The 71397-nt window shown below is 43.2% G+C and overlaps 4 protein-coding genes, 2 long non-coding RNA genes and 1 pseudogene across 11 annotated transcripts in view; 3 read left to right on the top strand and 4 right to left on the bottom strand.

The window, feature by feature from the left end:
* The window catches only part of prlra (prolactin receptor a), a 42534-nt gene extending 33854 nt beyond the window's left edge, over positions 1-8680 (top strand). For both annotated transcript variants that reach the window (XM_052458528.1, XM_052458529.1), the window contains 5 exons: positions 3720-3886; positions 5320-5461; positions 6205-6301; positions 6461-6530; positions 6628-8680. In XM_052458528.1, the coding sequence (XP_052314488.1) occupies positions 3720-3886; positions 5320-5461; positions 6205-6301; positions 6461-6530; positions 6628-7698 (1547 nt within the window). In that variant the 3' untranslated portion in view covers positions 7699-8680. The remainder of the gene's footprint in view (positions 1-3719; positions 3887-5319; positions 5462-6204; positions 6302-6460; positions 6531-6627) is intronic.
* Positions 8681-16752: 8072 nt separating this feature from the next.
* On the top strand, positions 16753-41925 carry agxt2 (alanine--glyoxylate aminotransferase 2). 3 transcript variants are annotated; one of them, XM_035783078.2, is made up of 14 exons: positions 16753-16988; positions 21598-21686; positions 23550-23740; positions 23922-24045; positions 24285-24379; positions 24632-24725; positions 28326-28419; positions 29614-29714; positions 30451-30543; positions 30760-30892; positions 36289-36377; positions 37967-38116; positions 38850-38948; positions 40990-41925. In XM_035783078.2, exons 1-14 carry the CDS (start codon positions 16889-16891, stop codon positions 41092-41094), a joined length of 1557 nt encoding a protein of 518 aa, XP_035638971.1. In that variant the 5' UTR covers positions 16753-16888; the 3' UTR covers positions 41095-41925. The 3 variants fall into 3 exon arrangements, with proteins under 3 accessions (XP_035638971.1, XP_052314486.1, XP_052314487.1); XM_052458526.1 differs by lacking the exons at positions 16753-16988; positions 21598-21686 and adding an exon at positions 22151-22193; XM_052458527.1 differs by lacking the exons at positions 16753-16988; positions 21598-21686 and adding an exon at positions 22541-22583.
* A 263-nt stretch (positions 41926-42188) lies between these two features.
* Positions 42189-54504, bottom strand: dnajc21 (DnaJ heat shock protein family (Hsp40) member C21). Its single transcript, XM_035783077.2, has 12 exons — positions 54117-54504; positions 53764-53857; positions 53092-53215; positions 52573-52701; positions 51734-51862; positions 51195-51367; positions 47367-47503; positions 46971-47064; positions 46634-46780; positions 43963-44277; positions 43638-43728; positions 42189-43383 (listed from the first exon to the last, which is right to left on the bottom strand). Exons 1-12 carry the CDS (start codon positions 54211-54213, stop codon positions 43225-43227), a joined length of 1689 nt encoding a protein of 562 aa, XP_035638970.1. The 5' UTR covers positions 54214-54504; the 3' UTR covers positions 42189-43224.
* A 4809-nt stretch (positions 54505-59313) lies between these two features.
* On the bottom strand, positions 59314-65294 carry LOC118391568 (ribosome biogenesis protein BRX1 homolog). Its single transcript, XM_035783075.2, has 9 exons — positions 65096-65294; positions 64810-64921; positions 63069-63183; positions 62162-62211; positions 61067-61140; positions 60798-60848; positions 60562-60663; positions 60249-60377; positions 59314-59935 (listed from the first exon to the last, which is right to left on the bottom strand). Exons 1-9 carry the CDS (start codon positions 65237-65239, stop codon positions 59693-59695), a joined length of 1020 nt encoding a protein of 339 aa, XP_035638968.1. The 5' UTR covers positions 65240-65294; the 3' UTR covers positions 59314-59692.
* LOC127906422 (uncharacterized) lies at positions 61147-62153 on the bottom strand. Of its 2 annotated transcripts, none has more exons than XR_008061293.1 (3): positions 61592-62153; positions 61387-61518; positions 61147-61353 (listed from the first exon to the last, which is right to left on the bottom strand). It is a non-coding gene; the product is annotated as an uncharacterized LOC127906422 (long non-coding RNA). The 2 variants fall into 2 exon arrangements; XR_008061294.1 differs by having other exon boundaries at positions 61420-61518.
* On the top strand, positions 62482-63069 carry LOC127906423 (uncharacterized). Of its 2 annotated transcripts, none has more exons than XR_008061296.1 (3): positions 62482-62723; positions 62764-62863; positions 62944-63069. It is a non-coding gene; the product is annotated as an uncharacterized LOC127906423 (long non-coding RNA). The 2 variants fall into 2 exon arrangements; XR_008061295.1 differs by having other exon boundaries at positions 62924-63035.
* A 165-nt stretch (positions 65295-65459) lies between the features above and the next one.
* Positions 65460-67927, bottom strand: LOC127906421 (cell cycle checkpoint protein RAD1-like; annotated as a pseudogene).
* Positions 67928-71397: the final 3470 nt, after the last annotated feature.

The raw sequence follows: 71397 nt of genomic DNA, 5'->3' as shown, positions 1-71397 counted from the left end.
TAGAGGATATACAGAGAGAGTATAGAGGATATACAGAGAGAGTATAGAGGATATACAGAGAGAGTATAGAGGATATACAGAGAGAGTATAGAGGATATAGGATATACAGAGAGAGTATATAGGATATACAGAGAGAGTATATAGGATATACAGAGAGAGTATAGAGGATATACAGAGAGAGTATAGAGGATATACAGAGAGAGTATAGAGGATATACAGAGAGAGTATAGAGGATATACAGAGAGAGTATATAGGATATACAGAGAGAGTATAGAGGATATACAGAGAGAGTATAGAGGATATACAGAGAGAGTATATAGGATATACAGAGAGAGTATATAGGATATACAGAGAGAGTATATAGGATATACAGAGAGAGTATATAGGATATACAGAGAGAGTATATAGGATATACAGAGAGAGTATATAGGATATACAGAGAGAGTATATAGGATATACAGAGAGAGTATATAGGATATACAGAGAGAGTATAGAGGATATACAGAGAGAGTATATAGGATATACAGAGAGAGTATATAGGATATACAGAGAGAGTATAGAGGATATACAGAGAGAGTATAGAGGATATACAGAGAGAGTATAGAGGATATACAGAGAGAGTATAGAGGATATACAGAGAGAGTATAGAGGATATACAGAGAGAGTATAGAGGATATACAGAGAGAGTATAGAGGATATACAGAGAGTATAGAGGATATACAGAGAGAGTATATAGGATATACAGAGAGAGTATAGAGAATATACAGAGAGAGTATAGAGGATATACAGAGAGAGTATAGAGAATATACAGAGTATAGAGGATATACAGAGAGAGTATAGAGGATATACAGAGAGAGTATAGAGAATATACAGAGTATAGAGGATATACAGAGAGAGTATAGAGGATATACAGAGAGAGTATAGAGGATATACAGAGAGAGTATAGAGGATATACAGAGAGAGTATAGAGGATATACAGAGAGAGTATAGAGGATATACAGAGAGTATAGAGGATATACAGAGAGAGTATAGAGGATATACAGAGAGATATAGTATAGAGGATATACAGAGAGATATAGGATATACAGAGAGATATACAGAGAGAGTATAGAGGATATACAGAGAGAGTATAGAGGATATACAGAGAGAGTATAGAGGATATACAGAGAGAGTATAGAGGATATACAGAGAGAGTATAGAGGATATACAGAGAGAGTATAGAGGATATACAGAGAGAGTATAGAGGATATACAGAGAGTATAGAGGATATACAGAGAGAGTATAGATATACAGGATATACAGATATACAGAGAGTATAGAGGATATACAGAGAGAGTATAGAGGATATACAGAGAGAGTATAGAGGATATACAGAGAGAGTATAGAGGATATACAGAGAGAGTATAGAGGATATACAGAGAGTATAGAGGATATACAGAGAGAGTATAGAGGATATACAGAGAGAGTATAGAGGATATACAGAGAGAGTATAGAGGATATACAGAGAGTATAGAGGATATACAGAGAGAGTATAGAGGATATACAGAGAGAGTATAGAGGATATACAGAGAGAGTATAGAGGATATACAGAGAGTATAGAGGATATACAGAGAGAGTATAGAGGATATACAGAGAGAGTATAGAGGATATACAGAGAGAGTATAGAGGATATACAGAGAGATAGAGGATATAGAGGATATACAGAGAGAGAGTATAGAGGATATACAGAGAGTATAGAGGATATACAGAGAGAGTATAGAGGATATACAGAGAGAGTATAGAGGATATACAGAGAGAGTATAGAGGATATACAGAGAGAGTATAGAGGATATACAGAGAGAGTATAGAGGATATACAGAGAGAGTATAGAGGATATACAGAGTAGAGGATATAGAGGATATACAGAGAGAGTATAGAGGATATACAGAGAGAGTATAGAGGATATACAGAGAGAGTATAGAGGATATACAGAGAGAGTATAGAGGATATACAGAGAGAGTATAGAGGATATACAGAGAGAGTATAGAGGATATACAGAGAGAGTATAGAGGATATACAGAGAGAGTATAGAGGATATACAGAGAGAGTATAGAGGATATACAGAGAGAGTATAGAGGATATACAGAGAGAGTATAGAGGATATACAGAGAGAGTATAGAGGATATACAGAGAGTATAGAGGATATACAGAGAGAGTATAGAGGATATACAGAGAGAGTATAGAGGATATACAGAGAGAGTATAGAGGATATACAGAGAGAGTATAGAGGATATACAGAGAGTATAGAGGATATACAGAGAGAGTATAGAGGATATACAGAGAGAGTATAGAGGATATACAGAGAGAGTATAGAGGATATACAGAGAGAGTATAGAGGATATACAGAGAGAGTATAGAGGATATACAGAGAGAGTATAGAGGATATACAGAGAGAGTATAGAGGATATACAGAGAGAGTATAGAGGATATACAGAGAGTATAGAGGATATACAGAGAGAGTATAGAGGATATACAGAGAGAGTATAGAGGATATACAGAGAGTATAGAGGATATACAGAGAGAGTATAGAGGATATACAGAGAGAGTATAGAGGATATACAGAGAGAGTATAGAGGATATACAGAGAGAGTATAGAGGATATACAGAGAGTATAGAGGATATACAGAGAGAGTATAGAGGATATACAGAGAGTATAGAGGATATACAGAGAGAGTATAGAGGATATACAGAGAGAGTATAGAGGATATACAGAGAGAGTATAGAGGATATACAGAGAGAGTATAGAGGATATACAGAGAGAGTATAGAGGATATACAGAGAGTATAGAGGATATACAGAGAGAGTATAGAGGATATACAGAGAGAGTATAGAGGATATACAGAGAGAGTATAGAGGATATACAGAGAGAGTATAGAGGATATACAGAGAGTATAGAGGATATACAGAGAGAGTATAGAGGATATACAGAGAGAGTATAGAGGATATACAGAGAGTATAGAGGATATACAGAGAGAGTATAGAGGATATACAGAGAGAGTATAGAGGATATACAGAGAGAGTATAGAGGATATACAGAGAGTATAGAGGATATACAGAGAGATAGTATACAGAGGATATACAGAGAGAGTATAGAGAGAGTATAGAGGATATACAGAGAGAGTATAGAGAGGATATACAGAGAGAGTATAGAGGATATACAGACAGAGTATAGAGGATATACAGAGAGAGTATAGAGGATATACAGAGAGAGTATAGAGGATATACAGAGAGTATAGAGGATATACAGAGAGAGTATAGAGGATATACAGAGAGAGTATAGAGGATATACAGAGAGAGTATAGAGGATATACAGAGAGAGTATAGAGGATATACAGAGAGAGTATAGAGGATATACAGAGAGAATATAGAGGATATACAGAGAGAGTATAGAGGATATACAGAGAGAGTATAGAGGATATACAGAGAGAGTATAGAAAAGGTGTTACACACCTCCATTGGAAGAGTTCCAAAATAGCTTGAGAATAGAGAAAAAAATGGTTTTAAAAATTTGACTGGTAAAAAAAATTGGACTGTAGTAAAAAAGGTCATAAAACGTATGGCATGCCTGAATGTTTATTCTTCAGGTTATCACTGAGCAGACAAATACTCCCAAAATATGGCCCTTGTAGCTGCTCTTCTATGGTCATTGACATTAGCATCTGTCTGTCCCCCCTTTTCAGTCCAGCCACACACACCAGAGAACGTGACGGTAGGGGTGTTGGAGGACGAAGATGGTCCCTTCCTCAGGGTGTCATGGGAACCGCCCCGTAAGGCCGACACACGTTCCGGCTGGATCACCCTCATCTATGAGCTCAGAGTCAAACTGGAGGAGGCGGAGGAGTGGGAGGTACTTAAACACAAATAGCAATTTTGCCACAGAAGCCACAAGCTAGAACATTCAAAACGTTCACAATGGCAACCACAATCATGAAGTGATGCCTTTGCAGCTACACTGAAGAAGAGGAAGTGATGTGGTTAGAAATGATTTATTGGGAGCGGACAGTTGGTAACCTCTAAGCCAGGGATCCTCAATCCTACTCTTAAAGAACTGCTGTACCAGCTTGTGCTCAGCAGTGAACACTTGTCTCGCTAATCAAGTTGTTGAGGCTAGTGTGATGAAGGCATGAAGCTCAGCCGGGATAAAGAGCTGGAGTATACTGCAGGTCTCGAGGATCACCGTTTTCTAAGCTACATCAAGTATTATCTACACCAGGGTATCCCGGGTGGTCCTGTGGTCTAAGGTAGTGCTAGCTGTGCCACCAGAGGTTCTGGGTTCGAGTCCAGGCTCTGTCGCAGCCGGCCGCGACCGGGAAGTCAATGGGGCGAAGCACAATTGGCACATCGTCATCCGGGTTAGGGAGGGTTTGACTGGCAGGGATATCCTTGTCTCATCGTGCACTAGCGACTCCTGTGGTGGGCCGGGCACAGTGCATGCTGACCAGGTCGCCAGGTGCATTACCAGGCTTTCCTAACTTTGTTTATTTTTACAATTTGCGATTGTTTATACCGATCTAAAATGACGCACACATCCCATGATGCTTTGGGCTAGAAACAAGCAGTAAAATGCCAGAGGAAGACGCAACACTGAGTTAATTTGTTTTCCATATTCATGGTTATTATTGTTGTTATTATTATTTGTATTATTATTATCAGTAAATAGCCTACCTGATAGATGTTGATAAACTATGTATGGACATTTTTGGACATTTTTGTTGTAAAAGTGGGGGGAGAAAAAGGTTGGAAGCCCCTGATCTACACTGAGGTAGCAGTTAGCCTTTCTATGCACAAACCAGTCATCTGCCCTACAGCTACAATGCTAGACTGGCCAATGTCTTTATCAAGGGACCTGTTAAATAATGATTAAATATACTTCCCTAGTTAAAGATTGGTCATTATTGCTGAGCTATATGAATAATCAACCAGTTAGACCAAAACACAAAGCCATCACGGATCGTTCAGAGAAAGTTCCTGGAAACGTTTTAAAACCAGACGATCAAAGTTAACATTAACTATGTAACCCTTATATCATTACTCAGAAAAGGGTCAGGTCTGTTTCTTAGAAAGTTAATGCAGGAAGTAAAATCAATCCCCATGTCCTGTGTGGCAAAGGTGGAGGGTTTAATTCCCACAGGGGTAACATACACACACGAGAAATGTATGCATTGCACTGCTTTGGTTAAAAGTGTAGGTTTATTAAAGTACTCATGAAAGCGTCACATCAATACCCTTGTGGTTATTCACAATCTGTAATATTATCTTGTGTGTCTTTTCCCTAAACAGGAGCACCGCGCAGGCCAGCAGAAAATGTTCAACATCTTCAGCCTGCACTCTGGTGGTGTCTACATGGCACAGGTCCGTTGTAAGCCAGACCACGGCTTCTGGAGCGAGTGGAGCACAGCCAGCTATGTCATAGTTCCAGACTGTAAGTCTGCCAACCACGCCTCTATACTTGTCATAGCTCCAGACTGTAAGTCTGCCAACCACGCCTCTATACTTGTCATAGTTCCAGACTGTAAGTCTGCCAACCACGCCTCTATACTTGTCATAGTTCCAGACTGTAAGTCTGCCAACCACGCCTCTATACTTGTCATAGTTCCAGACTGTAAGTCTGCCAACCACGCCTCTATACTTGTCATAGTTCCAGACTGTAAGTCTGCCAACCACGCCTCTATACTTGTCATAGTTCCAGACTGTAAGTCTGCCAACCACGCCTCTATACTTGTCATAGCTCCAGACTGTAAGTCTGCCAACCACGCCTCTATACTTGTCATAGTTCCAGACTGTAAGTCTGCCAACCACGCCTCTATACTTGTCATAGTTCCAGACTGTAAGTCTGCCAACCACGCCTCTATACTTGTCATAGTTCCAGACTGTAAGTCTGCCAACCACGCCTCTATACTTGTCATAGTTCCAGACTGTAAGTCTGCCAACCACGCCTCTATACTTGTCATAGCTCCAGACTGTAAGTCTGCCAACCACGCCTCTATACTTGTCATAGTTTTATATCATGTCTAGACAGCACCGCAGTCACTAATGTGCTGTGCTGCTTCCAGCCTCTTGGAGGAGTGTACGTGATGTCTGTCAGGTTGTAAAAAAAAAAAGAAGAAACATTTCTCTTTCAAAAGAAGTTGTATTCTAATGTTATTTTTGTTGTTGTGTTGACAGACATCGCCCGGGAACGATCCATGTGGATCCTGATAGCCGTCTTCTCTGCCTTCATCTTCTTGATTCTCACATGGATTATCACCTTGAACAGAAGCAGGTACAAAGAACCTTCTGAAGTCACGTTCATGAGATCAATCAATGAAGAAGCTGCTTGCATAGCAACAGTACTCTCCGTTCATGAACAGCTCACTCACTCAAGTCACTCACCCAGTCACTCACTCAGTCACTCACTCAGCCACTCTCTCTCCCCCTCTAGTGTGAAGCACTGTCTACTACCTCCTGTTCCTGGACCTAAAATAAAAGGATTTGATCAACAGCTTCTCAAGGTAAAGTGATTTTATTAGTTCACTCAACGTCTCTCAGGGTTAAGTGATTCCACTGTCTAATTGTCCTTTCCAATAAACCTCTTTGCTCTGTCTACAGAAGGGCAAGCCAGAAGAGGTATTCAACTCCCTGGTAGTCCAAAGTTTCCCTCCGAGGTCTACTGACTACGAGGATCTGCTGGTGGAATACCTGGAAGTGTACGTCAACGAGAAACAGGAACTGATGCCGGAGGGAAAAGACCTCCAAGATGTTGGCTGCCTCAAGTCCAAGAGCCAGTCGGACAACGACTCGGGCCGGGGCAGCTGTGACAGCCACACCTTGCTGATGGAGAAGTGTGGAGCTGTGGAGTCCAAGGACGAGTCGAGCTATGAGGAACCCGAGCTACTGCAAGGCCAGAAGGGGTCTTGGGAGAGGCTGGAGAGGGGAGACAGCCAGGTGGTGGACACCCCAGATTCATCAGATGGGAGGGTTAAGACCTGGCCATTAGTCTTCTCCCCGTCGATCCATGGATCCTCCGACAACCACCACTATGGTACACTTGAGGTGCCCAAGCAGCACATCACAAGTGAGATAACATACAGCATCCCAGATCATCTCTTCGCCACATCCACCTCCTTTCCCCACCACCACCACCCAGAGTACAGAGACAGCCTGGGAGAGTACAGCGAGTACCGTCGGAGCAGATCCCCATCCACTAGAGTTGCATACCACTGGGAAGCCCAGCACCACCCCCAGGCCCACAGAAACTTCAACATCCGCAATCTGGAGCGCCAGAAAGAAGCCACAGGGCTTGGGCTGCCCCCCTCCCGGTCCATGGAGTATGTAGAGGTCCAGAAAGTGAACCAGGAGAACCAGCTGGTCCTGAAGCCCCTCTCCAGCCACGGCCGGGGCCCCTTCCAGGTGCAGTTCGGCAGGGCCGGGGTGGACTACAGTAAAGTCAACGGGGTGAACAATGACAACGTGCTCTTGCTGCAGAGGCAGAGGGAGATGGCTGAGGCTGGCCAGTACTGTGACTACCGGGAGAAGGAGGGGGCTGAGGCTGAGAGATATCCCACACAGCAGCAGGGCAAGACGACCAAAGACGGACCTGTAGCCACCCAGCTCCAGGAGAGCACGTGCCTGACCACCAGCGGCTATGTGGACACTGCACCCACGATGCCCACCTTCTAGACTAATCTACCCTGCATGAGGGTCTGAAAGACAGCCTGTGTGCTAAACTCCCTGCTCCTCCTGTAGTCATGAGCTGGGTTGTGACGTCACACAGTTAGACAATTTGCTATTGTGACTCTCCCTTCTGTCAGTCTCCAGCTCAGCACAGGAGTTTTGTACATTGAGGATGCCCGGATGGATAGGTCTGTGGAGAATAAAAAACGGTTCACTCGAAGGCTAAGCTAACCTCCCAAAAACTTACAAACACTTTGAGATAGTGTGGAGAGTTTCTGTCAGAGGTGGAACCAAAACCCTTTAGCTCACTCACAAACTGTTAAAGAACCAAATATATACGTGTTCTTCATGCAAGAACCGATGGAAAACAGTTTTATGCTTCAGAATCCACAAACCGAATAGCTATATATTTATTTTTTTATCCTAATTGATTATTCATGATAATGAATGTATTTGATCATAATGGTGTAAATTCAATTGTATGCTAATGATTTCTTATTTCAGCTCTGTTGTCTCTCTATGTAAAATGCAAATTGAAACTCTACTGATTTCCAAAAGGTACTACTGCAGACTATTTCCTCAACCGACTTGCAAAGGATACCTTTCTGTGGACAGATAATATGCGGGTGTAATGTGAAATGATTCTTGTAGAACCACGACTGGGGAAACCTCTAAATGAATCTCAATGTATTATTCGGACTTTGATAAATGTGTCTAGTCTCAGAGAGATACTGTACCAGCGGATGATTCAGTTTTTTGGTTTAGAAAACGTTTTTCTATTATCTGTAAGTACAATTTTGTATTAAAGAAAATAAAAAAGTACAAAGAGAAAAGCACAACAAAAAGAAACACAGGGATATTTTTCCATACGGAGTTTATTTTGGTGTAGGTACATACAGATTCATTACTATATTGATTATTTGTTCAATCAAGTATATTGATGATTTGTTCTGTGAATTAAAATGCTGCTCATTAAAGATGTAATATAGACAAATCAAGTATTATGTATTACTTCTTCTAGATTATTCCCATGAATTGACTTCTAAATTAGCCTCGGAAGTCATTATTCGACAATAGAACCATAACTGCAATGACTTTATAAAAAGACAGACACACATCAGTCTTCAATGCACCATCTGACATGTTCTATAGAGGAGCATGAAGGAAAACACATATCCTGTCTTACATCTCTAATATATCTCTAATATATTGCTAGGTGCTTTTAAGCGTGGACAGTATTACAATACAACTCCGGTACCAAAACACTACTACAAACAAGCTACAATGTGAAATCGCATTCAGGCACTTCCTGGTTGGATTTTTATCTGGGTTTCGCCTGTAACATCAGTTCTGTGGCACTCACAGACAATATCTTTGCAGTTTTGGAAACGTCAGAGTGTTTTTTTTCCAAAGCTGTTAATTATATGCATAGTCAAGCATCTTTTCGTAACAAAATATCTTAATATGGGAAAGTTTTTCATCCAAAAATGTTAATAGCGTCCCCTAATGCTTAACTGGTTAAAGAGCTCAAATCTCCCATAATGCCGCGCTGACATACGACGGCTAGCTGGACTGTGACTTAAGACAAGACATGTTAGCTATTAACATCAATACTTTTTTAGCACTCTGTAACAACGATTAAACTAATGATGGGACAATTGACACCGGAGTGGCGGTGCAGTTTTCAAAGCATCGATCCGACACAATGTACCGATGCTCGTTTCAAAGTAACGATATCACATGATCAATGAAGTCTGAAGCTTCGTTTGATCACATGCTTTTTCAACCCGTGTGTTGCAAAATGCGAGATCCCACTGATTTCGCCGTGGTTCCATTTCTTCGATTCCAAATTGTGTTCAAACACGGAACTCTCCTTGACACCGTATTTACAATTTACCTAGGATTTCTTTTATGGGACATCACCTGAACGGTAGCGCAGCAGGTAGAGTAGACAGGGAGGGGACAGGAAATTGGGTCGAATCCCTGCGGAAGCTTATATATACACTGCTCAAAAAAATAAAGGGAACACTTAAACAACACAATGTAACTCCAAGTCAGTCACACTTCTGTGAAATCAAACTGTCCACTTAAGAAGCAACACTGATTGACAATAAATTTCACATGCTGTTGTGCAAATGGAATAGACAACAGGTGGAAATTATAGGAATTTAGCAAGACACCCACAATAAAGGAGTGATTCTGTAGGTGGTGACCACAGACTACTTCTCAGTTCCTATTCTTCCTGGCTGATGTTTTGGTCACTTTTGAATGCTGGCGGTGCTTTCACTCTAGTGGTAGCATGAGACGGAGTCTACAACCCACACAAGTGGCTAAGGTAGTGCCGCTCATCAAGGATGGCACATCAATGCGAGCTGTGGCAAGAAGGTTTGCTGTGTCTGTCAGCGTAGTGTCCAGAGCATGCAGGCGCTACCAGGAGACTGGCCAGTACATCAGGAGACATGGAGGAGGCCGTAGGAGGGCAACAACCCAGCAGCAGGATCGCTACCTCCGCCTTTGTGCAAGGAGGAGCAGGAGGAGCACTGCCAGAGCCCTGCAAAATGACCTCCAGCAGGCCAAAAATGTGCATGTGTCTGCTCAAACGGTCAGAAACAAACTCCATGAGGGTGGTATGAGGGCCGACGTCCACAGGTGGGGGTTGTGCTTACAGCCCAACACCGTGCAGGACGTTTGGCATTTGACAGAGAACACCAAGATTGGCAAATTCGCCACTGGCGCCCTGTGCTCTTCACAGATGGTTCACACTGAGCACATGTGACAGACGTGACAGTCTGGAGACGCCGTGGAGAACGTTCTGCTGCCTGCAACATCCTCCAGCATGACTGGTTTGGCGGTGGGTCAGCCATGGTGTGGGGTGGCATTTCTTTGGGGGGGCCGCACAGCCCTCCATGTGCTCGCCAGAGGTAGCCTGACTGCCATTAGGTACCGAGATGAGATCCTCAGACCCCTTGTGAGACCATATGCTGGTGCGGTTGGCCCTGGGTTCCTCCTAATGCAAGACAATGCTAGACCTCATGTGGCTGGAGTGTGTCAGCAGTTCCTGCAAGAGGAAGGCATTGATGCTATGGACTGGCCCGCCCGTTCCCCAGACCTGAATCAAATTGAGCACATCTGGGACATCATGTCTCGCTCCATCCGCCAACGCCACGTTGCACCACAGTCTGTTCAGGAGTTGGCGGATGCATTAGTCCAGGTCTGGGAGGAGATCCCTCAGGAGACCATCCGCCACCTCATCAGGAACATGCCCAAGCGTTGTAGGGAGGTCATACAGGCACGTGGAGGCCACTGACTACTGAGCCTCATTTTGACTTGTTTTAAGGACATTACATCAAAGTTGGATCAGCCTGTAGTGTGGTTTTCCACTTTCATTTTGAGTGTGACTCCAAATCCAGACATCCATGGGTTGATAAATTTGATTTCCATTGATAATTTTTGTGTGATTTTTTTGTTAGCACATTCAACTATGTAAAGAGAAAAGTTTTGAATAAGAATATTTCATTCATTCAGATCTAGGATGTGTTATTGTAGTGTTCCCTTTATTTTTTTGAGCAGTGTATATTTTAACACACTTTCTGCACATTGTTGATCCGTGTATGGTTTGTTCAATGAATATCCAAACTTAAACAATTAAGGCGGATAATCATTTCGACTGCATTAATACATTTTTCTTATGTTGTCCACAAGATAAAATTAATGAACAGAGAGGTGGTCAGGTAATGTCAGAGTCACACAGCTTTTATTTTGAAAACAGTTAGCATACGTATCGTATGCTAACTGTTTTCAAAATAAAAGCTGTGTGACTCTGACATTACCTGACCATTGCTCCAGCTAGCTAGCTTTTGCCAGGTTAGTTATAAATAATAATAATAACAAGTAACGTTAGTTAGCTAGCTGGCTGCCTTCCTTCAATGCTTGGTAGCTTTATAGACAGGGAGGTTATATTAACCCCTAGAGTTGATGTCCGCGTCCCGGGGAAATCTAATTATCAAAATAATAAAATCCCCATCAAAGTCTGTCAATTTAAGATAGATTTAAGATAACAGACAACAGTTATTTTGCATGGGCTGCGTCTCAATACACTGCATCCTTCCTCATCTGCAGTGAAAGGAGAGAGCTAGAGTGGTGTTTGTCAGACCATGAGACATCCTGAAAATCGGTCTTCTCACGAAAAAACGCCTGTAGCGTCCAAACGGTTTGTCCTACAAACCCCTCTATGGAAAGATGAGACTCTCATGAACATAATGGTCTTTTCCGTATTGCTCTACGACCCCCACATGAGTCACGGGACTTGTCTGCTGTCGGTACATCCGATCTTCCAACTACTGTCTGTAGCGTCTGAACCATTTGGGCTACACACTAATATGTTAAGATGGCGCCGAAGAGGATAGCTGACGTTTTACATGCTCCTAACCAACTGTGCTATTTTGTTCATTTTTTAGCGTTGTTTGGAACTTCTTTTTTTACTTATTTTGTACATAATGACTTCTGGACATCAGAACAGCGATTACTCACCTCGAACTGGAAGAAGCTTTTTCCTTTAACGATTCTGGCGAGAAGGATATACTGCTTTCCCGGGAACAGGCCCAAATCCCCATTATTTGGGTGAAGAAAAAACTAAAGAAAAGGGGGCGCAGGTCGGGCTGCCTTCTGAAAATCTGTAGGCGAGCGAGTAAACTCCCACTGCCATCCGTTCTACTGGCTAACGTGCAATCATTGGAAAATAAAATTGATGACCTACAATTAAGATTATCCTACCAACGGGACATTCAAAACTGTACAATCTTATGTTTCACCAAGTCGTGGATGAACGACAACACGGACAATATAGAGCGGGATTTTCCATGCACTGGCAGAATAGAGAAGAAGCTACATCTGGTAAGACGGGGGGTGGGGGTGTGTCTTTTTGTCAATAACAGCTGGTGCACGATGTCTAATATTAAAGACGTCTTGAGGTATTACTCGCTTGAGGTAGAGTACCTTATGATATGCTGTAGACCACACTATCTACCAAGAGAGTTCTCATCTATATAATTCATAGCCATCTATTTACCACCACAGACCGGTACTGGCACTAAGACTGCACTCAATGAGCTGTATAAGGCCATGAACAAACAACAAAATGCTCATCCAGAAGTGGCGCTCCTAGTGGCCAGGGACATTAATGCAGGCAAACTTAAATCAGTTTTACCTCATTTTTACCAGCATGTCACGTGTGCAACCAGAGGGAAAAAAACTCTAGACCACCTTTACTCCACACACAGAGATGCATACAAAGCTCTCCCCCGCGCTCCAATTGGCAAATCAGACCATAATTCTATCCTCCTGATTCCTGCTTACAAGCACAAACTGAAGCAGGAAGTACCAGTGACTCGCTCAATACGGAAGTGGTCAGATGACGCGGATGCTACGCTACAGAACTGTTTTGCTAGAATAGACTTGAATATGTTCCTGGATTCATCCAATGGCATTGAGGAATACACCACCTCAGTCATCAATAAGTGCATCGACAACTTCATCCCCACAGTGACCGTATGTACATATCCCAACTAGAAGCCATGGATTACAGGCAACATCCGCACCGAGCTAAAGGCTAGAGCTGACGCTTTCAAGGAGCCGGACACTAACGCTTATAAGAAGTCTCGCTATGCCCTCAGATGAAACATCAAACAAGAAAAGTGTCAATACAGGATTAAGATTGAACCCTACTACACCGACTCTAACGCTCGTCAGATGTGGCAGGGCTTGAAAACTAGTACGGACTACAAATGGAAACCGAGACGCGAGCTGCCCAGTGACGAGAGCCTTCCAGACGAGCTAAATGCCTTTTATGCTCGTTTCGAGGCAAGCAACACTGAAGCATGCACGAGAGCACCAGCTTTTCTGGATGACTATGTGATAATGCTCTCGGTAGCCGATGTGAGCAATGCCTTTAAACAGGTCAACATTCACAAAGCCGCTGGGCCAGACGGATTACCAGGACGTGTACTAAATAGCATGCGCAGACCAACTGGCAAGTGTCTTCACTCATTTTCATCTTCTCCCTGACCGAGTCTGTAATACCTACATGCTTCAAGCAGACCATGATAGTCAAATCAAATCAAAGTTTATTTGTCACGTGCACCGAATACAACAGGTACAACAGACCTTACAGTGAAATGCTTACTTACAGACTGACCAATAGTGTAAAAAAAAGTGTGTGTGTGTGTAGGTAAGTAAAGAAATTAAAGAGTTAAAGAGAGTTAAAAGACAATTGAAAATAAGAGCAGCAAGGCTATATACAGACACCAGTTATTCATGCTTATTGGAGGTAGTATGTACATGTGGGTACGGTTAAAGTGTCTATGCATATATGATGAACAGAGTAGCAGTAGCGTAAAAAGATGGGGTTGGCGGGTGTTGGGACTCAATGCAGATAGCCCGGTTAGCCAATGTGCAGGAGCACTGGTTGATCGGGCCAATTAGGTAGTATGTACATGAATGTATAGTTAAAGTGACTAGCAGAGAGTAGCAGCAGCATAAAAGAGGGGTTGGGGGGGGGCACACAATCTATTTAGTTACCTGTTCAGGAGTCTAATGGCTTGGGGGTAAAAACTGTTGAGAAGCCTTTTTGTACTAGACTTGGCACTCCGGTACCGCTTTGCCATGCGGTAGTAGAGAGAACAGTCTATGACTGGGGTGGCTGGGGTCTTTGACAATTTTCAGGGCCTTCCTCTGATACCGCCTGGTTTAGAGGTCCTGGATGGCAGGCAGCTTTGCCCCAATGATGTACTGGGCCGTACGCACTACCCTCTGAAGTGCCTTGCGGTCGGAGGCAGTGATGCAACCGGTCAGGATGCTCTCGATGTTGCAGCTGTCGAATCTTTTGAGGATCTGAGGACCCATGCCAAATCTTTTTAGTTCCTGAGGGGGAATAGGCTTTTGCCCTCTTTACGACTGTCTTGGTGTGTTTGGACCATTCTAGTTTGTTGTTGATGTGGACACCATGGAATTTGAAGCTCTCAACCTGCTCCCCTACAGCCCTGTTGATGAGCATGGGGACGTGCTCGGTGCTCCTTTTCCTGTAGTCCACAATCATCTCCTTAGTCTTGGTTACGTTCAGGGATAGGTTGTTATTCTGGCACCACCCGGCCAGGTCTCTGACCTCCTCCCTATAGGCTGTCTCAACATTGTCGGTGATCAGGCCTACCACTGTTGTGTCGTCTGCAAACTTAATGATGGTGCTGGAGTCGTGCCTGGCCATGAACAAACAAGATTCTCTGGTCTGATGAAACCAAGATTGAACTCTTTGGCCTGAATGCCAAGTGAACAGGGAGTACAGGAGGGGACTGAGCACGCACGCCTGTGGAGCTCCAGTGTTGAGGGTCAGCGTGGCAGATGTGTTGCTACCTACCCTCACCACCTGGGGGCGGCCCGTCAGGAAGTCCAGGATCCAGTTGCAGAGGGAGGTGTTTAGCCCCAGATTCCTTAGCTTAGTGATGAGCTTTGAGGGTACTATGGTGTTGAATGCTGAGCTGTAGTCAATAAATAGCATTCATTACAAATTCATTACAAATTCAACAATCACAAAAAGGGGACTTCAAATAGGGAAGTTCAAGGGAACTGTAGGCTACTGTTCAGATGGGTTAAATATAAATTGAAATCTGGAAACTGACTGTGGGTCTATAACCTCTCACATTGCCTTAACATTAACTCCTGCAGAATTAAGCATTTCTTGCAGAAAAATTATACACCAAACCAAATGTAGGAAAAATGTTGAATCGAGAACAGGCGTGGAGAAATTTGATTTCTTTCAGCATGTTGAGAGAACGTGAACACTCAGATAGCACCTCTAGAGAAGGTATCTTTATCAGCATCATAAAATATGCATCCAAGACGAACTTGGTCGTTTTCACTGCATTCTATTTCGTTACAACCGGTCAAATTGATGTTAGTTGGAAATCTTGCACAGAAAATCTTTCCCTTTTTTTGTTGTTGTTGTATTTTCTCCCCCGGTCTCTAAACATCTTTGTTCCGGGAAAGAAGACAGAGAAAACGTACTGATGTCAACTACAGTGAACCAAAATATAAATGCAACATGTAAAGTATTGGTCCCATGTTTAATGCGCTGAAATATAAGATCCCAGAAATGTTCCATACACACAAAAAGCGTATTTCTCTCAAATCTCGTGCACAAATTTGTTTACATCCCTGTTGGTGAGAATTTCTCCTTTGCCAAGATAATCCATCCACCTGACAGGTGTGGCTTATCAAGAAGCTAATTAAACAGCATGATCACTACACAGGTGCACCTTGTGCTAGAGACAATAAAAGGCCCCTCTAAACTGTGCAGTTTTGTCACACAACACAATGCCACAGATGTCAAGTTTTGAGGGAGTGTGCAATTGGCATGCTGACAGCAGGAATGTCCACCAGAGCTGTTGCCTGAGAATTTTAATGTCATTTTCTCTTCCATAAACCGCCACCAACGGCGTTTAGAGCGAGGTTTGCTGATGTCAACGTTGTAAACAGAGTGCCCTATGGTGGCTGTGGGGTTATGGTATGGGCAGGTATAAACTACACACAATGAACACAATTGCTTTTAATCAATGACAATTTGAATGCCCAGAAATACTGTGAGGAGGCCCATTTTTTTGAAGGTACTGTATCTTTGACCAACAGATGCATATTAGTATTCCCAGTCATGTGAAATCTATAGATTAGAGCCTAATGGATTTATTTAAATTGACTGATTACCTTATATGAACTGTAACTCTAATGCAATATATTGACTTACAAATCAAAAGGTGATTGTTTGTGGAAAGTGATTTACATTTGTGGATTGGTGATTTACATTTGTGTTACACAAGTGATTTGCATTCTGGAAAGTGATTTATATTTGTGGATTGGTACTTATTTGTACAGATCATAAAACACCGAATACAAAATGCATGCTGCGTGTTCACAAAACATTTGGCGTGATATTGATCCCATAATAGTACCAGCTTGTCACAGATTGCACCACCAAGACATGATTACTACTTAAGAGTCGGGGCTCGGACCCTCATTGGCTGAATATGCTCTCCACCCTTTTCAGCAGCTTTTCAGGAAAAAACCTGTAATTTCTGCATTTGTCGATTTCATTACTGTAACAGTTTCCGAGAACGACCAACAGGACGGCATCTTACCTGCTGTAGACATCATGCATAAGGTTTTCTCCCGATTCAATGGCCCATGTTTGGATCGGGTAAAATACTCCTACAATGCCTTTACTGGCTTGGCCAAATTCCATCGGCCTAGTGGTAAGTTACCTTGGTGATGTCGACTTGTAAACAGAGACCGACCACAAAAGACTCAAATTCTTGTTTGGATGACATGTATCGAAATGTCTGTTCGCGTTTTTTGGTTTTGCGGTCCAGTTGGATTGCTTTTGTGGACCTTTTAGTCGGCAAAATATAGTTGTGGTCATTAGAACTTTGCACTTCATATTGCAGTAGAGTAGAATAGCGCTTGATGAGCGCAACGATTCAACTTGCAGTAGAGTAGCGCTTGTTGAGCGCAACGATTCAACTTGCAGTAAAGTAGCGCTTGTTGAGCGCAACGATTCAATTTGCAGTAGAGTAGCGCTTGATGAGCACAACAATTCAACTTGCAGTAGAGTAGCGCTTGATGAGCGCAACAATTCAACTTGCAGTAGAGTAGCGCTTGTTGAGAGCAACGATTCAATTTGCAGTAGAGTAGCGCTTGATGAGCGCAACAATTCAACTTGCAGTAGAGTAGCGCTTGTTGAGCGCAACGATTCAACTTGCAGTAGAGTAGCGCTTGTTGAGCGCAACGATTAAATTTGCAGTAGAATAGCGCTTGATGAGCGCAACAATTCAACTTGCAGTAGAGTAGCTCTTGTTGAGCGCAACGATTCCATTAATAACCTTCTGTAATCTTTATATTAGGCCTAGGTAAAACTTGACCTTTGACAGTGTAATATTATATTACTTGGATTGTTTTTCACACAAACAGTGCATACAGGAAAAAAAGACATGGGGCTTTATTCTTTATTTTCAGTGTGTGCAAATTGTTTGTAGAGATAATTTTGTGGTTGAAGTTCAGTTCACTGATCTATTTATTCACCTAAAAGCCCTATTGATAATTAACAACCTATACATTTGTTCAGTCTATTATAGAGGACTGAGCAATGAGCATGCTTTTTGGATACAAGCCGAGTCATTGTAAATATTTGAGCACATTAATTAGGTGTACCATTTGTTTATTGCATATTTGATATGATCATATTGTTGTTTTATTATTATAACCGATTTGTATCATTTTGTGCATGATGATTTTAAAAGTTTGTCCTTTCATCTCACCTACCTTCCCAAAGTAACCTACGTCTGTTCTACCAGATACAGTATCAGTTTTTTGAGATGCCCTAACAAGCAACCTGGCTTCATGCGATATGATAAGGTCATCCGTTTCCTTGGTGACCTTAAGTACATTTTATTATTCATTGATAAACCCTGGGAGGTTATACTTCTCCTTTTTGAGGAATTCAAATAACATTGCTGGTCATATATAAACATTTGAACATCTAGGCCATGTTCTATTATAATCTCCACTATGCACAGCCAGAAGAGGACTGGCCACCCCTCATAGCCTGGTTCCTCTCTAGGTTTCTTCCTAGGTTCTGGCCTTTCTAGGGAGTTTTTCCTAGCCACCGTGCTTCTACACATGCATTGCTTGCTGTTTGGGGTTTTAGGCTGGGTTTCTGTACAGAACTTTGTGACATCAGCTGATGTAAGAAGGGCTATATAAATACATTCGATTGGTTGATGCCACCAGGGGTCTCTTCATAGTACCCAAGTCCAGAACGGACTCTGGAAATCAGTAAAGTCAGATTTAAAACACAGATTAAACTACACCTTATGGAACGATGCGGACTGTGAAGAGACACACACAAGAGAGCACACGCATGCATACGCACACATGCCAGCAGAGGCACTCTACACACACGTATGTATGGTGATATTACACATGTTGTATTTTAGATATGTAGTGGTGAAATAATGTTATATGTACCATTTTTATTCTTGTTTTTGCCTTAACTTGTTTGGACCCCACAGTTGGTAGAGCATGGCGCTTGTAACGCCAGGGTAGTGGGTTCGATTCCCGGGACCACCCATACGTAGAATGTATGCACACATTTGGATAAAAGCGTCTGCTAAATGGCATATATTATTATTATATATTAAGAGTAGCTGCAGCCTTGGCAGGAACTAATGGGGATCCATTATAAACCCCAGGAAGAGTAGCTGCTGCCTAGGCAGGGGGGGATCCATAATAAACCCCAGGAAGAGTAGCTGCAGCCTTGGTAAGAACTAATGGGGAGCTATAATAAACCCCAGGAAGAGTAGCTGCAGCCTTGGTAAGAACTAATGGGGAGATATAATAAACCCCAGGAAGAGTAGCTGCTGCCTTGGTAAGAACTAATGGGGAGATATAATAAACCCCAGGAAGAGTAGCTGCTGCCTTGGCAGGAACTAATGGGGAGATATAATAAACCCCAGGAAGAGTAGCTGCTGCCTTGGCAGGAACTAATGGGGAGATATAATAAACCCCAGGAAGAGTAGCTGCTGCCTTGGCAGGAACTAATGGGGAGATATAATAAACCCCAGGAAGAGTAGCTGCTGCCTTGGCAGGAACTAATGGGGAGATATAATAAACCCCAGGAAGAGTAGCAGGAACTAATGGGAATCCTTAATAAATACAAACAAAAAAAACACAAAAAAAGTATCTGTTCTCTCATCCATAGTTGTAAATCGTTGTATCCTGAGTTGACCTATATATTACATTATATAATGCACATATCAAAGTGTTTATTTTTATTTATTTATCCGTTATTTTACCAGGTAAGTTGATTGAGAACACATTCTCATTTGCAGCAACGACCTGGGGAATAGTTACAGGGGAGACGAGGGGGATGAATGAGCCAATTGTAAACTGGGGATTATTAGGTGACCGTGATGGTTTGAGGGCCAGATTGGGAATTTAGCCAGGACACCGGGGTTAACACCCCTACTCTTACGATAAGTGCAATGGGATCTTTAATGACCTCAGAGAGTCAGGACACCCGTTTAACATCCCATCCAAAAGACAGCACCCTACACAGGGCAGTGTCCCCAATCACTGCCCTGGGGCATTGGGATATTTTTTTTTTAGACCAGAGGAAAGAGTGTCCCTCCAACACCACTTCCAGCAGCATCTGGTCTCCCATCCAGGAACTGACCAGGACCAACCCTGCTTGGTATGCAGTGTGGCATGCTGCTGGCAAGTATAACCCCTATTTTGAATAGGACAACTAGACTGCTCAACTTGCAGACCTTGCCTTTTTGACCTAGGGCCAGGGTGTTAAGAAAGCCTGTCTCAGCTAACTTAATTAAAGTGTAGGAAAGCCTAAGTACATGTAAGAAGGCATAAGTACATTTTAACTGTACCTGTCACAGTACAGTACCTTGACCAAGGGCCAAAGGGTCAGGAACCAGTTATGCCTCGGCTTACAGCCTCTAAATACTAAGTCTAAGCCTGAAATTGCAACCTGTTCACTATATAGTGCACTGCTTTTGACCGGAGCCCTATGGGCCCTGTTTAAATGTAATGCGCTATATAGGTAATTGGGTTCCATTTCGGACACAATATAAGTACTTTTCCTGTGGCTACCTGGCTGGTGTAAAGTACAGTAACAGGCCTGGAGGTAACTACCTGGCTGGTTTACAGTAACAGGTCTGGAGGTAACTACCTGGCTGGTTTACAGTAACAAGTCTGGAGGTAACTACCTGGCTGGTTTACAATACAGTAACAGGTCTGGAGGTAACTACCTGGCTGGTGTAAAGTACAGTAACAGGTCTGGAGGTAACTACCAGGCTGGTTTACAGTAACAAGTTTGTAGGTAACTACCCGGCTGGTTTACAGTAACAGGTCTGGAGGGAACTACCTGGCTGGTTTACAGTAACAGGTCTGGAGGTAACTACCCGGCTGGTTTACAGTAACAGGTCTGGAGGTAACTACCCGGCTGGTTTACAGTAACAGGTCTGGAGGAAACTACCTGGCTGGTTTACAGTAACAGGTCTGGAGGGAACTACCTGGCTGGTTTACAGTAACAAGTTTGTAGGTAACTACCCGGCTGGTTTACAGTAACAGGTCTGGAGGGAACTACCTGGCTGGTTTACAGTAACAGGTCTGGAGGTAACTACCCGGCTGGTTTACAGTAACAGGTCTGGGAGGTAACTACCCGGCTGGTTTACAGTAACAGGTCTGGAGGAAACTACCTGGCTGGTTTACAGTAACAGGTCTGGAGGGAACTACCTGGCTGGTTTACAGTAACAGGTCTGGAGGAAACTACCTGGCTGGTTTACAATAACAGGTCTGGAGGGAACTACCTGGCTGGTTTACAGTAACAGGTCTGGAGGGAACTCGGTTTCACCACAGGTCTTTGGTGTTAATAAATAGTAACATGCTCATGAAATCTCTCTCGCACGTCTCACTGCATTGCAACTGTCAACACATCTATTTTTGACCAAGGCTACGTCTGAAATTCCACCCTATACCCTTTGTGGAGAAATACTTTTGACCAGAGTTCACAGGGCTCTGGTTGAAACTAGTGTATGAGGAATAGGGTGAAATTTTGGATGCAGACATAGAGCTGGATTCAATCCGTATCGCTGAAATTCAGTGCTATAGCGTGATTGAAATTTAAAGGGAATTTCCGATTGAGCCGACATATGCAGCGTTTAACATGAAGGCACTTTCCAGTAACGTGGGAACATTGCCTTTAAATTTCTATTGCGCTGCAGCGCACCTCTTCAGCTTTACGGATGGAATGGGGCCCTTAATTTTCTTTCCAATCCTTTCCTCTTCCAGGTGCATTATTTAAAAAGTCTGCAGTGAAACACCCACCCCCTGACCTCCCTGAGATGCCCCCATGTAGCTTTAATCCAGAAGAATACAAGGTACAGTAAGAATGTAGCTTTAATCCAGAAGAATGCAAGGTACAGTAAGAATGTAGCTTTAATCCAGAGGAATACAAGGTATAGTAAGAATGTAGCTTTAATCCAGAAGAATACAAGGTATAGTAAGAATGTAGCTTTAATCCAGAAGAATACAAGGTACAATAAGAATGTAGCTTTAATCCAGAAGAATACAAGGTACAGTAAGAATGTAGCTTTAATCCAGAGGAATACAAGGTATAGTAAGAATGTAGCTTTAATCCAGAAGAATACAAGGTACAATAAGAATGTAGCTTTAATCCAGAGGAATACAAGGTACACTACGAATGTAGCTTTAATCCAGAAGAATACAAGGTATAGTAAGAATGTAGCTTTAATCCAGAGGAGTACAAGGTACAGTAAGAATGTAGCTTTAATCCAGAGGAATACAAGGTACAGTAAGAATGTAGCTTTAATCCAGAGGAATACAAGGTACAGTAAGAATGTAGCTTTAATCCAGAAGAATACAAGGTATAGTAAGAATGTAGCTTTAATCCAGAAGAATACAAGGTACAGTAAGAATGTAGCTTTAATCCACAGGAATACAAGGTACAGTAAGAATGTAGCTTTAATCCACAGGAATACAAGGTACAGTAAGAATGTAGCTTTAATCCAGAGGAATACAAGGTACAGTAAGAATGTAGCTTTAAGCCAGAGGAATACAAGGTACACTACGAATGTAGCTTTAATCCAGAAGAATACAAGGTATAGTAAGAATGTAGCTTTAATCCAGAGGAGTACAAGGTACAGTAAGAATGTAGCTTTAATCCAGAGGAATACAAGGTACAGTAAGAATGTAGCTTTAATCCAGAGGAATACAAGGTACAGTAAGAATGTAGCTTTAATCCAGAAGAATACAAGGTATAGTAAGAATGTAGCTTTAATCCAGAAGAATACAAGGTACAGTAAGAATGTAGCTTTAATCCAGAGGAATACAAGGTACAGTAAGAATGTAGCTTTAATCCAGAGGAATACAAGGTACAGTAAGAATGTAGCTTTAATCCAGAGGAATACAAGGTACAGTAAGAATGTAGCTTTAATCCAGAGGAGTACAAGGTACAGTAAGAATGTAGCTTTAATCCAGAGGAATACAAGGTACAATAAGAATGTAGCTTTAATCCAGAGGAATACAAGGTACAGTAAGAATGTAGCTTTAATCCAGAGGAATACAAGGTACAGTAAGAATGTAGCTTTAATCCAGAGGAATACAAGGTACAATAAGAATGTAGCTTTAATCCAGAGGAATACAAGGTACAGTAAGAATGTAGCTTTAATCCAGAGGAATACAAGGTACAGTAAGAATGTAGCTTTAAGCCAGAGGAATACAAATTTTGAAAGAAAAGTAACCTTTATTTAACTAGGCAAGTCAGTTAATCACGACTGGTTGTGATACAGACTGGAATCGAACCAGGGTGTCTGTAGTGACGCCTCAAGCACTGAGATGCAGTACCTTAGACCGCTGTGCCACTCGGGAGCCCAAGTTACAGTCAGAATGTAACTTTAATCCAGAGGAACACGAATTACAGTAAGAAGGCAGAGTTTACATTAACAAAGTTGTCAAACTTAGAACAGTGCTGGGTTTGAGTCAATTCCATTTTAATACAGTCAATTCAGGAAGTAAACTAAAATTCAAAATTCCTGAGCAGAAAATTATAATTATAATGTGGAAATTTTGAATTTCACTTTACTTCCTGAATTGACCCCCAACCTTGTTGGCGAAGTTTCAATAACAGTCTTGTCATCTTAGTATAGTGTGTATAATTTCTTGCCTTTTTATAATATAATCTACCCAGGACATACATATTGAACATGGGATCTTTATTCTAGGACATGTCCAAAGAGCGTATGATGGAGATTCGGAGGCAGAACTGCAACCCAATGACCATGAAAGTGACCTACTACAAGAAGCCAGTGTACATTCACCAGGGACACATGCAGTGGCTGTGGGACGTGGACGGGAGGCGCTACCTGGACCTGTTCGCTGGCGTTGCCACTGTCAGCGTGGGGCACTGCCACCCGTAAAAAAACATAATATACCCATCACTATCCACCTAGCCTGAGTAGCCGTCTACAGTATATGGCTTGACGATGTAGTTGGAAAGAGCACAAAAACATCTGGGACCAGGCTACTGTATTTAATTGAAGTTCCAAGGATCCTCTGAACATTTCTAAGTTGTTTCTGACGCTGTGTCTCTGTAGAAAGGTGACGGCGGCGGCAGAGAAGCAGCTGAGAAAGCTGTGGCACACGACTAACATCTACGTGTATTCCCCTCTGCATGAGTACACCGAGAAGCTAGCTGCCACCCTGCCAGACCCGCTGAAGGCACAGTACCATATGTTCGCTTTGTTTGTTTGGTTTATTTCTACGTATGATTACTGTGACGTTTCACCACCGCACACGCAGAACTTTATCTGCAATATTGGTCCGGTTCCGCAGTTCCACATGTTCCCGGATAACCAAATTACCAAACCCACGGGCATCTATTGTATGGATTTATATTGAGACAAAGCGCCATAATTGCAAACATGAATATCCTGTCTTGTACCTGTGTTTCCTGCTAGGTTATCTACCTGACAAACAGTGGCTCTGAGGCCAACGACCTGGCTATGCTCATGGCGAGGCTACACACAGGAAACTTTGACGTCATCACACTGAGGTAACCCTGGCTACGGTTTGGTTTTTATTGGTTTACTGAATGAATGTTCAACTGTGATAATAAGTGGTTGTTTTGTCTCTGTTCTTATGCAGTGTGTTAACAGACGTAAGGATAACAGTGTGTGGTGGTAGTACCTTTTACTCTCGTGTTACCTCACAGGAAAAGTTTCACCTGCTTCCTCACTCAAAACAGGGAGAACAGTCTGATCATAAACTAAACTGTGAATTAACTCTGGTCGCCTGTCTGTTGCAGGGGGTCCTACCATGGTGGCAGTCCACATACTATGGGTCTCACCTCCAATGCAGCCTATAAGTATCCTGTTGCCTCTGGGTTAGGCTGCCACAATGTAAGTATGAGATGGCGATCACTACTGTCTGTCACCAGGGCCGGCCCGCTTATTAGGCAGCCGCCTATGAGGGCAGCTTTTTCTGAGCTAAAACTGACCAAGACACACCTCCAACACATAAAAACTCACATAATTATGCTCCAAAACAATGACTGTTTCTCTCAACCGGTGGCATGTGGGCTTTTTAGGTGAGCGCTGACACCGCCCTGTGATAAGCAGTGCCCACTTTGTCAAAGGCAAGGATGCAAAATATTTATCTTGTCCCTTCCCAGCATGCCTCTCTAGGGTGCTCCACCAACGTTCTGTCCAAAAAAAACTCTGGCATAAATCATGTAGCAGATACAGGATATGTTAGAAAGAGAATGTGGCCTTTTCTGTAGCCTACAGACTGGAGTTAAAAATGGATGACAATGTAATGAGACGGACACTTTTTACATCATGCAGGTTTCTCCAATGAAAAAGCCTAACCTAAATGCCGCCCAATCAACAACAAAAAATTATCTGACATGTTAAACCAACAATATACCCTAAAAACAAGTCAGGTCAAAGTGAAATGGACAATATGGAATGGGAAATCAGGCTACTCCAAACTGCCGTCCAAGAGTTTCATCCCATGGGCTAAATTGTCATGATCAGTGGTTTCAAGTTTGTATCTGTCAATATTTTACGAGCTGATCATAGCGAAAAAATAAAATACTTATTCTGCATTTCCCGCTGTGCAAACATATTGCCAATAGGTGCAGGAAAGTTCCTGATAAAGTCGGGTAGCTGATATTCAGAGCTTAAATAGCCAAATTGATTAGTCACAGGAATCAGGACTAATCAAGCCAATGCAACAGCCTGTTGTACAAATGGTGTGCCTACCACATGGATGGGCATTCATGAAATTCTGTTGTGGGCCAACAATGGTAGGCTACACCCCAGTAAGTATGGGGTGTTGGACTTTTATATTCCACGTCCCTGGACGTTGGTTTTTGGTCCGGACCAAATCTGAAACAATCATAGACGTTTATGTTTGGTTCAGATTTTGTCCGGTCTGGACCAGCTTTGATTTGGCCCAAACATAGACATCTATAGATGTCATCTTTTCAACTTTCATTCAGAACCTAAAATAAACCTGATTTCAACACATGGAAAATATGTATTTTCACCTTTCATTCAGAACCTAACTTCAACACGGTGGTGTGTATTCATGGATGCCAAGAGAAACAAAACATTTTTCAAAAACATAAAATAGATATATTATCTTTCTTCTCTCTGTGTTTCATTCATAATTTCCCTTCAATTCGCAAGAGGCTGAATGTATCTCACTGGAGAAAGCATTAGAGCAAGTGAAACAACACCCCTCTGTCTCTGTACGTGTATTCCATCTATCTCCTGCTGTCTGGTCCAAAGTAATATGAAGTTGTCGCACGTAGCATTAAAATGCAAATATTCCTGCCGCACAAAAAAAAAGGGTCAAGGTAATCCAGTGTGGATTTGGTGTCATTCCGATCAAATCGTATCGAGAGCATACATCATTGACAGAAACAACTTGAATTGTGTTGTCCTCCAGTGGCTAGCTGGCTAACTAGCTAGCTAGAATTGTCCCTTTCCTAAAATAGCCATGGATGGAGATAGGGATTTGTTTTTTGTTTTTATTTAAATCTACGTACTGGCCAATGAATATAACGACAATTCTGAACCAGCCATGAATTCGTACATTGTGCCCCTGACCTGAGTGGATGGAAGTTCAATATGTAGCCAGATATAGAAGGCTAATGTTAACTAGCTAACGTTGCCCGTGAAAGGAAGTTAGGCTAGTGAGCAAGAATTTTAGTCAGGTAGCCTAAGACAACTAAAAATAAAAGTGTGTACTGTACGACCGTTTTGAGTGATGGACTGTTTCCTCAAAATGAAAGAGAGGAGGATGGCATTGGGATTTCTCTACAAGTAAGGTGAGTCAACATGTTTTTTTTTCTACTTGCAAGAACACCCACTTTTAAATCAGAAACAGACAACCACATCATATTTAGATTATGTTGATTGGACAAAATTATTATTGCTATCTTTTAGTTGTCACTATTAGACTACCGTAATTTCCGGACTATAAGCCGCTACTTTTTTCCCACGCGTTGAACCTCGCGGTTTATACAATGACGCGGCTAATTTATGGATTTTTCCCGCTTTCACAAGATTCATGCCGCCAAAAAACTGAGCAAATCAAATCAAATCAATAACATAATGTGACGTAAATCGAGCGCGCTCAAACTTCCCATCATTCCGATTACGGTAGTCATTTTGTCACCCTCATCATGGCAAAGACACAAAGAAATGCATATGATGCAGCTTTCAAGTTGAAGGCGATCGATCTGGCTGTTGGAAAAGGAAATAGAGCTGCTGACAGCGTGCAGCATTGTCAAAAAATCCACTATCATCAACGGGTTTGGAAAGGCTGGACTGCTACGTGTTGAAGAGGGCAGTGATCCAACATCGGATGAAGGAATTCTGAGGCTATTTAACTCCGACACCGAAGGAGATGACTTCAGTGGTTTCAGTGCACAGGAGGAGGAAGATAGTGACCAATGACTTTCTTGGTAGGCTACTGTTTTAATTTTTGTTACAAGCCGTGTTTCGTTTAAAGGCTGTGTAAAGTTAATTTGTTTCAATGTACCGGTAGGCACCTGCGGCTTATAGACATGTGCGGCTTATTTATGTACAAAATACATATTTTTTTATAATTCAGTGGGTGCGGTTTATATTCAGGTGCGCTTAATAGTCCAGCAATTACGGTAAGTATAGGTGATTTCATGATGTTGACATGTTGAAGTTTAAGTGGTACTGGAACACTGGAGTTACTCCGACTCTCTGTAACTCTCTGTGGTTCTAAATCAATCGCTGTTTAGTGGTTCGAAAATGTTGGAAATATTAACTTGCTTGACCATGCTTTGGGTCAGTGGTTCCCAACCAGGGGTACTAGGAGTCCTGAGGGCACTCGGTCTATCCACAGGGGGTACTTCAGAAGACTCATGAGACCATAGGATTACTGGTAAAATGCACATGAGGGGGTACTTCAGGGGTACTAAGGACAGAGCTAAATTCAGTTGGTGGTACAGGAACTAAAAAAGTTTGGGAACCGCTGCTGTGAGTCATGTAACAGTTTGTTACATGCAATATGCTTTGTGGACTTCACAGCACAGAAGATGCTCTCCGGTTTTGTGATGAAACAAAGGTGTGGTTGAATTTATTCTGCCACTGTGTCTTCTTATTTTCTCAGCCTCAGGCCTATATATCACGGTCGCAAGGCGTGAACTAACAGGTTATAGAGCTATTCTAGGGGTTGCAATTGTGTGGTCTCGCCTAGGGCAGCAGAACGGCCAGGGCCAGCCCTGTCTGTTACTATGTATTAATGAAGCTTTAGGGTCCCAGAACCTGAGTTTGATGAATGACAGAATAGTCATTTTCTACCCATGACACTTTATATCTTACATTCTTACATTCTAAACTACAATGGCCGATCTATTACAGCAATCTAGGTTTTGAAACCTATGAAGCTATTTGAAGCTATGCCGCAGTGAGTATGAGACAGGTTTAACCTCAATTTGTCTCTTCTCCTCCCAGACCATGTGTCCTGATGTATTTGCTGGCCCATGGGGAGGAAGCAACTGTAGAGACTCCCCAATCCAGACCATTAGGGACTGTAGCTGTCCTCAAGGTACAGTAAAACACATACACACACACACCGGGTATAGTCATCTATGAACCACCAGGGAGGTCTTATGAGTCTCCAAATTACACACACGTGCACAAACACAGACACAACCCCCCACCCAAACACAGACACAACCCCCCACACAGACACAACCCCCCCCCAAACAGACACAACCCCCCATAGGTCATACTGATCTAGGAGGATAATTTGAGCCAGTTTGCTACAGCAGAATAATAATTATTATTATTATGAATGACTATTTGGATTTTTTTTTAATTGTTGAGGTTGATACATTTTTTTGTGGGCAAATCAAGTGTGACATGACTTTTTTTTGTGGGTAAATCAAGTGTGACATTACTTTTTTTTAAGTGGAAATTCTAAACTTTTTAGAAGCCTTTTTAAACCTTAAGTACACAAGTTAGCAGTTTGTGCTGTGCAGGAAAATTTCTCAGCAACAAAACAGTGATCAAATTAGGCTAACATTCTACATCTGTAGCCAGGGCTTTATTATGTCATGTGACCAGGCCTATTATTACACTGCCTATTTTGTGCATTATAATACATAACGCTACGGTGATATTTTATCTATAGAAAGTCTTGATGTATTTTCCAACATCAACTGCTAATGCTGTTTTGTGCTAAATCCTGTTTTGTCTGTGCTAAAGTATGTCGCAGACTATAGACAGAGAGGGAATTTTAGTCATATTCAATCAAAACCTGTATCTGGTTGTAAAAGTCCAGTACTATGTTAATCCGCTCAGTTGAATAAGGGTGAAGGTTACGTAGCAACCCTGAAAATCGATCTAAAGCCAAGAATACTTTTTTACAGTCCAGTTCAAAAGTCCTATTTTTTTTAAATCAAACATTTACCGTTTCCTAGAGAACTCTTCAACCTGTTCACTTTATAACTCCCTGTCTGTCAGCTAGTCACACTGATGCACCTGGGAATCTGTCAAACAAGTTGCATGATCCCGTGTTTACACTACCTTAAAAGAGGAAGTTTTAAGTAAGGCTGATAATGTGTAACAGCATTGATGCTCTTTTGGTTGTTGGTGTTGAAACACATTGTTACCCTTGATTGCTGACATGCAAAACATTTTTGGGACTATATCGACAGTGGAGTAACGAAACAAATACCAAAAAGAGAATTTTGTGTTGGAATTTTCCTCCTAATTTACTTTCGTTCTTCAATTACAGGATCATGTACCGCGAATGACAAATACATTGGGCAGCTGAACGAGGTCTTTGCCACCAGCGTTCCCAGTCGTATCGCTGCGTTCTTCGCTGAACCTATTATGGTACAGCTTTTTATTGTTCAGTTATCATTCCAACATCTCCATAGCTACAAGAAGTAGAGATAAGGCAAATGATATGGCTCTAGACAAGAAGCTGTGACTAAAAACACATACAGTAAGAACAATGTAGCAGATTGCTATGGGGAACAAATCACAAGCTGAAGAAGCCAACTGTTAATTGGCTATCTTTCCAGCTCAGCTAACAAAGGCTAATTATCTTCATAGGGGGGGCTTAAATATATTTATAACTACATAGGCTACAGACTACTGGTTCTAGTGGTCATGCTTTAGCATTGTTGCACCCGAGTGGTGCAGAAGTCTAAGGCACTGCATCTCAGTGCTAGAGGCGTCACTACAGACCCTGGTTCAATTCCAGGCTGTTTCACAACCGGCCATGATTGGGATTACCATAGGGCGGCGCACAATTGTCCCAGCATCATCTGGGTTTGGGTTTGGCCTGGGTAGGCAGTCATTGTAAATAGTTAAAAGACTTGCCTAGTTAAATAAAGGTTAAATAAATGGTTATTTCTAGCTCCATATAATCTAACAGGTACAGGCAATTCAATTTACATTTAATTATTTATCTTCTAGGTCCAATATAAACATGACTCGTTGTGGAGATGTTGCATTACAGATTTGTCATGTCTTTGAGTGTTTACTGCTGAAAATAAACAATTGTCACAGGATAGTTGTGGTTTCATATAATTGTTATCTTATATTGCTTTGTGTATTTCTACAGGGAGTTGGAGGAGCTGTCCAATACCCCAAGAACTTCCTCAAGGACACCTACAAACTTGTGAGGGAGAGAGGTGGGGTCTGCATTGCAGATGAGGTTGGATACTTTTTATATATCCCATCCTTCTATGTATATTTTCAATATTCCTATTTGTTTATATATCATTAATGACATATAACAAACAACAACTATATAGATGCTTCAGAAATCATTAATAAGCAGGTCATCATGTTACATGTCAAAAGGGTTACGTCCACATTGATCTGTATGTCAACCATGTTTCCTGCTTGTGCCTGGTCTTCGCTGCATCAGGTCCAGACAGGGTTTGGCCGCACAGGAAGTCACTTCTGGGGGTTCCAAGGTCATGATGTCATACCAGACATGGTCACCATGGCAAAGGGTATCGCTAATGGATTTCCTATGGGAGCGGTTGTCACGACACCTGGTGAGACAGGAAGCACGTTATTTATTTACCACCTCAGTGGAGGGAAAGAAGATATAGCACTTCACCCTCTGTCACACAGATGTCCATAGCTACTGTTTAATAAAACAAGGACTGCCTGACACATGCTGAATAGAATATAAACATCTTCTGTCTTCCCCACACACACACACACACACACACACACACACACACACACACACACACACACACACACACACACACACACACACACACACACACACACACACACACACACACACACACACAGGGTCAGCAGCAGTGCAGCGTCTCTTGATGGAGAGCGATTGTGGCGGTTTAGGAATGGAAAGGAAACTCCAGGGTGATGTTGATACTTACATTACGTATTTGCTCACTGCCATCATCCTTCAGTCACTTCAGGATGTAAATAGAAATTCTAATTCGATTTCTCCTAATTGAAATGTCATCGCATCATGCTATACAGTGGAAACTAACTCTGGAACCTTATAGGTTCTATAACTGAGAACCCTAATACAGGTTTTGTAAAGACAGTGATAAAGGTTCTGTAAGGACAGACACAACCCCCCACCCACCCACAGACACAACCCCAACCCCCACCCAAACACACACAACCCCAGCCCCCACCCACCCACAGACACAACCCCCCACCCACCCACAGACACAACCCCCCACCCCCCCCACCCACAGACACAACCCCACCCACCCACCCCACCCACCCACAGACACAACCCCACTCACCAACCCAAACACAGACACAACCCCACCCACCCAAACACAGACACAACACCCCCACCCCCCACCCACAGACACAACCCCACCCACCCACCCACAGACACAACCCCACTCACCAACCCAAACACAGACACAACCCCACCCACCCAAACACAGACACAACCCCACTCACCCAAACACAGACACAACCCCACCCACCCACCCAAACACAGACACAACCCCCCACCCACCCAAACACAGACACAACCCCACCCAGCCCAACTGAGAACCCTAATACAGGTTCTGTATAGACAGTGATACAGGTTCTGTAAAGACAGTGATACAGGTTCTGTATAGACAGTGATACAGGTTCTGTAAAGACAGTGATACAGGTTCTGTATAGACAGTGATACAGGTTCTGTATAGACAGTGATACAGGTTCTGTAAAGACAGTGATACAGGTTCTGTAAAGACAGTGATACAGGTTCTGTAAAGACAACAGTGATGCAGGTTCTGTATAGACAGTGATACAGGTTCTGTAAAGACAGTGATACAGGTTATGTAAAGACAGTGATACAGGTTATGTAAAGACAGTGATACAGGTTCTGTAAAGACAGTGATACAGGTTCTGTAAAGACAGTGATACAGGTTCTGTAAAGACAGTGATACAGGTTCTGTAAAGACAGTGATACAGGTTCTGTAAAGACAACAGTGATGCAGGTTCTGTAAAGACAGTGATACAGGTTCTGTATAGACAGTGATACAGGTTCTGTAAAGACAGTGATACAGGTTATGTAAAGACAGTGATACAGGTTCTGTAAAGACAGTGATACAGGTTCTGTAAAGACAGTGATACAGGTTCTGTATAGACAGTGATACAGGTTCTGTATAGACAGTGATACAGGTTCTGTAAAGACAGTGATACAGGTTCTGTATAGACAGTGATACAGGTTCTGTAAAGACAGTGATACAGGTTCTGTAAAGACAGTGATACAGGTTCTGTAAAGACAACAGTGATGCAGGTTCTGTAAAGACAGTGATACAGGTTCTGTATAGACAGTGATACAGGTTCTGTAAAGACAGTGATACAGGTTATGTAAAGACAGTGATACAGGTTCTGTAAAGACAGTGATACAGGTTCTGTAAAGACAGTGATACAGGTTCTGTAAAGACAGTGATACAGGTTCTGTAAAGACAGTGATACAGGTTCTGTAAAGACAACAGTGATGCAGGTTCTGTAAAGACAGTGATACAGGTTCTGTATAGACAGTGATACAGGTTCTGTAAAGACAGTGATACAGGTTATGTAAAGACAGTGATACAGGTTCTGTAAAGACAGTGATACAGGTTCTGTAAAGACAGTGATACAGGTTCTGTATAGACAGTGATACAGGTTCTGTATAGACAGTGATACAGGTTCTGTAAAGACAGTGATACAAGTTCTGTATAGACAGTGATACAGGTTATGTATAGACAGTGATACAGGTTCTGTAAAGACAGTGATACAGGTTCTGTAAAGACAACAGTGATGCAGGTTCTGTAAAGACAGTGATACAGGTTCTGTATAGACAGTGATACAGGTTCTGTAAAGACAGTGATACAGGTTCTGTATAGACAGTGATACAGGTTCTGTATAGACAGTGATACAGGTTCTGTAAAGACAGTGATACAAGTTCTGTATAGACAGTGATACAGGTTCTGTATAGACAGTGATACAGGTTCTGTAAAGACAGTGATACAGGTTCTGTAAAGACAGTGATACAGGTTCTGTAAAGACAGTGATACAGGTTCTGTAAAGACAGTGATACAGGTTCTGTAAAGACAGTGATACAGGTTCTGTAAAGACAGTGATACAGGTTCTGTAAAGACAGTGATACAGGTTCTGTATAGACAGTGATACAGGTTCTGTAAAGACAGTGATACAGGTTCTGTATAGACAGTGATACAGGTTCTGTATAGACAGGGATACAGGTTCTGTAAAGACAAAAGTGAGAGCCGTGATGCACAGTACCAGTCAAAGATTTGGACACCGAGTCATTCAAGGTTTTTTCTTTATTTTTACTATTTTCTACATTGTAGAATAATAGTGAAGACATCGACACTATGAAATAACACATATGGAAGAATCATGTTGCAACCAAAAAAAGTGTTAAATATATCAAAATATATTTTAAATTTGAGATTCTTCAAAGTAGCCACCCTTTGCCTTGATGACAGCTTTGCACACTCTTGGCATTCTCTTAACCAGCTTCATGAAGTATTCACCTGGAATATATTTCAATTAACAGGTGTGCCTTGTTAAAAGTTAATTTGTGGAATTTCTTTCCTTAATGCATTTGAGCCCATCAGCTATGTTGTGACAAGGTATGGTTGGTATAGAGAAGATAGCCCTATTTGGTATTAGACCAAGTCCATATTATGGCAAGAACAGCTCAAATAATCAAAGACAGTTCATCATTACTTCGAGACATGAAGGTCAGTCAATCCGGAAAATTTCAAGAACTTTGTGCAGTCGCAAAAACCATCAAGTGCTATGATGAAACTGGCTCTCATGAGGACCGCCACAGGAAAGGAAGACCCAGAGTTACCTCTGCTGCAGAGGACAAGTTCATTAGAGTTAACAGCCTCATAAATCGGCAATTAACTGCACCTCAGCTGGCAGGACAAATAAATGTGTTGTGTTGAGGTGTGAGGCAACATAACCAGCTAACCCTTCGAGGATCAGTCTCAGCTTTCAACAGGTTTCACATTGTAGTAATAATCACTATTGTAATGTGGTATTGATTTCCCTTGTTCTGGATTCCTCCACGTTTCAGTCCGTGGCCTGTGGTCTGTATCAAACGTTGGAACCCGTTCAAGAAACAGAACCCAAACCGAAAGTGATCTATACTGTTCCGGAACTTATTTTAAAAACATGGGAACTGGTTAATAACTACATTTTTTTCCAGTCCCACAAAAATCGCAACAAAGCGCCTATGCAAAGCCCTCACTCATAAAGTTATTCCATCGTCTGCCAGCTGGAAATCCTTTGACAGTGAGGGGTGTATAGGTTACTTGCCCCTCCCCTCTGAAGCATAGGTTACCTACAGATGACGTTACAAGCGCAATTCAGAAATTAGAGAGCAATGTTTAATTAGAGAAGAATGCATTTACTTTTTCAATGCTAGTTAAGGACTGAGTGTACAAAACATTAAGGACTCGTGCTCTTTACATGACATAGAATGACCAGGTGAAAGCTATGATGCTTTATTGATGTCACTTGTTAAATCCACTTCAAAACATTGTAGATGAAGGGGAGGAGACAGGCTAAAGAAGGATTTTTAAGCCTTGAGACATGGATGGTGTGTATGTGTCATTCAGAGGGTGAATGGGCAAGACAAAATATAAACGTGCCTTTGAGCGGGGTATGGTAGTAGGTGCCTGGCACACCGGTTTGTGTCAAGAACTGCAACTCTGCTGGGTTTTTCATGCTCAACAGTTTCCTGCGTGTATCGAGAATGGTCCACCACCCAAATGACATCCAGCCAACTTGACACAACTGTGGAAAACAGCATCCCTGGGGAACCCTTTCGACACCTTGTAGAATCCATGCCCCTATGAATTGAGGCCGTTCTGGGGGCGAAAGGGGTTGCAACTCAATATTAGGAAAGTTTCCTTACTGTTTTATGCACTCAGTGTATATTTTCACATTGGACTTAACCACAAAAAGGTGAGGTGTTTTGAATTTTAGTGTTGCTCTGCACAGCTTGTTAGCTAGCTGGCTTACGTTTACTCTGATCCAACGTTAAACCAACTCAGAAGTTCAAAGACATTCAAAGTTCCTCCATAGAAGCCACTCCTCCTAGGTATAATTCTGTGGGACTAATTCAGATAATGTATGTCATGACAAGATGCCTTGCGCTTAAAGGAAAGCTTGCTCACCCTCAAAATGTCAGTTGCATCTCTAGCCCTATCATGTGACTGGTAGCATAGTGTGTGTCTGTGTTTGTCTTTCAGTATGACTAAACCGTGCTGTTGCGGCAAAATACAATTTGCTCTTCATGACTTTCCTTTACAGATGAAATCACTTGCCCACTCCACAGCAAGCTGCTTTATCCGCACTGATTGGTAAAGTCATTTAATGTCGAGCTAAATGTTTTAAAATATATATATTTCAGAGGTTTAAAAAGGCACCGAAAGGAACAATAAACATGTTCTTGATTTGGTTCTAACCAGTTGAGAACTTTGTTCCAAAAAAAAGAATGGTTCTGTTCAGAATGAAACGATTGGAAAATTGTTTTGGTTTCAACCCCTGGTCTGTACACACAATCAGGCAGAGATAAGCTCTGTTCAGTTCACACGTGTTCATCAGACCAGGGTGTAATCGGTTCAACATCCCCCTGATGACCCTCGAGTTGGGCCACACACACGAACACACATCAGAGGAGGCTGGTGGGAGGAGCTATAGGAGGACAGGCTATTGGTAATAACTGGAAAGAATAGGTATAAAATACATAGGTATCAAACATATGGAAACCACGTTTGACTCCATTCCATTTCAGCCATTACAATGAGCCCGTCCACCTCTGACTGACACACACACTCTATCTCTCCTATGAATCTTTCCATGGAAGGAGTTTTTCCCTAGAATGATGAGGTGTGAAGTGAGCTGTCCCACTCAGCTCTTGTTGTGACTTGTTTTCCAGAGGTGGCCGCTTCATTTGCCAAGGGAGTTCACTTCAACACGTTCGGTGGTAATCCTGTGGCATGTGCCATCGCCTCATCTGTTCTGGATGTAAGCAGAAACACACCCAACTAAACCAGGGTTTCTCAACATCCAGTCCTCCAGTAGCCCAACTAAACCAGGGTTTCTCAACATCCAGTCCTCCAGAGCACACATTAGGATTGTAGGCCTGGACAAAAACACAAATGATTCAACTCGAGGGCTTGATGATTAGTTGAATCAGGGGTGCTTGTCCAAGGCTACAATAACAATGTGTACTGTTGGTGGTACTGGAGGACCAGGGTTGGGGGTACTGGAGGACCAGGGTTGGGGGTACTGGGGGAACAGGGTTGGGGGTACTGGAGGACCAGGGTTGGGGGTACTGGAGGAACAGGGTTGGGGGTACTGGAGGAACAGGGTTGGGGGTACTGGAGGAACAGGGTTGGGGGTACTCGAGGACCAGGGTTGGTAGTGCTGGAGGGCCAGGGTTGGTGGTGCTGGAGGACCAGTGTTGGGGGTACTGGAGGACCAGTGTTGGGGGTACTGGAGGGCCAGGGTTGGGGGTACTGGAGGACCAGTGTTGGGGTACTGGAGGACCAGGGTTGGGGGTACTGGAGGACCAGTGTTGGGGGTACTGGAGGACCAGTGTTGGGGGTACTGGAGGACCAGGGTTGGGGGTACTGGAGGACCAGGGTTGGGGGTACTGGAGGACCAGGGTTGGGGGTACTGGAGGGCCAGGGTTGGGGGTACTGGAGGGCCAGGGTTGGGGGTACTGGAGGGCCAGGGTTGGCGGTGCTGGAGGACCAGAGTTGGTGGTACTGGAGGACCAGGGTTGGGGGTACTGGAGGACCAGTGTTGGGGGTACTGGAGGACCAGGGTTGGGGGTACTGGAGGACCAGGGTTGGGGGTACTGGAGGACCAGGGTTGGGGGTACTGGAGGACCAGGGTTGGGGGTACTGGAGGACCAGGGTTGGGGGTACTGGAGGACCAGGGTTGGGGGTACTGGAGGGCCAGGGTTGGGGGTACTGGAGGGCCAGGGTTGGGGGTACTGGAGGGCCAGGGTTGGGGGTACTGGAGGGCCAGGGTTGGCGGTGCTGGAGGACCAGAGTTGGTGGTACTGGAGGACCAGGGTTGGGGGTACTGGAGAACCAGGGTTGGTGGTACTGGAGGACTGTATATTGAGAAACACTGAACTAAACTACCATCTATGATCTGAGCTACTGTTTATAAGTAATTTTCTTCTGCTTTTCAATTTACTTTATGCCATATGCTTATTATTAGAATGTGCCCTAAATTGTTTTCTATATTTTAAGAGTATATTAGAGTACCATAAAAGTAGATTTCAGCTTTAGAATGTGCATGTCACAGAAGTACACATAATTTAAAAAAAAATCATGGCATTGCTAATGCACCATGTTCCTTCATGTTGCACACCATAGAAATATGACTATAATTGCACTTCCATGATGCAATCCACCATTATTCTTGCACCATTACTCCATGTGTTAATGTTGCTAAATGTTCCACCATTATTCTTGCACCATTACTCCATGTGTTAATGGTGCTAAATGTTCCACCATTATTCTTGCACCATTAACTCCATGTGTTAATGTTCCACCATAGAAATAGTTGCGCTTGCTATAATTGTATTTCACCACCAGACCATGGAGGAGGACGGCACGCAGCAGATCAGCCACAACGTGGGGACTTATCTGCTGACAGAGCTGGCCAAGATGAGGGACAAGTATGAGATCATTGGGGATGTCCGAGGGAAGGGACTGCAGATTGGAGTGGAGATGGTGAAAGATAAGGTGAGAGGTCATAGTCCACACTTGGTGAAAGATAAGGTGAGAGGTCATAGTCCACACTTGGTGAAAGATAAGGTGAGAGGCCATAGTCCACACTATGGTGAAAGATAAGGTGAGAGGTCATAGTCCACACTATGGTGAAAGATAAGGTGAGAGGTCATAGTCCACACAATGGTGAAAGATGAGGTGAGAGGTCATAGTCCACACTATGGTGAAAAATCAGGTGCATTGTACAGTAAGAGCAATGCAAATGAACATTTTAATGAAACTGCAAATTAATATTTTAATTCATGAGTTAATGGCTAATTGGGGAGACCTAATCGCTTTTTGTTTCATAATATTATGCTCTTTATTCTCAGATGGATTAATAATTTGTCGTAATTAGATTTGTGAAATTATTAGCATAATTGGTTAACTGATTATTCTCTTGTTTTATACTATATATATATATATATATATATATATATATATATACATACATACATACAATGTCTATACAACATCCTGTTTAACCAAGAACTATCACTCATATAGCGTGCGACTTGAACGAGTTTCTGTGCCCTCCCACATGGTCATGGTTCAGTTCAGATCAAGTTACTTATTAATCACGAGTAGAGAGTTCTGCATAACGACAGAGCAGGCCTGAACATAACCACTGTCCTAACCCTCCAACCCACCCAGTCTCCCTCACTCTCTCTGTCTCTTGCTCTGTCCTCTATCTCTCCCTCCCTCTCAGGCGAGCCGCAAACCTCTCCCACCAGCAGCCATGAGCGAGATTTTCGAAGACACCAAAGACATGGGTGTTCTGATTGGGAAGGGAGGAGTGTATGGACAGGTAAGGGAGTATATGGACAGGTAATGGAATGGAGGAGTGTATGGACAGGTAGGGGAGTATATGGACATGTAATGGAATGGGGGAGTGTATGGACAGGTAATGGAAAGGAGGAGTATATGGACAGGTAATGGAATGGAGGAGTATATGGACAGATATTGGAAGGGAGGAGTGTATGGACAGGTAATGGAGTATATGGACAGGTAATGGAAATGAGGAGTATATGGACAGGTAATGGAAGGGAGGAGTGTATGGACAGGTAATGGAGTATATGGACAGGTAATGGAAAGCAGGAGTATATGGACAGGTATGGAAGGGAGGAGTGTATGGACAGGTAATGGAAGGGAGGAGTATATGGACAGGTAATGGAATGGAGGAGTATATGGACAGGTAATGGAATGGAGGAGTATATGGACAGGTAATGGAATGGAGGAGTATATGGACAGGTAATGGAAGGGAGGAGTATATGGACAGGTAATGGAGTATATGGACAGGTAATGGAATGGAGTAGTATGTGGACAGGTAATGGAGTATATGGACAGGTAATGGAGTATATGGACAGGTAATGGAATGGGGGAGGTTATGGACAGGTAATGGAAAGGAGGAGTATATGGACAGGTAATGGAATGGAGGAGTATATGGACAGGTAATGGAGTATATGGACAGGTAATGGAATGGGGGAGTGTATGGACAGGTAATGGAAAGGAGGAGTATATGGACAGGTATTGGAAGGGAGGAGTGTATGGACAGGTAAGGGAGTATATGGACAGGTAAGGGAGTGTATGGACAGGTAATGGAAAGGAGGAGTATATGGACAGGTATTGGAAGGGAGGAGTGTATGGACAGGTAAGGGAGTATATGGACAGGTAAGGGAGTGTATGGACAGGTAATGGAGTATATGGACAGGTAATGGAGTATATGGACAGGTAATGGAGTATATGGACAGGTAATGGAAAGGAGGAGTATATGGACAGGTAATGGAAAGGAGGAGTATATGGACAGGTATTGGAAGGGAGGAGTATATGGACAGGTAATGGAGTGTATGGACAGGTAATGGAAGGGAGGAGTATATGGACAGGTATTGGAAAGGAGGAGTATATGGACAGGTAATGGACTGGAGGAGTATATGGACAGGTAATGGAAGGGAGGAGTATATGGACAGGTAATGGAAGGGAGGAGTATATGGACAGGTAATGGAAAGGAGGAGTATATGGACAGGTAATGGAATGGAGGAGTATATGGACAGGTAATGGAGTATATGGACAGGTAATGGAAGGGAGGAGTATATGGACAGGTAATGGAAGGGAGGAGTATATGGACAGGTAATGGAAGGGAGGAGTATATGGACAGGTAATGGAATGGAGGAGTATATGGACAGGTAATGGAAAGGAGGAGTATATGGACAGGTAATGGAAGGGAGGAGTATATGGACAGGTAATGGAGTATATGGACAGGTAATGGAAGGGAGGAGTATATGGACAGGTAATGGAAGGGAGGAGTATATGGACAGGTAATGGAAGGGAGGAGTATATGGACAGGTAATGGAATGGAAGAGTATATGGACAGGTAATGGAATGGAAGAGTATATGGACAGGTAATGGAAAGGAGGAGTATATGGACAGGTAATGGAAAGGAGGAGTATATGGACAGGTACACTCAAATTCCCCGTCTGTCCTGTCAGTCAGGATCTGCCTGCTAGTAAGCCTTAGCTTTGTGGTCTGTCGTGAACCTACATGGCTCCAAAGCAATGTAACAAACCAAGTATCAGATCAGTCCATTCAGGTTAAAGTTAATAAGTCCTGGGAATGTAGGGCGGGAGGACAAAAGGGCGCTTTGCTGTTTTCGGCTTTTGTCGTAGTATGCTATTTTCAGTTAATTTGCATATTCGGTTTGGGTAAAGAATGCACAGATCACTTTGACAGCTTGAGGATTTGAGGTGCCACTTGTTTTAGGAAATACTTCCTAACCCACAGAGGTTAGTTATCTATGAACATACTGTTAATAGCTCTTTCCCACTCACACCCGCTCTCTCTCTGACCCACAGACGTTCAGGATCAAGCCCCCTATGTGTATCACCAGGGACGATGCAGACTTCTTCTTGGCTGTGTTTAACCAGGCTCTACACAACTACATGGAAGATCATCATTAGGCCTGGCTTTCACCTGGTCACTTCTTTCAGACAGATCAAAGGAGGAGTACAGATTTTAGGCAATTGAGAAAAAGACAGGCACTTCAATCACCATTCATGCATGTGCAAATGAAAGACGCTAGAGTACCCTCATCTCTCCCACATGATGCGAGACATCAACGCTCAAGAGCCCTACGTACAACATGCACGAAGATGGCGTTTGAGGTAGCCTGGACCCAGGTCTGTTTTGTCTTGCATCACCACGATCATAGGTGTTGGGTTTTACAGCACCAACAGATCTGGGACCAGGCTAGCGTTGGGGTGTCAGTCCACTGGAGATGAGTCTTAACCAGATTTAGATATGACACCATGCTTTGTGTTGTTCAAATTGACGACATGTAGACACTGGCTGGAATGCAGTTTTACCCAATCAGCATTCAGGATTAGACTCACCTGTTGTATAATGTTCAAATTGACTACATGTAGACACTGGCTGGAATGCAGTTTTAACCAATCAGGATTAGACTCACCTGTTGTATAATGTTCAAAATGACTACATGTAACTTTTGAAGCACACAAATGAGTTGATTGTAATCATGTGTAGTAAACCTAGAGGGAAAAACTGTTTATGTGAAGATTTACTGACACCTGTTTGTCTCTGTACTGGAACAAATTTTGTTGTAGGTTTAAAATGTGTATATTAAAAAAAACAAATGTTATTGATTAGTCTTAACTGTGAATATATTCACGTTTAACCTCAGGAAAGGAAACTAGTCCAATAAATCCATGGTACACCTGCCCACATACTGCCAGTGAGAGGGCCATGGACCCACTTTGGGTCAAAATCTGAAATACAGCCCACCAGTATTGTACTCGTCAGTCTATTCCATTACCTTTTGAATGCATGTAAAGTCCAATAGATCGAGACTTTGGGTAGACGAGTTACTTGCTTAGGTATAGATGAAATACATTGAGTAGGATGGTACAATTCATACGCGCCGGCTCTTTTCTCGTCTTCTATTGCCCACTCACCTTCCCCTTTATTTACCTGTAAATAGTCTCTTTGAATTGTAATTATAAGTAGATTGAGAAACCCTTCATAAATAGATTTGAAGTGAGCCATAAACACGAACCATTTATTCATCAGACATGGCGGCAAATTAAATGGAAAGTTGACGTTTTATGCACATCCTTAAACTTAGGCTCCGGGCTAATTAAGAACAAGGCCACCACACACTAAAGCTCCCAATACACCACTTTGACTGTTTCTATCCAAAACATGTCTTCGTCACAGAAGGTAAATAACCCGACAAAGATCCGTTGTCAATAAAGCTTTGAATTGAGAGCTTTAACAGTGCGAGGACCTTGTTCTTTACAGGCAAATTCAATGAAACGTGTCAGTGTTTATGCAGTATCTTCTTTTTATATAAGAAAGTGGAAGCTGCGGAGTGGAGTCAGATTGTTATTTGAATAAATATAGAGTTGAGTGAGCAGCAGCATCACAATATCCGTTCAAAACAGGAATAACGTCCAGTTGCTTTATGTCTCTGACCAAAACGTCAAAGGATCAGTGGACACAAAATGGACGTGGACACAAAATGGACGTGGACACAAAATGGACGTGGACACAATGCTGAATTCTGCAGCATGTACTTCTGAGCAGGTACAGTGGCAGCACCTCTAACATGGTCATATTGGAAGGGTGGAGTAGATATCAGTTGGACTTGGCTCACTTCCTTACATTATCTCTAGGGGGGAAACCCTGAGACAGACCTCCAGACAGGCCAGACAAAAACACTCTACAACTCCTTTGTCCAGTCTAGCCCGGAGGTCTCAGATCTGCTTGTGCTGCAAAGCCAACTGCTATGGTCATTTGGCATGACAACGACCATAAGAGTTGGCTACGCAGGATCACCAGGCAACGTCCAGTCCTCCATGACTGGACCTATTGATTGTTTTCTAACATGCAAAAACCTAAAAACAGCAATCAGACAGTCTTCAACTCCTTTTCAGACAATCTTTAACATTAAAAAACAAACAAATCCAGGCTTTCAATACCATGAGTGGCCTCCTATAATATATAGTAAGACAGTAGTCCATCTCTACAGCCCAGTGGCTGGTGTTAGTCTTTGGCCCCTCGTGTATCCCCCATCATCTATTCTTCCTCTTCTCCTTCTTGCTCTTGACCGTGGCGGGTGCACTGCCACCGTGTGACACAGCTGTAGCGTGTCCTGTTGTCTTCAGGTGGTCAAACAGTTTGTTCCTGGTAGAGAACTCATAGTGACAGGTCACACAGCGCAGGTTCAGCTCCTTCGGGGAGTTAAAAGACAGTGGAATGGTTCATTAATGATCTCATAACCGTGTAACAACAAAAACACCTGTGAATACTTTTAGAAAACGGGCAATTTTAACTCAAGTCGATGAGAAATGCATTTAAGCAGCCTTAAACAGGGTAATGAAATCATTGTATTACATTTCAATTAAGGGCACCAAGTTCTAGTTAGTATAAACCCCTCCTGGATTGATGAATCAATTAAGGAGCGGTAGCTGTGGCTGGTACAAACCTCTGCTCCTCCTTTCTCCACTCCTCCCTGTGGTTGGACATTCTTTTTGCTGTCCTTTCCTCCAATCTTCTTCCCCTTAGTCTTTCCAGAGCTGATAAAGATGTGTTTTAAGTTACAAGTCAGAATGCATGAACATACCTGTATAGTAGCTAATGATTATATCAGCACTGCTCTAGCATGGTCCCAAGTCGGTTTTGCCGTCTTGCCAACTCAGGACAGCACAAACTGATCGAGGACCAGGCTAGTGATGCATTGCTTTATCCTAAATACTGTCAATTCCATCCTGTCACTAGTTTTGATAGAAGATGGTGGAAGGTCAGGTCACCTCTTTGGTTCTGTGGCTGTGAGGTCTTCCTCCTGCTGTCCGTCTTCTGTTGGGTCCTCAGAGGGTTTGTCCACAGCTGCCTGCTGGGGCTCTGAGGCAGGCTGGGGGTCCTCTGCCTCACCGCTGGTCTGTGTTGATAGAGGGCTCTCTGGGCTATTGTCTGTGGGGGTGGTGGGGGGCTCTGGGGCCACATCCTTCCCTACTACCTCCTCTGTGGAGGTGGGCTCTGGGGCCACATCCTTCCCGACTACCTCCTCTGTGGGGCTCCGCCCATTTTGCTGTTGTCTCTTTTTCTTCTTCTGCTTTTTAGACAGCCTGGACGTTAAAATGACGTTATTCACCTACCACTGTTTACACACTGTGTTCAAAACATTAACAACACCTGCTCTTTCCATGACAGACTGACCAGGTGAAATCCATGATCCCTTATTGATGTCACTTGTTAAATCCACTTCTAAAATCAGTGTAGATGAAGGGGAGGAGACAGGTTAAGCTAACATATGGAATTGTTTTAAGATGGTCATACCCAAGGAGACAGGTTAAGCTAACATATGGAATTGTTTTAAGATGGTCATACCCAAGGATCCTTTAGCCATTTTACAACCCTTACAAAAAAAGGAATAGCAGGAAACATTGAATTAGGCCTTATTGATATTAGCTCATAGAAACTCATTGAATTAGAGCTTCATACAGGGATAAAAAGATTAGAAAGGAAGGATGTTCTGAAGAATCTGTTTTATATCAGAGAGAAAAGAAAAGATCAGGAAACTTATTTTAGACACTAAACTATCTCCATATATACTTCCATTCATTTTTAACTGGTGCCCGGCTAGTTTCAGACTAATCTCGAGAGGCATTTTGCTCTAGGACGCCCACATGAACGTGTTCGTGAGACACTCCCCTTTCCATAGAGGGGTCATATTAGCATGTAGGCCAAACTGTTGGGGCGATACAGACAGAAGTAGGCAGATGGGCTGTGTCCCGACTTCAGACGAGGCCTGGGAAGGTCGTAGAGCAGAACACCGTGTTCGTGAGAGTCATCTTTACATAGTTTGTGCAACAGATCGTTCAGACACTACAGACGTTTTCTTGAGAAGACATATTTTCCTAGATGCCGGGGCTCATGGTCTGATAAACACAGCTCCAACCTAGATGCCGGGGGCTCTCATGGTCTGATAAACACAGCTCCACCCTAGATACCAGGGGACTCATGGTCTGATAAACACAGCTCCACCGGGGGCTCATGGTCTGATAAACACAGCTCCACCCTAGATGCCGGGGGCTCATACCAGGGGGGCTCATGGTCTGATAAACACAGCTCCACCCTAGATACCAGGGGACTCATGGTCTGATAAACACAGCTCCACCCTAGATACCAGGGGACTCATGGTCTGATAAACACAGCTCCACCCTAGATACCGGGGGCTCATGGTCTGATAAACACAGCTCCACCCTAGATACCGGGGGGCTCATGGTCTGATAAACACAGCTCCACCCTAGATACCAGGGGACTCATGGTCTGATAAACACAGCTCCACCCTAGATACCAGGGGACTCATGGTCTGATAAACACAGCTCCACCCTAGATACCAGGGGACTCATGGTCTGATAAACACAGCTCCACCCTAGATACCGGGGGACTCATGGTCTGATAAACACAGCTCCACCCTAGATACCGGGGGGCTCATGGTCTGATAAACACAGCTCCACCCTAGATGCCGGGGGGCTCATGGTCTGATAAACACAGCTCCACCCTAGATGCCGGGGGGGCTCATGGTCTGATAAACACAGCTCCACCCTAGATGCCGGGGGGGCTCATGGTCTGATAAACACAGCTCCACCCTAGATACCGGGGGGGGCTCATGGTCTGATAAACACAGCTCCACCCTAGATACCGGGGGCTCATGGTCTGATAAACACAGCTCCACCCTAGATGCTGGGGGCTCATGGTGGGGGGCTCATGGCTCTGATAAACACAGCTCCACCCTCTGATAAACACAGCTCCACCCTAGATACCGGGGGTCTCACAGCTCCACCCTAGGGGGCTCTGGTCTGATAAACACAGCTCCACCCTAGATACCGGGGCTCATGGTCTGATAAACACAGCTCCACCCTAGATACCGGGGGCTCATGGTCTGATAAACACAGCTCCACCCTAGATACCGGGGCCATGGTCTGATAAACACAGCTCCACCCTAGATGCCGGGGGCTCATGGTCTGATAAACACAGCTCCACCCTAGATGCCGGGGGCTCATGGTCTGATAAACACAGCTCCACCCTAGATAGATGCCGGGGGCTCATGGTCTGATAAACACAGCTCCACCCTAGATGCCGGGGGCTCATGGTCTGATAAACACAGCTCCACCCTAGATGCCGGGGGCTCATGGTCTGATAAACACAGCTCCACCCTAGATACCGGGGGGCTCATGGTCTGATAAACACAGCTCCACCCTAGATGCCGAAAGGCAACATCAGCATTTGAGACTCAGACCAAATATCTATCTTAAAAATCCCCTTCAATATGTGTCAGTTTTTGACTGTTATTTAGATTGACCCATGTTCCTAATGTTTTGTACACTATTTTATAAATGGCAAATTGTCCAATGACAACAGTAACATCCAAGTAGTTTCTCATATTTTGGATGGAGAAAAATATATCTTTGAACTTACTTTTGTCTTGGTGCTTCTTCTAGTTCTTCATCCTCCTCTTCCCCATCCTCATCCTTCAGACCGAGGGTCTCATCCTCTTCTTCCAGTTGTTGCCGTAGTAATACCACCATCTCTCTATGTTTCTTTGATTTCTCATGATTCTTCATTCTGTGCAAAAAAAATAACAGGTGATGAACTGAACTGAACCGGGTTGTGTTCATTCTGCACCAAAAGGAAGAAAACTGACTGGGAATACCTGGATTTGACCAGTAAGAAATGTTCATTTCGTTTTCCCAATGCAGACTGCTTTGCAACCTTTTCCATTGTGTGCCCTAATGAACACGACCTCACTACTTACGCCTTGTCTGATTTGAAGGATTTGTCACATGCAGGGCAGTACAGGTCATCATAATAGTCATCCAGGAGTTCCTCGGTCTCATCTTTCTGTTCATCTGTGGAGACCAGATGTGTTACATGGAGACTGTTGTCATTGTATGAGAAGAACAACCACCACATAAACCAATGTAAAAACGCTTTCAGATCTGGTGGTAAATGAACGCACCCAGTTAAATGTGACATGGCAAACTGCTAGAAATTGCAATCCATTCTTGTCATTACTACTCACGCAGAAGTTACGGTAGATTAAGATATGCCTGCTACTGTATGGAGAAATATCTAGCCCTTCTCCGAGTGCGTTGGCGTTTTCACAGTCTGAGACCGGAGTTACTATGCGAGAGGTCTGCTCTGTACTGACCCCCTCTTCCCTGGTCCTCCTCCTCGCTCTCTGACACGTCTCCAAACTCCTTTCCGTACTGAGCCTCCATCTGCTGCAGCTCCTTCTCCATCTCAGACATGGCTACCCAGCTCTGCTCCTTGTAATCCTCCGCCAGTCTAGGAGAGGAGACAGAGGTCTGACATCTAGACAGAGGTCTGACATCAGCCTGGCATCTAGACAGTGACAGAGGTCTGACATCTAGACAGTGTCATCTAGACAGTGACAGAGGTCTGACATCTAGACAGTGACAGAGGTCTGACATCTAAACAGTGACAGAGGCCTGACATCTAGACAGTGACAGAGGTCTGACATCTAGACAGTGACAGAGGCCTGACATCTAGACAGTGACAGAGGCCTGACATCTAGACAGTGACAGAGGCCTGACATCTAGACAGTGACAGTGGTCTGACATCTAGACAGTGACAGAGGTCTGACATCTAGACAGTGACAGAGGTCTGACATCTAGACAGTGACAGAGGTCTGACATCTAGACAGTGACAGAGGTCTGACATCTAGACAGTGACAGAGGTCTGACATCTAGACAGTGACAGAGGTCTGACATCTAGACAGTGACAGAGGTCTGACATCTAGACAGTGACAGAGGTCTGACATCTAGACAGTGACAGAGGTCTGACATCTATAGACAGTGACAGAGGTCTGACATCTATAGACAGTGACAGAGGTCTGACATCTATAGACAGTGACAGAGGTCTGACATCTATAGACAGTGACAGAGGTCTGACATCTAGACAGTGACAGAGGTCTGACATCTATAGACAGTGACAGAGGTCTGACATCTAGACAGTGACAGAGGTCTGACATCTAGACAGTGACAGAGGCCTGACATCTAGACAGTGACAGAGGTCTGACATCTAGACAGTGACAGAGGCCTGACATCTAGACAGTGACAGAGGCCTGACATCTAGACAGTGACAGAGGTCTGACATCTAGACAGTGACAGAGGTCTGACATCTAGACAGTGACAGAGGTCTGACATCTAGACAGTGACAGAGGTCTGACATCTAGACAGTGACAGAGGTCTGACATCTAGACAGTGACAGAGGTCTGACACTGCAGTGACAGAGGTCTGACATCTAGACAGTGACAGAGGTCTGACATCTGGTCTGACATCTAGACAGTGGTCTGACATCTAGACAGTGACAGTGGTCTGACATCTAGACAGTGACAGTGGTCTGACATCTAGACAGTGACAGTGGTCTGACATCTAGACAGTGACAGAGGTCTGACATCTAGACAGTGACAGTGGTCTGACATCTAGACAGTGACAGAGGTCTGACATCTAGACAGTGACAGAGGTCTGACATCTAGACAGTGGTCTGACATCTAGACAGTGACAGAGGTCTGACATCTAGACAGTGACAGAGGTCTGACATCTAGACAGTGACAGAGGTCTGACATCTAGACAGTGACAGAGGTCTGACATCTAGACAGTGACAGAGGTCTGACATCTAGACAGTGACAGAGGTCTGACATCTAGACAGTGACAGAGGTCTGACATCTATAGACAGTGACAGAGGTCTGACATCTATAGACAGTGACAGAGGTCTGACATCTATAGACAGTGACAGAGGTCTGACATCTATAGACAGTGACAGAGGTCTGACATCTATAGACAGTGACAGAGGTCTGACATCTATAGACAGTGACAGAGGTCTGACATCTATAGACAGTGACAGAGGTCTGACATCTATAGACAGTGACAGAGGTCTGACATCTATAGACAGTGACAGAGGTCTGACATCTAGACAGTGACAGAGGTCTGACATCTAGACAGTGACAGAGGTCTGACATCTAGACAGTGACAGTGGTCTGACATCTAGACAGTGACAGTGGTCTGACATCTAGACAGTGGTCTGACATCTAGACAGTGACAGTGGTCTGACATCTAGACAGTGACAGTGGTCTGACATCTAGACAGTGACAGAGGTCTGACATCTAGACAGTGACAGAGGTCTGACATCTAGACAGTGACAGTGGTCTGACATCTAGACAGTGACAGAGGTCTGACATCTAGACAGTGGTCTGACATCTAGACAGTGGTCTGACATCTAGACAGTGACAGTGGTCTGACATCTAGACAGTGACAGTGGTCTGACATCTAGACAGTGACAGAGGCCTGACATCTAGACAGTGACAGAGGCCTGACATCTAGACAGTGACAGTGGTCTGACATCTAGACAGTGACAGAGGTCTGACATCTAGACAGTGACAGAGGTCTGACATCTAGACAGTGACAGAGGTCTGACATCTAGACAGTGACAGAGGTCTGACATCTAGACAGTGACAGAGGTCTGACATCTAGACAGTGACAGAGGTCTGACATCTAGACAGTGACAGAGGTCTGACATCTAGACAGTGACAGAGGTCTGACATCTAGACAGTGACAGTGGTCTGACATCTAGACAGTGACAGAGGTCTGACATCTAGACAGTGACAGAGGTCTGACATCTAGACAGTGACAGAGGTCTGACATCTAGACAGTGACAGAGGTCTGACATCTAGACAGTGACAGAGGTCTGACATCTAGACAGTGACAGAGGTCTGACATCTATAGACAGTGACAGAGGTCTGACATCTATAGACAGTGACAGAGGTCTGACATCTATAGACAGTGACAGAGGTCTGACATCTATAGACAGTGACAGAGGTCTGACATCTAGACAGTGACAGAGGTCTGACATCTAGACAGTGACATATAGACAGTGACAGAGGTCTGACATCTAGACAGTGACAGAGGTCTGACATCTAGACAGTGACAGAGGCCTGACATCTAGACAGTGACAGAGGCCTGACATCTAGACAGTGACAGAGGCCTGACATCTAGACAGTGACAGAGGCCTGACATCTAGACAGTGACAGAGGCCTGACATCTAGACAGTGACAGAGGCCTGACATCTAGACAGTGACAGAGGCCTGACATCTAGACAGCGACAGAGGTCTGACATCTAGACAGCGACAGAGGTCTGACATCTATAGACAGCGACAGAGGTCTGACATCTAGACAGTGACAGAGGCCTGACATCTAGACAGTGACAGAGGCCTGACATCTAGACAGTGACAGAGGTCTGACATCTAGACAGTGACAGAGGTCTGACATCTAGACAGTGACAGAGGTCTGACATCTAGACAGTGACAGAGGTCTGACATCTAGACAGTGACAGAGGTCTGACATCTAGACAGCGACAGAGGTCTGACATCTAGACAGCGACAGAGGTCTGACATCTAGACAGACAGAGGTCTGACATCTAGACAGCGACAGAGGTCTGACATCTAGACAGCGACAGAGGTCTGACATCTAGACAGCGACAGAGGTCTGACATCTAGACAGCGACAGAGGTCTGACATCTAGACAGCGACAGAGGTCTGACATCTAGACAGCGACAGAGGTCTGACATCTAGACAGCGACAGAGGTCTGACATCTAGACAGCGACAGAGGTCTGACATCTAGACAGCGACAGAGGCCTGACATCTAGACAGTGACAGAGGCCTGACATCTAGACAGTGACAGAGGCCTGACATCTAGACAGTGACAGAGGCCTGACATCTAGACAGTGACAGAGGCCTGACATCCAGACAGTGACAGAGGCCTGACATCTAGACAGCAGTCTGACATTTAGCATGTCTAAGTGGATCAGTTTAAGGTAAGGTTATTTTAACACAAGTATATAGATCAGTGATTCTGTGCAGTCCAACTGCAATGTAGTCAGCAACACTCGCTTGGCCTGTGAAAGCTTCTGTTTGTTGAAGGCATATGTTCTACATATCATATTTCTATGTGAACTCACTTGGCCTGGGACAGCTTTTGCTTGCGTCGTAGCTCCTCCACTTTCTTGGCCTTCTCAGCGTTCTGCTCCTCCACCAGCTTCTTGTGGGCCTGCACCCTCTTGTCGCGCTTACGCACAAACGCCACCAGTTGACGCACTAGCTCGCTGCGCTCCTTCCTGGCCTTGTCTCGAACCTGAAAAGAAGAACACTTTATTCAGATCTGTTGTGTTGAAAGAACGGAGCTTTTGGTTCAATATCAAACGGCTCACATTTAATCGAAGTCTCACTTCCTAACATTTGTGAGCATAACAAAACAGTCAGTTTCACCAATCTTCCGTGGCTCATACCACACGTATGAACTACACATGCACTGGCTGAATAGGAACACAGGCACTTAGAATACAATAGCCTTGCTCAAGGGCACAACGGCAGGAGCTGAGTGTTCAGTTCCATTCCCATTTTTGCTTCGTCCGGGCCCAGAGATTGAGCCAGCAACCTTCTGGTTTCTTTCTAAGACTACTGCCTCACTGTAAGGCCAAAAACAAAAACACAACAGTACCTTCTTGTTCTCCTTCTCCATGGCCCTCTTCTCCCAGCGGTTGGAAGCCTGCCTCGTGTCATAGTCCTCCTTCCAAGCAAACTTCTTCCGGGTGCAGAAGCTCTGCCAGTAGGCGTAGAAGAGGTGAACCTGGGAGGAGGAAGAAGCAGAGCGCTATAGACAATGACTGCAGCTCAGGGAGCAGAGAGGTAGGTACAGTACAGGCGATGGTTATAGGCTTTAGTGTGGAGCTGCTAAACCATTGGCCAAACGACAGCCCTTGAAGGGTTTCTATTTCATCTGTACGGCCCTCTGTTGAATTTCCATATCTCAATGTGGACCTCGAGCCAAAAGGTTTTATAGACACAGACAAGTGTTTTATGAACTGGAGTCTATGATTAAACGTTTGCCCACCCCTGTGCTAAACCTTTTGGGATTTTATGATGTATCCATTTAATCACCGTATCTATCATCATCATCATCATCATGACACAATGACTTATGTTGTGATATATCCCAATGGGCAAAATGTCCAAATGGTAGAGACGGACCAGACAAATGTTATTTCACAGAAATCAACTATTGTCTATAGAACCATTCTGAGATTAAGCAAGAGCACAGAATGGAATACAGTAACCATGCTGAAACATAGCCCGAACTGACGTTACACAGATAGACACTGTTACTGCAAGTTACTGCCCATGACTCTATTCACGCCAGAACACTATCAGCATTGGTCAGAGACTGAACACAAAAGTATATGAAGTTTGTGCACCTTTCTGTGTGTGTGTGTGTGTGCATATATATATATATATATATATAAAATATCTGTCTGTCTGTTTAACAAGGGCAAATGTTACCGTGTCATAGTCACTCTGAGAGTCTCCAAACGAAGGAAACTCATCTTCCTCCTCGTCCTCCTCTTTACTGTGATCCATCTCTTCTGTAGTTATGGACTCAAACAGGTTCCTGTATACTGTGTAGAAACCCTGAGAAAAGGAGAGGGGAAACCACTTTTTACCTGCTTGTCCCATTGAAAAAAAACAGGGAGACTTAAAAGGATTGGATCCTCTGTACAGCCAACAAATCCACATTTTCTCCACAGCAAGCACTACACTGTAACAATCATTATTCTACTGTTATACACATGTGTTGTTACATTTCTACATCCACACAGTGAGACATGCTAGTACACGCTGTGACCTGGGAGGCTGAAAGTGGATTATAATGTTAGAGTACTACTCTGCAGCCCTCTGCTGGTAGAAAGTAACAGGGATGGGCAACTAGTTGGGTTGGGGTCCACAAAGAACCTGAACTCACTAGGGGATGCAGTTGCTCCCCCAAGACAGAGATGCTCCCTCCCTGAGTGTCATACTCACCTCCTCTTCATCCCCGTAACCAGAGTAACAGGTGACAGTGAAGAACTGAACAAGGTCAACACTTTCATCAGCATACTCCCCGCTGACCCCACCTTTAAGGAGAGCCTCTCTGTGGTTATCATACCTGGAGACAGGAGTCGAGAGGCGGGAAGCACAGTATTAGCATTACTATAGCTCTTGACTCTTCCTAAATGAGTGTTCCTTGCATTCTCTCCTCCTTAAAATGCATTTTAGGAGAAGGTCCAAGGGCTAGAACCTTGGCCCATCTTTGTCAAGGAGACAAGGAGGGACAATGCAAGGAATCAAGGAAAGACAATAGATCTGTGCTGATCACTAATATTTACTCATTTCCATACGAAGTCCTGGCCTTAAAAAGTTAGGAAGAAATCCCAGCACACTGGTCATCTTGGATACTCCAAACAATTTACAATGTAATGGATCTCAGTCAAAAAGTGGTCCTTCTGTAGCTCAGTTGGTAGAGCATGGCGCTTGTAACGCCAGGGTAGTGGGTTCAATCCCCGGGACCACCCATACGTAGAATGTATGCACACATGACTGTAAGTCGCTTTGGATAAAAGCGTCAGCTAAATGGCATTTATTATTATTTATTATTATTATTATTATCAAAAGACATTTACTACTTTGGATAATGAGGCCGAAGTTGTTTCTCACCAGGCTCTCTCCTGTGGGTCGCTCAGGACTTCATAGGCTGCCTGGATCAGTTTGAACTGCTCAGCTGCCTCATCTGCATTGTCCAAGTTCTTATCTGGAAATGGAATTAAGATGTTGGAACATCACATGTTTGGTGAAGAGAGAATGTCTATGACACCAGTGCAAAAGCAGTGCGAACTAACTGGTGGTAGTTAACTAACGTTACTGCTAGCTATCTTGTTCTACTTGTCTCCCACACTGATTACAGTTTAGCTCGCAATGAGGTCACTGGCCGTGGCCTCTCTGATCAGTGAGCTACCAGCTAACGTTAGCTGGCTAGCAAGTTAAATACACGGCAACAAGGTGTACTGTACCTGGATGCCATCTCAGGGCTAATTTCCGATATACCTTCTTCATATCATCATCATTCGCGTCCCTTTTGACACCCAACACCTCGTAATGACACTTCATTTTGAGTTGAGCTGGTTCAGCTAGCTGAAATCCACACGATTTGGCCTGTTGCTAATGTTAGCTAGCTAAAAGGCTAAGCTAACAGCCTTCTCTGTCCTCAAAACAGGAAAACTCAGTATAACAGTAACCGAAAGTTATGAATAACAGTGGACAGATCTACAAATAAATGTAATATTTATTCTACTTAAAAATGCATAGTTTGTCCTTGTATCTCAGCTTGAAAAACACCGCACATCGTGGACTCTGGTCAATAGTCACTCTGCCGGTTGACTACGCGCTTAAATATGACGCAATTTATCATGGACAGTCTTTTCGTAAAGAAAAAGGTCCTAAAGAAAATTGTTGTAAGCTTGATTTCTGTTGATTGTGAATATGACAAAAAAAAATAGGTGTGAAACTGACGCCAACAATTCTTAACGTTTTAAATCCACCTTGGTGTGCTTATTTGGATACCCATTAGCTTTTGCAGAGGCAGCAGCTTTTCTTCCTGAGACCGACAAAAAACATGACAAGTAACAAAACACTGATAGACAAGAACAGTCACACAAATCATGTGTGTGTTTGTGTGTGTCCCCTCACAGACAGTCGCAGCCTTAAAATTAAGTACATTTTGCTGTTTGCTTGAGTAACTGGAGATGGGAGTTGCATGTAATCATGGCTCTGTTATGATACTGTGTGGTTTTTTAAAAACCTTTTTTTAACTAGGCAAGTTAGTTAAGAACAATTCAATGACACATTTCAATGACAGCCTAGGAACAGTGGGTTAACTGTCTTGTTCAGGGGCAGAACAACAGATGTTACCTAGTCAGCTCATGGATTCAATCTTGCAACCTTTTGCTTCCTAGTCCAATGCTCGAACTAGTCCAACTACCTGCCGCCTCAGACAGACTGAAATGTTGGTGTTGCAGTGAATTCATTTTGGACTTGGGGAATGTGAAGAGACCCCTGGTGGCATGTCTTGTGGGGTATGTCTGGGTGTCTGAGCTGAATGTTTCTGCAGACAATCTGGAATTTTCATTCCAGTAATACTTCTCAAAAACTATTAGAGAAGCAATTAATCTCCCGTCAACTCTCAACTAGGAAAGACAGGCATGTATGTTGTTGATGTTAGTTTGTTATGTGCAATTAAGGCCAAGGCGTGCTGCTCTGTTCTGAGCCAGCTGCAGCTTTGCTAGGTCTTTCTTTGCTGCATTTGACCATATTGCCTAGACAGTAATCAAGATGGGACAAGACCAGAGGCGGAACAACTAGTAGAGTTCATTTTTCTGTAAAAAACACAGAAAATCTTTTAATAACAGACAGACCCCTCCCCAACTGCACAACAACTTTGTCAATATGACTTGACCATGATAATTGACCGTCCAATGTTGCATCTAGGAGTTTATCTTCCTCACCACTCACACCCTTTATACACACCTCCAGTTGAGGTTTAGGTCCAAAGATAATGCTTTTAGTTGTAGATGTTTTAAAGACCAGTTTATTATGAATCACCCATTCTGATACTGACTGAACTCCTTATTTAGAATTTCAGGGAGGTCACTGGCTTTGGGTGCCGACATGTGTGTAATCAACCACATACAGTGCATTCGGAAAGTATTCAGACCTCTTCACCTTTTGTTATGTTACAGCCTTATTCTAAGGATCAGCATGGCGGCAGGTAGCCTAGCGGTTCGAGCGTTGGGCCAGTAACCGAAAGGTTGCTAGATTGAATCCCCGAGCTGACACGGTCATATTCTGTCGTTCTGCCCCTGAACACTGTTCTTAGACCGTCATTGTAAATAAGAATTTGTTCTTAACTGGCATGCCTGTTTAAATACATTTGAAATGGGTTTAAAAAAAAATTCTCATCAATCTACACACAATATCCCAAAATGACAAAATCTTTTTTTTTTAAATATTTGCACATTCATAAACATTTAAAAAATAATGATTTACTTAAAAAATCTGATCCTTTGCTATAAGACTTGAAATTGAGCACATTATACATCCCGTTTCCATTGATCATCCTTGAGAAGTTTCTACAACTTGACCTGTGGTAAATCCAATTGATTAGACATGATTTGGAAAGGCACACACCTGTCTATACATGGTCTCACAGTTGACGTCAGAGCAAAAACCAAGCCATGAGGTCAAAGAAATTGTCCGTAGAGCGCCAAGACATGATTGTGTCGAGGCACATATATGGGGAAGGGTACCAAAAAATGTGTGCCGCATTGAAGGTCCCCAAGAACACAGTGGCCTCAATCATTCTGAAATGGAAGAAGTTTGGTACCACCAAGACTCTTCCTAGAGCCCGGCCAAACTGAGCAATTGGGGGAGAAAGGCATTGGTCACGGAGGTGACATTGGTCACAATGGTCACTCTGACAGAGCTCCAGAGTTCCTCTGTGGAGATTGGAGAACCTTTCAGAAGGACAACTCTGCAGCACTCCACAAATCAGGCCTTTATGGTAGTGGCTAGACGAGAGCCACTCCTCAGTAAAAAGCACATGACACCCCGCTTGGAGTTTGCCAAAAGGCACCTAAAGGACTCTGACCGTGAGAAACAAGATTCTCTGGTCTGATATAATCAACATTGAACTCTTTGGTCTGAATGCCAAGCGTCATGTTTGGAGGAAACCTGGATTCTAATTGACTCTCATACCATGAGAAACAATATTCTCTGGTCTGATATAATCAACATGAACTCTTTGGCCTAAATGCCAAATGTCACATCTGGAGGAAACCTGGCACCATCACTACGGTGTATCATGCTGGTGGAATTCTTTTTAAGCTGCAGAGCCTGGGAGACTTGTCAGGATCGAGGGAAAGATGAATTTAGAAAGTACAGAGATCCTTGATGAAAACTTGCTCCAGAGCGCTCAGGTACTCAGACTGGGGTGAAAGGTTCACCTTCCAACAGGACAACGACCCTAAACACACAGCCAAGATAATGTAGGAGTGGCTTCAGGACAAGTCTCAATGTCCTTGAGTGGCCCAACCAGAGGCCAGACTTGAACCCGATCAAACATCTCTGGAGACCTGAAAATAGCTGTGCAGCGATTCTCCCCATCCAACCTGACAAGAGTTCAAATCAAATCAAATGTATTTGTCACATACACATGGTTAGCAGATGTTAATGCGAGTGTAGCGAAATGCTTGTGCTTCTAGTTCCGACAATGCAGTAATAACCAACGAGTAATCTAACCTAACAATTCCAAAACTACTACCTTATACACACAAGTGTAAAGGGATAAACAATATGCACATAAAGATATATGAATGAGTGATGGTACAGAATGGCATAGACAAGATGCAGTAGATGGTATCGAGTACAGTATATACATATGAGATGAGTAATGTAGGGTATGTAAACAAAGTGGCATAGTTTAAAGTGGCTAGTGATACATGTATTACATAAAGATGCAGTAGATGATATAGAGCACAGTATATACATATACATATGAGATGAGTAATGTAGGGTATGTAAACATTAAGTAGCATTGTTTAAATTGGCTAGTGATATATTTTACATCAATTTCCATCAATTCCCATTATTAAAGTGGCTGGAGTTGAATCAGTGTGTTGGCAGCAGCCACTCAATGTTAGTGGTGGCTGTTTAACAGTCTGATGGCCTTGAGATAGAAGCTGTTTTTCAGTCTCTCGGTCCCTGCTTTGATGCACCTGTACTGACCTCGCCTTCTGGATGATAGCGGGGTGAACAGGCAGTGGCTCGGTTAGTTGTTGTCCTTGATGATCTTTATGGCCTTCCTGTAACATCGGGTGGTGTAGGTCCTGGAGGGCAGGTAGTTTGCCCCCGGTGATGCGTTGTGCAGACCTCGCTACCCTCTGGAGAGCCTTACGGTTGTGGGCGGTGCAGTTGCCGTACCAGGCAGTGATACAGCCCGACAGGATGCTCTCGATTGTGCATCTGTAGAAGTTTGAGTGCTTTTGGTGACAAGCCGAATTTCTTCAGCCTCCTGAGGTTGAAGAGGCGCTGCTGCGCCTTCTTCTGTGTGGGTGGAACGCTGTCTGTGTGGGTGGACCAATTCAGTTCACAACGCTGTCTGTCTGTGTGGGTGGACCAATTCAGTTTGTCCACCGAGGGAACTCAAAACGAAGAGTTTGAGAAGATCTGCAGAGAGAAGAATGGGAGAAACTCCCCAAATACAGGTGTGCTAAGCCTGAAGACTTGAGGTTGTAATCGTTGCCAAAGGTGCTTCAAAGTACTGAGTAAAGGGTCTGAATACTTATGTAAATGTGATATTTCAGTTCTTACATTGTCATTTATGGGGTATTGTGTGTAGATTGATGAGGGGAGAATTTTTTTTTTTTAATCAATTTTAGAATAAGACTAACGTAGCAATGTGGGTAAAGTCAAGGGGTCTGAATACTTTACATTCATTCTAGCTTTGTAAGTAATTTGTAAAAATGTCACGTCGAGAAAACTAACCGCCATGAGGGACACCACACCGTATGTATCTGATGTTAGAGAAGCTTTCACTGAAAAACACTAGGTTATATTGGCTAATAGCTCTCCATGTGATTGCAGGTGATGTAAAGCCACAGCAAGTTTCTTCAATAAATAAATGTATGCTCAAAGGCTGCACTAAAATCTAACAATACAGCTCAGACTATCTTATTATGCATTTCTTTTAACCAATCACCTGAAGTCTCTTTGCATTTCTTTTAACCAATCACCTGAAGTCGCAGTCAGTGCAGGAAAAGTTCAGTGCCCTTCTCTACTGTAAAGGAATGCTTAGTCAGTTAACTTCTCTGAAAAACAGCCTTTGGTCTATTTTTTTCTCAGTTTACTAAGAACAGGCAACAAAATTGAATGGGTGGCTGTTTGAGCCAGCAAAGGGTGCTTAACTATTTTTAGGCAGTGGAATGACTAGCTTCCTTCTCTACCTGTGGACACTCATTTAGGCTTTGGTGAACGAAAGCGCACAGCGGTGGCGACATCTCTGTCAAGTGTTTTTGACATGGATATTATAACTATATTAGATTTGCAATCGATATTGACAAGGTTGGTCAAGTTTACTAACGCAGGTATCAAGTCAAAGGAGGTCCAGTCATCTGTAAATCAACCTGACATCTTCAGGAATGAACAGGAGAAATAAACACTAAAATGGAGACTTTATTTCATAATTGTAAGAAAAGCTGGACAACAGAAGGTAAAGTTGCTTTAGTACTTTTTTTGTTGCAGCAAAAAAAAAAAACACACAAAAAACCCCATTCAACACAAACAAGGTATTCTGAACTGGTCCTTCACAGGCTGCAGACTCAACCCTGGCCAAACAAATGTCATAATTTGTCTTTTCCCGATTCCTTTTAAACGCATTGGAGAAGATTCTAGGTCACTCCCTTCAAACTTCTCGTTTGAGTTTTGAAAATTAAAAAGAGACATGGAATTGAGGAAAGACAAATTGACAAAGAACCAATTGTAATCACTTTCCAGATGACGTCTAGAAGACCCAACAAACCAACCAGTCTCTAGCCTAACGCTTCTGCTTCCTCTGTCGTTTGAAAGCCTTGTGTTTGTTCTTCTTCACTACTTTAGCTGCAGGAGCCTCCAGCTCAATGTGGACTGGCCTCTCCTCAGCCGGCGTGGCAAACACGTCATCTGTCACGTCCCTGGTCACCGCCTCCTTGTTCTCCGTCCTCTTCAGCTTCTGGAGCTCCTTGACCATCTGTTTCTCCTTCAGCCTGGAGGCGGTGGCCATGCGGATCACACGCCGGTGCTAAGGGGAGATAGAGACAACAATGAATTACGCTGGGACAGTGATTAGTTATGGTCTTCCTAGTCTCAATATAAGTGATCAGATGCCCGGTGCTGTGGGGAGGGGAGACAGAACAACAATGAACCAATCTGATCTAGAAAAATGTAACCATAATTCAAGACTGCCCCATCACCAACAGTACACAGTCTAACTAAGTGATCACAGTCACCAGTACAGCTTTAGTTCATTGTTGTTCTATACCTACAGAAGATAAAGGTTTGATCTACCAGTGATTTAGGGTGGGGAGTCTACTAGGAATCAAATTAAATATTACCGTGTTCGGAGACTCGAAGTGTGGGTTCTCAAAGAGTGTGGGGCCGCCAAAGCTCCCCTGGAATATTTTGATGAGGTTCAGGACGAAGCGAGGTCCAATTTCTACCATCGATGCATCTTCCTCAATGATCTGTGGGACACAGAAATAAGTCAAAACACATGTTGCATTAATCATTTTGGCCATTCGAGAACATTACTTCTAAATCAGGGAGTGTTACAACACGCTGTTCGAAATGATCAGAGAATATATTATATTCCACATACATTGAGCACATACTGTATAATGGAAAGGCGAGCAAGTTAGTTAAACTCACCTGATAGTTTCTGAACCATATCCTGTTGTCTGTTATGGTGAACGTGAAGACATGGTCCACAAAGGGCTGGCTCCTGGGGTGGTAATGGGGAGTTGAAAATGTCTAAAAAAAAACAACACAAAAACTCACTTCTGAACTGATCACAACGACACAAGAAAAGCGAAACAACTAATAATGGTTCTCACATTGTAATTTTTGGGACCAAATATTTCTGCTGCAGCAATAATGAAACTAACCTGGATAAAGAGTTCCTTCAGCAGCGCATAATGAGGCTCCGCGTCAAATTGCTGTTGGGTTGAAAATAAATAGAAACATAAATTCATTAAACAGTATCCCGTACATCTTGATGGTGAGGCCCATATGAAGTTAGTTTCAAGAGTATTCCGTTACACATTCCCTGACCCCGATTAGGAGATTCTCAATGTATTTTGCATTTTAATCCAGGACTAGGCATAAATCTGTGTCCGGGAATCATGTTGCCGTTCACCGAAACCGCAATACTCACAGGATCAAATGACAGCAGTGGTCTGGATCCCTTCAGACAGTTCCCTGTCATTTTGAGTTCGGCGAGTGTGTGGACTACAGGAAGAGTAAAAGAGTGAAATATGATGAAGCTGTAGCCCGTGGTCATTATTCTATTCCATCATAGTCATTCTTATCCAGAGCAATTAGGGTTGCCTTGTTCAAGGACAGAGATTTTTCATCTGGTCAACTCAGGGATTTCGGTTACTGGCCCAACACTCTGAACCACTAGGCTACCTGCCTCCTCTACACTCTGAACCACTAGGCTACCTGCCTCCTCTACACTCTGAACCAATAGGCTACCTGCCTCCTCTACACTCTGAACCACTAGGCTACCTGCCTCCTCTACACTCTGAACCACTAGGCTACCTGCCTCCTCTACACTCTGAACCACTAGGCTACCTGCCTCCTCTACACTCTGAACCACTAGGCTACCTGCCTCCTCTACACTCTGAACCACTAGGCTACATGCCACTCCTCTCCTCTACACTCTGAACCACTAGGCTACCTGCCTCCTCTACACTCTGAACCACTAGGCTACCTGCCTCCTCTACACTCTGAACCACTAGGCTACCTGCCTCCTCTACACTCTGAACCACTAGGCTACCTGCCTCCTCTACACTCTGAACCACTAGGCTACCTGCCTCCTCTACACTCTGAACCACTAGGCTACCTGCCTCCTCTACACTCTGAACCACTAGGCTACCTGCCTCCTCTACACTCTGAACCACTAGGCTACCTGCCTCCTCTACACTCTGAACCACTAGGCTACCTGCCGCTATTTGATACCGACAGCTGTTTAACCACGGTTACTTGATTGAGACAAAAAAATATATATATTTTATTTTACCTTTATTTAACTAGGCAAGTCAGTTAAGAATAAATGTTTATTTTCAATGACGACCTAGGAACAGTGGGTTAACTGCCTGTTCAGGCAGAGGCAGAACGACAGATTTGTACCTTGTCAGCTCGGGATTTGAACTTGCAACCTTTCGGTTACTAGTCCAACGCTCTAACCACTAGGCTGCCGCCCCAAATTCATGTCATTTCACACACAAACTCAGGCAATGACACTCACCATTCTGAACCAAGAACTTCGCAGATGGTCCGTGGGGAACATTTGCAACCCTATACGAAAAGAAAGTGACTGAAATCATTACATTTTAAAAGGTGACATTTTCATAGAAATGTCAAGTGACAGGAAGCCATGTCAGGGGACAGGAAGCCATGTCAGGGGACAGGAAGCCATGTCAGGGGACAGGAAGCCATGTCAGGGGACAGGAAGCCATGTCAGGGGACAGGAAGCCATGTCAGGGGACAGGAAGCCATGTCAGGGGACAGGAAGCCATGTCAGGGGACAGTGACAGGAAGCCATGTCAGGGGACAGGAAGACATGTCAGGGGACAGGAAGCCATGTCAGGGGACAGGAAGCCATGTCAGGGGACAGGAAGCCATGTCAGGGGACAGGAAGCCATGTCAGGGGACAGGAAGCCATGTCAGGGGACAGGAAGCCATGTCAGGGGACAGGAAGCCATGTCAGGGGACAGGAAGCCATGTCAGGGGACAGGAAGCCATGTCAGGGGACAGGAAGCCATGTCAGGGGACAGGAAGCCATGTCAGGGGACAGGAAGCCATGTCAGGTGACAGGAAGCCATGTCAGGTGACAGGAAGCCATGTCAGGGGACAGGAAGCCATGTCAGGGGACAGGAAGCCATGTCAGGGGACAGGAAGCCATGTCAGGGGACAGGAAGCCATGTCAGGGGACAGGAAGCCATGTCAGGTGACAGGAAGCCATGTCAGGGGACAGGAAGCCATGTCAGGTGACAGGAAGCCATGTCAGGGGACAGGAAGCCATGTCAGGGGACAGGAAGCCATGTCAGGGGACAGGAAGCCATGTCAGGGGACAGGAAGCCATGTCAGGGGACAGGAATAGAATGCTTTTGTGTGTTTGGCAGAGAGGATTTGATGTTAACTTTGACACTCACCACATATAGAGATCCTGCTTCTTCTTTGCTTCAAAGAATAAGCATTTGTTGCAGTTCTTGATTTCACACACCTCGTTTATGACGAAGAGTTTGTCCTTTCTGTCCATTTTTGTATCTGTAAGAGTAAGGTCAAATCTCCTGGGTTATACCCAACTACACACATTGATCAATATCACTAAAATCACTGAAATAAGAAAACACAAACATGTAAAAAGGAACAAACTGAACCAGTATTTGGGCAAGAGGAGATTAATATATGAAGTATAAGCCCAGTTAGCTACCATTCATTTCCCCATTAAACAGCTCTGCAAGCATCATGCCAAAATATGTTCTTTACTCACCAAATACGGAGTTTGGCAGAGCAACTGTCGTCATGCAAATTCCTAAACAGGTCTTAATAATAAAAAGTACAAGCAAACCTAAAACATTTGTCTGGATAGAATCTGGTGTTTTTGACCAAATCCACCTCGTCGGCACCTCCAATAAAATCACACACAGGTTGGCCTAGCCTTTGATCATGACTCAGTTCCATTACACACAAGTCATTGAACAAACAAGTTTTCTGTACGGGGGGTCAAGAGCCCTGACGCTCAGTCTGAACATTAACACACATTACATTAAAACACACCTTTCCAGGGTTAGTGTTACCACACATCCATATGGCTATGTTACAGAACATGATTTGTTATTTGAAAGTAAAGGGCTTTGTGTTTCAACAACCGTAACGCAATTTTGAATCAATTCACGTTTAGATGGACGATTTGGCTGCCAGAGCCAGTCTACCTCCGAAGATATTATATAAAGAAGGTCCTTGGACCATAAGGTGTAAAGGTAGGCTTCTTAAGAGTACATCTCAGGCAAAGGTCAGCTGATCCAGCAGTACAGTGTCCCAAAAGATCATCGATTTTATCATGTATAACAGTGTATGAACGTCATACCAAAGCCATTGTTTCAGACGTACTGCACACAAGGCAATACTATTTCATGTAAGTATATAAAGTAGACAATATAGTCTACGTTTTCAGTGATCTTCCCCAAGAGGTGGTCAAAAACAATACATTGATTATTTCCAAACAATATACTTTTTCGGATACTTATAAATGTTTTATATTGATATTTTTGGGAAGTATACTGCACAAAAATAGAAACTCTACATGTTAAGTGCTGGTCCCATGTTTGAGCTGAAATAAACAATCCCTGTTGGTCAGCATTTCTCCTTTGCCAAAATAATGAATCCACCTGACAGGTGTGAAATATCAACAAGATGATTAAAAAGTGTGATCATTACACAGGTGCACCTTGTGCTGGGGACAATAAAAAGCAAATAAAATGTGCAGTTGTCACACAATGGCAGATGTCTCAAGTTGAGGAAGTATGGAATTGGTATGCTGACTGCAGGAATGCCTCCCCCCAGAGGTGTTGCCAGATAATTTAATGTTAATTTCTGTACCATAATCAGCCTTGATTAAGGCCTAATGAATGTATTTCAATTGACTGATTTCTTATATTAAATGTAACTCAGTAAAACCATTGGAATTGTTGCATTTAAATTTTCTGTTCTACCGGAGTCCATTTTGTTTGTTGCTCAGCGAAACTCCATATTTGATAAGTAATGAACGTATTTTTACATTATAATGCTTGCGATGTCTAATGGGAAAAATGTTTTGTATCAAACTAGGCTAGAGAAGAGACTCGTGATATCCATCGTCTCCTCTGCCCACATACTGGTACAGGAACAAACCTGCTTTCGTGTGTGGCATCATTGTCCTGAGGTCCTGCATCAAATGTCGTGTTCTGAAGTTGATGCCCCTTGAAGAGAATACAAGAACTCGCTCTTTGTTTCTCCACTTACCCTGGAAATCAAAATCCAATTCATCAACACATTGTTTCATAGATGATCGCTACAATCATGTAACATTAGTCCATGTTGTTATGTCGCTGTTTTTATACAAGACAAATATGTAACGATTAGCTACCTTTCCAAGTCAACGAAGTGGCGAGCAATTTAATGTTTGACACACACTTACCATTGACACGGGTGCTGGGACGGTGATTTCTTTGTTCTGCTCCATCTCTGTAGTTTGGGGTTTATTTCCATTTTCTACTAATTTCACTTTCTTTGCTTTTCCACCTGGACCCTTTCCTCCACGTTTTCTCTTGAGCGCCGACATTTTGATTTCTGACACGCAGGCTCAGAACCGTAAGAACAGAGCGAGGGCAACACACGTGAGAGCAGGACAAACATATAAAACAGACGCCACCTGGCGCCGCGGAGTTGTATTGCGAGAACAAACAAGATGCTGCTGGTCGAAAGTGGTAGCGCCAGTTTTACATTGGAAGCTAAAGTGGTAGTGTCAGTTTTACATTGGAAGCTTAAGTGGCAGCGGCAGGTTTACAGTGGTAGCACCAGTTTTACATTTATTGTCAATACTAATGTTCACATATTTATCAAAAGTGAAGGAATATTTTGATTATATAAATATTGTTTCAAGTTCCTTGTAAACTTCCAAACAATGGGAGAGCAGCATTAATTCACAGAAAGCAAACCAAAAAACTAATTGAGAAAACTATTAGCAATTAATCATTTTCATTTTAAAATGTACCAGAGCCAACACTATTTACAAATAACACAGTCAAAGAATACAATCCAAATAACGGGGCCAACTGGAAAAAAAAGAGGCAAGTTTTGCTTTAGAATAACATCTAAAACATTTGAGCCTCGTATTCTTGTACAACAATATTCCTATTCTCCATACTCCTCTTCCACTTCCTCATCCGGACAGCAGTAGTATTCAACGAAGCAGATCTGTCCATCATCATTCCTGACCAAGTACTGCAAAGACAGGAACCCTCTGCTGTCTGTCCTCACCGAGACCTTGCAGGATAGAGCCAGGGCCTTGGTGGACGGCTTCAGGAGAGACATCTTGTACCTGACAAAAGCACATCAGCAAAGTGACAATCCAGTTAGCGTGTTCTTCGAAAACCATAATTATCCCAGTGAAAGCCATACCCTCAGAGTGGCCAACCAGCAAAAACATAATATAGTAAATTAATTGTGTTCACGTGCACATTTTTTGGATTTCTAGGAAATGCAGGAATCTGTAGTGCCACACTTCCCAAATATCCAAATACATGATGATAATACAGTATATAGAAGATTAATGTACCGGTTAGTCTGAGTCTTTGTGCACTGAAACAGCTCCATCATGTCAGAATCTTTTGGGTAATCATAATGGGCATTCCCAGAATTCCCAAAGGTAGACAACCTAAACATGAAAACAGATAAAGAGAAGAAAGGTTAACAATGGCAAGATTATACTCCTCGACCATCATCCTGTAGCTGCAATGATCTCAGTACAACCAGCGAACTTGTCAAGAGTATCCAGCCTTTTGGTGGAATGGCCAAAAGGTTTTGGACAGACTGCTGCAGACAGAGACTTCAGTTAAGAGTCCTTAATTCGCTACAATACAATGCCATTGTGAGATTTCCTAATTTAAAAAACACAACACAGTATTAGTATTGCACCTAAAGTATGGCTGACTGGGAGACATGGTGATCTGCAGGACCTCACTGGTCATGTCCAGCTCAGAGAAGGCCTCCTTCAGACTCTCCGACTGCAGGATGACTTTATTAGTCACATTGGTGCTGCAGAACTCAAAGTCTATGGGCTCCTCTGGCTCCTGGGTGTTGATCTTACACACCGTCACCACACCACCCTCCTCTAGGAACAGGGTCAGGGGTAGCCATATCCGTTGTAGCACATCCGCAAGGCAGTGGCCACTCCTTCAACAAAAAGTAGACACGAGACATGTTAGTTACTTTAGTAGCTTTAATCATGTTTTTAGGTTCACATTTTAAAATGAAAGGTGTGGCTGTGACTCTCTCCTAGAATAAAAGATGATGATTTTATTAAGGTTAAAATAATGGCGTTTTGACCTGCAAAGTCTTCATCAGATTGTTTTGTAAATCACCCAGGAGAGATCTGAAAGGATATCAAGAAGACAGTCTTCTTCATTACCTGGTACTGTGCTTCCCCCGAAGATGGTGAGACAGTCCAGAAGAACGGTCAGATTGACCTGGAACCCCACTGAGTCCTCTCTGATGGTAAACTCCTGGAAGATCTCAGCCTGGAAAAGAATGACAACATTAACAAGACATGACAACACAGCCCATCTAATGGTTAATGACTCAGAATTAGTGTATGTTGATATTCCTGCACTAACCTGAATGAAGGCATTGGCTTGCAGACATTTAGAGTCCTCCACAGTGACTTTCAACCCGTTTGGTGTGGCATTGAAAATTGCATGATCTTTGAAGGTGATAGCTTTCAAGATGTTGGACAGATTCCGGACATTGTCCAGACTAGCTACAAGGACGTAGTTGTCACCTTCAGTCTGAGACTGAGTAGACAAGGGCATTTTCGATCTGAAATAAACCAAATCAACAACAATCAAAGGATGAAACCAAACTACAGTAGCTAGCTAGATTATTGAGATCAAGAATAGCTCAAGTTAACATAGCCAGTCTAGCTGTCAGCCCACTTCAGCCGGCTAACGTTAATAAATCTGATCTGCCAGCGTTAACTTTATATAACCAGTAACGCTGTGTCACACTCACACAATTGTCACTCGTTTTAGAAGATGAATCTTGATGTATCAAAGTCTGTTGACGTTTTTGAAGAATCGCGCCATCTGAGATTTCTTAACAATACTTTACTTCCGGGTGTTCTTCTTCGGTGGTGCATGCCCTGTCTCAAAGCCAATTGCAATATAATTGAACGATTTCGCCCCTTCTGTTTGGAGGTGTTTAAACAACTTAGTTTTCCAGACAGTACCTTGTACATTATTGAGGTGTCTACACACACAAAAAACACATCGCAGCCAGCCACGACCGGGAGACCCAGCGGGTTTGGCCGGCTGGGATGTCCATGTCCCATCGCGCTCTAGCGACTCTTTGTGGCGGGCAGGGAAGCTGACCGTAGATGGCTAACTGTACAGCGTTTCCTCTAAAACATTGGTGCGCCTGGCTTCCGGGTTATTATTTTAGTTAACCTTTATTTAACTAGGCAAGTCAGTTGAGGAACAAATTCTTATTTACGACCTCCTAGCAATGACGGTTAAGCAATCAGTGTGTCAAGCGATGGGACAAGACGATATTTTTGACAAATTTTACTTTTACTCCACTACAGTCCTAAAGAAAATAATGTACTTTTTACTCCATACATTTTCGATGACACCCAAAATTACTCGTTACATTTCGAAAGTTTAGAAGGCCAGGAAAATTGTCAAATTTACGCACTTTTCAATAGAGAACATTCCTGGTCATGCCTACTGCCCTAATCTGACGGACTCACTAAACACAAATGCTTCGTTGGTAAAATATTGTGTAAATGTTGGTGTGCCTCTGGCTACCCGTAATTCAGAAATTAACAAATACAATAGTTCGGTCTGGTTTTCTTAATAGAAGGAATGTGAAATGATTTATACTTAAGTAGATGTATGTAACAGGGTTATAATGGTGATTCCCCTTGCCACTATTGTTAAGCCAATGGGTTTTTGGTTTGAGTTTGTCTTGCCTTCACCTACTCAACATGGCATCTTATTGGCTGGTTTGCGTAGCTTGCTTACGAGGGGGGATGTTCCAGTTAGAATCGTCCCAGTGAACAAGCAACAAACCAGCGGTAAATTGTTGGTTGCAAAGCACTGTACATCAAAAGTGATTTTTATACTCTCAAGTGATGATTTAAATGTACAATTTATATCAAATAGTTCGTAAATGTTATTCAAACATCACACATAAGATGCAGCGGTTTTTGGAGAATATTTGTTGTGCATTTTGTTGTAGAGAATTCACGCCAGTATTAGCTAGCAACTTACTGTGTCTGGGGGGTTCATATATTTTGTACAGTGCGTGAGTGCAGAGTTGGATGGTGAGACGGGCATTGCATGACGTGCAATTTTGTGTCGTTCTTATCAGAATAAAGCTACATGATTGGTGCTACATATTGGAGTTCCGTGTCGATGACTGATGTACACAACGCCAGAAGAGTACTGTTACATTTACAACCAAATACTTTTACTCAAGTAGTAATTTACTGGGTGACTTTCACTTGAGTAGTTTTCTATTAAGGTATCTTTACAGTTGACGCTAGTATGACAATTGGGTACTTTTTCCACCACGGAGTATAATTTTGCATTACACAAAATACGACACTGACATAATCAGAGTAGTTGTAGGGTTGGCTAGATATTCCCGTAATCTGCCACTAGATGGCCAAGTGTTACTGCTGATCGATATTTTGAGTGTAGCAGGTGAAAGTCAATTGCCAATTCCTAATGGCATGACGATACTGAGTTGGCTAGAGAGCAGAAACAGACCGCCAACTGGCTATCAATAATCTCACCAAAAGGGTAGCTAGCCTTCTAATTATTATTACACTAGGTGACAATGCATCTGTTACATTGTCTTTGCCATATCACTGCAGATGCCAGGCTGTAAACCGGAGTGTGGAGACAGACCTCCAACTCAGACAAGTACATGGGGGCCTAGCCTACCAGTAGGTGCTACTTAATAATTCAACCAGAGAATCTGTTCCTGTGGAGTATTGCTGCTTTGATGTCATCATGATAGAAAATATTTGGATTCGAAATGGATGTCTGAGTGCAGCTGTTGTGAAGTTTCACTGTGACTCTCTCCTTTATAGCCTAAATGTCACAAAGACCTGACACTGATATGAACCACAGACATATCTGAACTGCATTCAAACCACTGAAATATCAAATGTCTGAACTGTTCTTCACTGTCCTCAAATGTGGCCAATGAAGAACACCGTATGATAGACAATAAGGCAACATCAAGTTCCACTGTCAAGTTCCCTTTAATAAAATTCTCTTCTCACACATTGTCATATGATTAACACATGGAATTAAACATTTCAGTGACAAGAGTTTAACTGACCACATAATGACAGAGAATACATGTGTCGGCAAAAATACAGGAATCTGAATCATTAACAGGCTACAACTGCATTTATTCAGCAATCTGAACCTATTGAAAGGCACTATGGAGTGGAGAGTGGAGTTGAGGCTACATTTGTGTCTGTACATCTTTGTACTGACACAATTTACTAATCTGTAGTTACTCTGGCAAAACAAAGAGATCAACTCTAATTTTGATTGAGAAATCAATGTGGATATATTCTAGTCTAGACATACCGGTAAAATAATCATCAAAACAAAACAAACCTTATATTCCCATACTTTAAAACTTATCTAAAAACAAAACCTATCTCATTCTCATCTGTAACAGCTGCCCACTGTGAAAGACAGATGGACACTGCTCCGACAGTAGAGAAAGAAAGTGCAAACTTCAAAGGTAGACTGTCGATCACTGAGGGAAGATCAGACACTGTGGCGATATCAGACACTGTGGCGATATCAGACACTGTGGCGATATCAGACACTGGCGATATCAGACACTGGCGATATCAGACACTGTGGAGTGGATAGACACTGGCGATATCAGACACTGTGGAGATATCTGACACTGCATATCAGACACTGTGGAGATATCTGACACTGCATCCACCACTCAGTCACAGAGAATCTTCTGCTTTCACTGAGAATGCAGAGTAGACCCTCCCAAGAGCAAAGTCAACTGATCTGCCCAGTCCCCAGTCAGTCAGTAAGGGGAGACTAAGGCCTATGCTAAAGCCTGTATGAAGGGCCTGTAACATTATAGAATATCTTTGATGCACCACAACAGGTGAACACTGCAGAACCCGAAGCCGGAGGTTGAAGCCTTGCGTCAGGCGTCGAACGGCGAGAATAGTACCATGTCTCGTCATGACTTGGCATTTTGGACCAAGGTCGGGTAGGGTCACCTGGGCTGAAGCCTGTCTTAGGAGCCAATAACAGTGGAGCTCAGGTGACCTCAGAGAGCACCTTGACCCTCACAGCTTTCCTATAGGAGGAGAGATACATACTGTAGAGAATGCAGATCAGTAATACCTTACACATTACCTTCTGCCCCTAGGAAGCTACAACAGGTGGAGGAAAAGGGATCCCACGTTTAGGTAAGTTATTATGAAACTAAAACATTTTGAAGTGCTGTTTGTGACTTAGATGTTACTCCCGGTCAGTAAACCCTAGCCAGGTAGTAATGTAATCATTGTTTTGAACACAACCCTTAGACCAAGGTTCCCCAACTCCTTCTTTGTCTACTGTAGTAGAAATCTTACAACAAAAATACCATAATTTCAAACCTACGTTTGTATACGATCACGTACGAGTGGGAATACCTTGCAACAGATTTACAAAATTAAAATCA

Source organism: Oncorhynchus keta, chromosome 12 (assembly GCF_023373465.1).
Source record: "Oncorhynchus keta strain PuntledgeMale-10-30-2019 chromosome 12, Oket_V2, whole genome shotgun sequence".
Lineage (NCBI taxonomy): Eukaryota > Metazoa > Chordata > Actinopteri > Salmoniformes > Salmonidae > Oncorhynchus > Oncorhynchus keta.
Note: the sequence above shows the minus strand (reverse complement) of the source record. Positions and strands in the feature narration are given on the sequence as shown.

What these genes read in the sequence shown, in the direction of transcription:
- agxt2 (XM_035783078.2), top strand. Translation starts at nt 16,889, where the DNA reads ATGCATAAGGTTTTCTCCCGATTCAATGGCCCATGTTTGGATCGGGTA. An exon ending in TTTGACGTCATCACACTGAG is followed by an intron (nt 24,380 to 24,631) that starts GTAACCCTGGCT and finishes TGTCTGTTGCAG; the next exon opens with GGGGTCCTACCATGGTGGCA. An exon ending in AGCGGTTGTCACGACACCTG is followed by an intron (nt 30,893 to 36,288) that starts GTGAGACAGGAA and finishes CTTGTTTTCCAG; the next exon opens with AGGTGGCCGCTTCATTTGCC.
- LOC118391568 (XM_035783075.2), bottom strand. Translation starts at nt 65,239, where the DNA reads ATGTCGGCGCTCAAGAGAAAACGTGGAGGAAAGGGTCCAGGTGGAAAA. An exon ending in GATGCCACACACGAAAGCAG is followed by an intron (nt 63,184 to 64,809) that starts GTTTGTTCCTGT and finishes TTACTCTTACAG; the next exon opens with ATACAAAAATGGACAGAAAG. An exon ending in TATGGTTCAGAAACTATCAG is followed by an intron (nt 60,378 to 60,561) that starts GTGAGTTTAACT and finishes TGTGTCCCACAG; the next exon opens with ATCATTGAGGAAGATGCATC.
- dnajc21 (XM_035783077.2), bottom strand. Translation starts at nt 54,213, where the DNA reads ATGAAGTGTCATTACGAGGTGTTGGGTGTCAAAAGGGACGCGAATGAT. An exon ending in GACCCACAGGAGAGAGCCTG is followed by an intron (nt 53,216 to 53,763) that starts GTGAGAAACAAC and finishes TCCTGTCTCCAG; the next exon opens with GTATGATAACCACAGAGAGG. An exon ending in CTCAGAGTGACTATGACACG is followed by an intron (nt 51,863 to 52,572) that starts GTAACATTTGCC and finishes TCCTCCTCCCAG; the next exon opens with GTTCACCTCTTCTACGCCTA.